Raw genomic sequence first — 57,500 nt, 5'->3', positions numbered from 1 at the left:
TCTTCATCACTGTCTTCATGGGCGTCTTCATCGCCGTCTTCATGGGCGTCTTCATGGGCGTCTTCATCGCCATCTTCATGGGCATCCTCATCGCCGTCTTCGTCGGCATCTTCATCGCCGTCTTCATGGGCGTCTTCATGGGTGTCTTCATCGCCGTCTTCATGGGCGTCTTCATGGGCATCCTCATCACCGTCTTCGTCGGCATCTTCATCGCCGTCTTCATGGGAGTCTTCATCGGCGTCTTCATGGGCGTCTTCATCGCCATCTTCATGGGCATCCTCATCGCCGTCTTCGTCGGCATCTTCATCGCCGTCTTCATGGGCGTCTTCATCGGCGTCTTTGTCGGCATCTTCATCACCGTCTTCATCACCGTCTTCATCGCTGTCTTCATTGCCGTCTTCATGGGCGTCTTCATGGGCATCTTCATCGGCATCTTCATTGCCGTCTTCATGGGCGTCTTCATGGGCATCTTCATTGCTGTCTTCATCGGCGTCTTCATCGCCGTCTTCATGGGCGTCTTCATCGGCGTCTTCATCGGCGTCTTCATGGGCGTCTTCATCAGCCTCCTCTCTGGGCTAAGTCAGGGATCGGCTCCGCCCGGGCACCAGAGAGGCAGCATCGGGGTCCTCCACCCCCCTCTTCTGCTGTGGGGTCACCATGGAGGCCGTCAGAGGCCCAGGCGGCTCTAGCACAGCCCTGAGCAGTGTTTGCAGAGCAGCAGACTCTGGTCCTTGGCTGGTCTGGAAAGGCCCCCCCATGATGCCATCAATGTGCAAATCCAACCCCAAAGCAGCTGGCCTGGGGAGAGGCATGGTACAAGGCTAGCAAATCCTGGGTTCGAATCCGACACCTGGAGGTAGTAAGAGTCTACACTGAGCGTGGCTGAGCCTGTTTCCTCTTCTAGTTGGCTTTGGTGGTCCCTCCCCCTTCGGATCCAGGAATCCAGGATCCGACAAGCATTCATGCCAGCCCTGCCCCCTGGGGCTCTTGGGAAGTGTCTCCCACATCCATTTCGTTTTACTCCCACCCTTACCTTCTATCTCAAATTCATACTACCTATCAGTTCCAGGCATAAGAGCAGTGAGGGCTAGGCAGTGGGAGTGAAGTGACTCGCCCAGGGTCACACAGCGAGGAAGTGTCTGCGGCCGGATTTGAGCCTTGAACCTTCTGACGCCAGCCCTGGCTCTAGCCACTGAGCCATATAGCTGCCCCTCACCTACACGTTTCTATGCATGGTCAATGTAGAAATCTGGCTTGCAGGGGTCTTATTTTTTCCTTAGGCTTTTAAATGGAGGGATGGGGGCACAGAAAAGAAAGAAAATGAATGTTCATTGAAAAAAATGAGGTCTCTCCCAGTAGCATCCCAGCTTCCCTGGTTGTTTGATAGTCTGCCTTCATCTCTCCATCCCTTGGCCTGAATCCTTGCCCACCTCCCCCAGCAGTTCATTAGAAGGTCTCCGAGATCTCTTCCTGAAATCTGACCCCGCAGCCTTGACCCTCTTCCTGTACCTGTGAGTTATTATTCTTGTTGTTATGAGTGCTGATGTGCCACAAGTGAATTTTCTTCTGCCCAATAATCATGAAAAATTGTCCTAGAATCCAAAGTCTGCGGTTAGAACCGAGGGATCGTGTGGAACTATGAAAAGGGAGCTGGCTTTGGAGCCAGAGACCCTGGATTCAATCCTGCTGCTGGGCCGCTTTGTACAAGTTCCCCGACCTCTCTGGACCTGTTTCCTCGTCTCTTCAAGGGAGAGAGTTGTTCTAGGCATTCACGTCTGAATCCATCCCTGCCGCCCAAACAAGGTGCCGCCGTGCAAGGCTGCTTTCAAAGTCAGGAGAGGAGTCCTTGCCAACCAAAGGGAGCTTGTTCCGCTTCTGCTCCTGAACACTGCGCCGGGTTCAGAAAAGTTGCTGATCTATTCAAGATTGTCTCCCCTCCGGCTGATGTTTCTCAGGGTGCACAGAAAACCTAAGGAGACCCTGTTCTGTCTGAGAAGCCAAATAATTTTGTTTAATGGCTTCACACCGATGGAAATAATGGGGCCTCCGTGGTGGAAAAAGTCTTCCCCTTTGAAAGATGAGAGAGAGATATAGAGATGGAGATAAAAAGAGAGGGATGGATGGATGGATGGATGGATAGAAGATTCCATGGAGCTGAATGAATGCTTAGATGGGTGGGTGGATGGATGGATGGATGGATGGATGGATAGAAGATTCTATGGAGATGAATGAATGCTTAGATGGGTGGGTGGATGGATGGAGAGATGGATGGATAGAAGATTCTATGGAGCTGAATGAATGCTTAGATGGGTGGGTGGATGGATGGATGGATGGATGGATGGATGGATGGATGGATAGAAGATTCTATGGAGATGAATGAATGCTTAGATGGGTGGGTGGATGGATGGAGAGATGGATGGATAGAAGATTCTATGGAGCTGAATGAATGCTTAGATGGGTGGGTGGATGGATGGATGGATGGATGGATGGATGGATGGATGGATAGAAGATTCTATGGAGATGAATGAATGCTTAGATGGGTGGGTGGATGGATGGAGAGATGGATGGATAGAAGATTCTATGGAGCTGAATGAATGCTTAGATGGGTGGGTGGATGGATGGATGGATGGATGGATGGATGGATGGATGGATGGATAGAAGATTCCATGGAGCTGAATGAATGCTTAGATGGGTGGATGGATGGATGGATGGATGGATGGATGGATAGAAGATTCTATGGAGATGAATGAATGCTTAGATGGGTGGGTGGATGGATGGAGAGATGGATGGATAGAAGATTCTATGGAGCTGAATGAATGCTTAGATGGGTGGGTGGGTGGATGGATGGATGGATGGATGGATGGATGGATGGATAGAAGATTCTATGGAGATGAATGAATGCTTAGATGGGTGGGTGGATGGATGGATGGATGGATGGATAGAAGATTCCATGGAGCTGAATGAATGCTTAGATGGGTGGGTGGATGGATGGATGGATGGATGGATGGATGGATAGAAGATTCCATGGAGCTGAATGAATGCTTAGATGGGTGGGTGGGTGGATGGATGGATGGATGGATGGATGGATGGATGGATAGAAGATTCCATGGAGATGAATGAATGCTTAGATGGGTGGGTGGCTGGATGGATGGATATCGATAAAGGACTTGACGTGCAAATGAGACAATTCTTGCCCTCAGGAAACTTACACTCTTATGGAGGAAGGTAACCAGGAAGGGCTGCTGGAAAGGGATGGATGGGAAAAGATGCTTGCAGGAAAGGCAGGGCTGCCCTGTTTCTGGCTAGTTAAGGCCAAAAAGGGTTTCCACAGGCATGGAATGGAGCCTAGTTTCAGCTGGCCTATAGGAAACTGAAGAAAGTCCAGTATCTTTAAAAACATTTATTTACTCGTTGACAGTTGAATTCACTTTCCCCCAATGACATGCAAAAACAACTTCTAACTTTTTTTTAAATTTGAGTCTTGAATTCTCTCCCCCCCTCCCCACTCCCACCGAGATGGCAAGCAGTCTACTCCATATTCTATACATGCAGTCATGCAAAACACCTCTACACGAACCCTCTGGTAGAAAGAAACTCAAAAAAAAAATTAAGAAGAAAAGTGAAAAAATGTGCTTTGGTCTGGATTCAGATTCCGACGCTTTTTTCTCTGGAGGCAGACAACATCCTTTATCTTTATCCTGAGCCCTTTAGGATAGTTTTGGGTCCTTGTAATTCACCACAATTCCCGTTTTTCTCGGAGGCTTTGGATGTAGCCCTGTTGACTTTGTTGTCTTCTGCATTTATGTTTTGGTCTTCCCTGTTGCCAAAGCCACTTTCTATGCTGTTTCTTTTTCTGTTTGCTCATTTTCCAACATTTTTCTTTTCTTTTAGCTTAAAAAACTTCTGCTGGTGGGCTCTGCTCCCAGCTTCAGGTTCTCTGTGCCGCTCCCCTCAGAGCGGGGCCCGGGCTCTCTGCTTTCAGATCCTCCAGCGTGTGTGCCAGTGCTCCTCCTCACCCCGAGACTGCAGCCTAGATCTGTATTATGGGCGATGGGACAAGAGCAGAAGCCAGGAGGCCCAGGAACCTGGTGCTGCTTAGATGCAGCGTCAGGATGCGAATCAGCTCTCCTGACACTCTTCTTGCTATGATAATTCCCTTCAATAGACGTTAGTTAGGCGCCACTTACTGGGTGCCGGGCTTTATGCCGAGCCTGGGGACGCAGGAAGGAGCCAAAGACGGCCCTGCTCGCATGGGGACTCCAATCTCATGGGGTGGGGGGGGAGGCAACATGCACACCAATAGAGACAAAACAAGCGCTAGCCAGGATGAAGAGGAGAGAGTGAACAGAGGGAAGATGCTGCCCTCTTTGGAGAGGGGCCGGCGCAGCCTCTCCGGAGGGGCAGTGTGGGGACAGAGCCCTGCTCCAGGCCTTCCTAAAGTAGGTGTTGCTGGCCAAGTCCTCAGCCTCCAGGTGCCTCCTTTAAAGGGGAAACAGCAGCACCACCTTCGGGGCACGTTTGTTGGGACAAAAGCACCGGCGATTGGCAGTGGGAGAGGATCATTGAAAAGATGGCAGCCAGACAACCCTGAGTCATCACTGAAGTACGTGTGCAAGAGGGACAGCTAGGTGGCGTCCTTGTCAGGAAGACTCATTTTCCCAAGTTCAAATCCAATCTCAGGCACTTCCTAGCTGTGGGACTTTGGGCTAGTCACTTCACTCTGTTTTCCTCAGTTTCCTCATGCGTCAAATGAGCTGAAGAAGGAAACGGCAAATTGCTCTAATATCTTTGCCAAGAAAACTCCCATTGATTGGGCTTCCATGTTTATGTCAGACATGAGTAAACAACAAAGAATTTGAAAATGATTTAATAGTTGTCATCTACAGTGGTGGAGAGCCAGAGGACTTGGTTTCATATTCCATCTTTGATGCTTATATGAGTGTATGACCTTGGACAAATCACTTTACCTCCTCAGGCCTCAGTTTCCTCATCTGTAAAAGAAGAGAATCAGACTAGGTGCATTCTCAGGCCTCTTTTCAGCACTAGATTGAAGGTCTTATCAAGTTGAAAGTTCCCTATTTTTCCCCTAAATGTCTCTCAAATTTTTTATAGATGTTAATTAATAGTTGGGTGTCTGCTGGGTACAAAATGCTATCCTGGGTGGGAGGGTCACAGAACATTGGTCCAAAAAGTCAGATCATAGAATTTCAGAGCTGGAAGGTCCCCAGAGGCCATCCGGTCCAGAAAAGAAACCTTCCTTCCTTCCCTCCCTCCCTCCTTCCTTCCTTCCCTTCCTCCCTCCCTCCCTCCTTCCCTCCTTCCTTCCTCCCTCCCTCCCTCCTTCCTTCCTTCCTTCCTTCCTTCCTTCCTTCCTTCCTTCCTTCCCTCCTTCCCTCCTCCCTCCCTTCCTTCCTTCCTTCCTTCCTTCCTTCCTTCCCTCCTTCCCTCCTCCCTCCCTTCCTTCCCTCCTTCCCTCCTCCCTCCCTCCCTCCTTCCCTTCCTTCCTTCCTTCCTTCCCTCCTTCCCTCCTCCCTCCCTTCCTTCCTCCCTTCCTTTCTCCCTCCCTCCCTCCCTCCTTCTCCCTCCCTCCCTCCCTCCTTCTCCCTCCCTCCCTCCCTCTCTCCCTCCCTCCCTCCCTCCTTCCTTCCCTCCCTCCCTCCCTTCTTCCTTCCTTCCTTCCTTCCTTCCTTCCTTCCTTCCTTCCTTCCTTCCTTCCTTCCTTCCTTCCTTCCTTCCTTCCTTCCTTCCTTCTGTTCTTGTGAAGTCAAGATTTGACATTTCTCCCTTGGAGGATCAGCCATCAGCTCCTTTGTTCCCTCCCTGCATAGCTTACCAACAAATGGGTTGCTTTTCCAGCATTTGCTCATAATTCATGTCCAAGATAAAATCAGAGCAATGCAATCAGTTTGGGCTGTTCCAGCCTCCCTGTCCACACTGCCTGGTGCTTTATTTGCATGAGCTGCAAGCTTCAAACAAGTTGTTCTTGTTTTTTGATTAGGAGGCTAATTAGGGTGATCGTCCCTCCAAGGTACCTCCTTATTTGGAAAGCAGGCAGAGGTAGCCTGGCAAAGAATTCTGGTATCTCATATCTAGAGCTGGAGGCGCCTTCCAGGTTTTCTAGTCAAGTCCACAAACAGCAAGTGAGTGCTCAGTGTGTGTTAGGTCCAGACCTAAACTCTGGGAATGCAAACAGAAGCAGAAAGACAGTTCCTGCCCTCCGGGAGCTTACATTCTAGTGGGGCAAGGCAAGGAAGGAGGGGAGAGCCTGGAATGGAGCCATGACTGGCTTGGAAACTCTTCTTAAAAGGGATGTCCTGGACAGAACCATCCAGTCAAAAAAAGGGCCATGGCGGGGAAAGTGCTTCTGATGGGAGAAGCCCAGGAATGAGGGCATTTCCAGGAAAAAGAGACTGTGTGGAGGCTCAGGAGTAGAGCCTGGAGAGGACTGAAAACTTGGGCATTTAAGAAATGCTTATTGACTCACCAAGATTGCCCAGGTGGTTAAGCCTTGAAGGGAGGATTTCATTCCAGATCTTCTGACCAACTCCAGAGCCAGAAGCCCTAGACTGGAATCCTGATTGGTTGAACGAGTCTGGATCTTGCATCTCTGGGTCTCAGTTTCCTTATTTGTAAAGTGGGGATAGTCATAGTCACTAGAGGGTGGTGAGGCTAAATTTGGACAGTGTACTAAAAGGGAATTGTAAACTGTCAAGTACTAAGTCAAGGATTAGTTAGTTATTCACAGAGTAAAACTCAGCCCTTCCTGACCCCATTCCTGCCTTGAACCTGCTCTGGCATTTTGGCAACTTGAAGGCTAAGAGTTACACCAATGGGCTCCAAACTTTTCCAGCCCCCAGGAGCCCAAAGAAATGTGAACTATGGCTAATTGTACAGTTTCTTCCACTATAAAATGGGGGCTAGCACCCTTCGCAGGGATGTCATGAGGATCAGAAGAGATGTTGCTTAGCACGGTGCCTGGCACATCGGGGTTGCCACATATTCCCTTTCCCCAGTTGTCAGGCTCTACTATTAAGTACAGAAGGCACCTGACCAGCAGAGAGTGGCAGTAGTAAGGGGCCAGGAAGAACTCAAGCAAGACGTCAGTTTCAGAGAACCAGGTTGGAGCTACCATATGATCCTCTATTCAGAAACCTTCAGGGGTCCCCCAGTGCCTCTTCTGAGAAAACCTCCCTCTTAAAGCCCTGTCCAGTCTGGCTCCCTCCCACGTTTCCAGGCTTATTTCCCATCCTTCTTCTGCCAGCACTTCCTGACCCCATCACCACGCTTTTCTGATATATGGCATCCCTCGACCTGCCCTTGCGTTTGAGCCAGGGGGTCCCCCCCATCCTAAGTGTCTCCCCCTCCCCCCTCTACCTGAAGCCTGCCTCAAAGCGCCCCTGCTGAGGTATTCCTGACAGCCCCCTCTCTCCGTCCTGTCACTGTCACTCTGTGTAATTTATACTTCTTCCAGGTCATAGCCCCGGGAGAATGTGAACTGCTCCAGCGACTTGCTCTTGTATTGATTTCCAGCACCTCCACCTTAATGGGTCCCTAATAAGTACTTGTTGGTTTGAATTGAGCCTGGCCTGTCACATTCAATAGATTTTGTGGAACTTCTGCTGATCTGGCCTAATAGGACCAGGAAGCAGGAAGGTTCCTGGGTTAATGATGACGCACTGAAGCGGAGCAGATTTGGGAGGGCTGCCTTTGACGCTGGTTCCCCATTCATTCCCCTTTGCCGAGAGCGCCGTGCAAGGGCTGGGGAGAGGTCCAAGGAAACAGCCCTCTGGCTGTCCGACTGTCCCAGAAGAGGAAGCAGAGGAGAAGAGGCTGGACCCAGGAGGTGCCTTTCCGCTCTCCCCTGTGTTCTGGGGCTGCCTGGGTCCCTCTCGCCTCTCTCCGGGGGACTTTCAGCAGTAGATTCAGTCACGAGGCCGGGGCGGCACATCTCTGCTCTGTGTGTTCCTGGCCATGCTGGGTGAACCTCTGCTTCCCTCACTGCCCGAGGGGAGGAGCTGGGCTGCGGGAGCCAGGGGAGCCCCCGGTCTGCAGCTCACAGCGTCAGCGCCGGGGCTCTGGGCCCGTTCGGCGCCGTGCCATCGAGTGCAGACCCGGAGGAAGCCGGCTGGATGGCTGATGGAGCTGGTAAGTCCGTCTTTGCAGAGCGAGGGATCATTGCCAGATCTCTGCAGCAGCGGTCAGCTGTGATTCTCCTACCGACCAAGGCTCGGGGGGTCCTAGAATAGGCCGGCTTGTCGGAGGATTCAGCGGGCGTCGGTGAACAGAAAATCGTTTGTTTTTCCTGCCAACTTTCCGGAGCCCGGCTTAAGAACCCAGGCGCCCTAGCTCCCAGTTCCAGAGTCCTTCCCTCCACGAGGACGAGGCTCTTTCCAGAGCTCGATGGCAGCCTTTTCTCGGGGCTTCTGGATCATTCTTGGGGGACAGCTTGAATAGTGTGCGCAGAACCCAGAGGGAGTCAGTTCCATTACCCAGCATGATGCCCCAAGTGTTGGGGACAGGAGGAGACCTGGGGGGCAAGAAAAGGAAACGCGAGTCCATTCAGGACCTGCCACATGCCAGACGCTATGCTGAGAGCTTACGATGACTCTCTTGATCTTCACGTCAGACTCGGGAGGCTGTTATATCCCCATTTTACAGAGAAGGAAACTGAGGCGGGCGGGGGTGAGGTCACGAGTGGAAGGGTCTGACCTTCCAATGGTTCTCTCTAAGCAGCTGAAGGCAGTTTCCTATTTTCAGACGCTCCTGACTGGAACATCCTGGTGGTGCCCATCGTGGCGGCTCTCATCGTGGTGGGGATCTTCTCTGCACCGGGCATGCGGGCCAAGTAAGTGGATTCAGCTCATGGCACCAGCGGCCACCCCCGGGCACGGCCACAGGGTGGAAGCCAGCACTCGGCCTGCGGCGGGGCAGGAAGTGCAGCTACTGCGCCCAACGGCCTTCCGCCAGCCACTCCTACAAAGCCGCCAGTCTTCGAGCAAAAGCATCGGCCATTTTGCTGAGCCTCTTCATGAGGGCAAATCATGCCCTTCCAGGGAATCCCCAGGCCTGGGGGGCCCCGCGGGGGCTCCTAACTGGCTGCTTTCATTGCAGGGTGACAGCCGTCCTCTCTTCCCTACAACCCCAATGGTGCGGCCAAGAGATTCCGGACCCGGCGAACAGCATGTGGGCCAAGAAGTACTCCGTCGTCCAAGTAAGTGCCGGCTCGCCTGCCTGACCCCTCGCCTCACAGATGGGAGACGGAGGCTAAGAGGTGGCCGGGCTGCAGAGTGACCCATGAGCCCCCGAGTTCTCCCCACTCGCAGCCCCGGCCAAGCAGAGAACAGGGAGCTTTTCTGAGCCAGATCCCTAGCGATTCAAGGCAGGGCAGAAGCATGCAAGTACCAGACTGAAGTCGAGAGGACTTGTTGTTGATGTTATCATTATCCTCATTATTATTACTATTACCATTATTATTATCACCATTACTATCACTATTACTATTATTGTTGTTGTCATTATTATTATCATGATTATTACTATTATTATCATTATCCTCATTATTACTATTACCATTACTATTATCACCATTACTATCACTATTACTATTATTGTTGTTGTCATTATTATTACTATTATTATTATCATGATTATTACTATTATTATCATTATCCTCATTATTACTATTGCCATTATTATTATCACCATTACTATCACTATTACTATTATTGTTGTTGTCATTATTATTCTCATGATTATTACTATTATTATCATTATCCTCATTATTACTATTACCATTATTATTATCACCATTACTATCACTATTACTATTATTGTTGTTGTCATTATTATTACTATTATTATTATCATGATTATTACTATTATTATCATTATCCTCATTATTACTATTACCATTATTATTATCACCATTACTATCACTATTACTATTATTGTTGTTGTCATTATTATTACTATTATTATTATCATGATTATTACTATTATTATCATTATCCTCATTATTACTATTACCATTATTATTATCATCATTATTACTATTATTGTTGCTATTATTATTACTATTTTATTATCATTATTATCATCATTATTATTATCCTCATTATTATTACTATTATCATCATCATCATCGATAAGGATACCGAGCCCAGCCACTAGAGCCCAGCCACTCCTCCCGACTATCCTGGCCCCAGGCTGCTGCTCTGGTGTTCTTTCCAGGACACCCTGGGGGAAGTCCGGGTTCTTTTCACCTGAGGGAATATCCAGGGAAAACTTGGTCAAAGAGAGTTCTTTGAGCCGGGCCTCCCTAGAGGAGGAAATGTCCCTCCTTCCTCTCTTGCCAGCCACGATGCTACTGACGGATTTGGAAGCCAGGCCATCCTTTGGTTACTCATAAACCTTCAGTCTCACTTGGCTCCAAGGCAGAAGAGTGGCCGGGGCCAAGCAGGGGGGTTCAGGGACTTGGCCAGGGTCGCCCAGCTGGGAAGTGTCTGAGGCCAGATGGGAACCCAGAACTGTAAGGATAAGGCAGAATAAGGGTTTGCAGCTAAATTCTCCTCTTTCCCTCTTACAGACAGCCTTTGCATGTTCCTCTCTCATCCGTCCTCTTACAGGACCTCAGTCTCTGGGCCTCCCCGAAGCCCCCTCCCTCCCTTTTATTTGTGTGCTTTGCTCCAGGGGATGCTTGGCTGGGGTATGGGGAAGAGAGAGCCCTCAGGGGTCCCTTTGGGATCGGTCTGCACCTCTCACACACTTCCTTCTTTCCATCAGGGGGACGTTCAGTTCCATTTGGACAATCTTTCCAGCAGCTGTTTTACCGGCTCTGAAGAACCTGAAACGCTTGAGATCAAAGAAGTTCTCCACAAAGCAGCCATGACCCTCTGGGAGACACACCCCGTGCGTGGCCCGAGACACCCCGACTTCCTCAAGACAGAGAGCCAACACCCGCTTCCCGCTGTTGGGGCAGAACGTGGGGGCCCCCCGCCCATGACCCCTGGGCCGTGCCAGGCTGAGAGAGGAGAAGGGGTGGCTCCGTGCCAGGCGATGGACTCCGGGGGGGCAGAAGCCAGACCCCCGAAGGCAGGAGGCCCAGGCAGCCTCCGGAGCGGCATCCCAGTGTGCTCCGTGCCCGCCAGTGTGGATTACTTGCCTTCCCACCTAGACTACATGCCCTCCGTCGCTGCTGAGCCTCCAGAAGACGGCGAGCTGCAGGGCCTCTCCTTCTCCATCTTCCCGAAGGGCTCTTTTCAGCCACTCATCTGTGGAGACAAGCTGACCCTGGACAGAGTGAAGATTGACTCTGGGGCCCTTCCTCACTGACGCCGCCTTGCTCTCCGTCTCCCGGCCTGGAGAGCCGTGGCCAGCAGCCACACCAAAGCGAGGGCTCTCCCCCTCCGAAGACCACACAGCTGGCTCTAGGAGCCAAGGACGACTCCTGCTTTATCTTCATGAGATGCAGCCCCAGCAGGTGTTGTTGAGAGAACCTGAGTCCCTCAAGGGACAGGGCAGGATCGCTGGTTCTCTTTGTACCCCCAGAAAGACGTGGGCTTATTGTACCCCCAGAATGCCGTGGGCTTGTTGTACCCCCAGAAAGCCGTGGGCTTATTGAACCCCCAGAAAGCCGTGGGCTTATTGTACCCCCAGAATGCCATGGGCTTGTTGTACCCCCAGAATGCCATGGGCTTATTGTGCCCCCAGAATGCCATGGGCTTATTGTACCCCCAGAAAGTCGTGGGCTTATTGTACCCCCAGAAAGTCATGGGCTTATTGTAGCCCCATAATGCCGTGGGCTTGTTGTACACCCAGAATGCCGTGGGCTTGTTGTAGCCCCAGAATGCCGTGGGCTTGTTGTACCCCCAGAATGCCGTGGGCTTGTTGTACCCCCAGAAAGCCATGAGCTTGTTATACCCCCAGAATGCCATGGACTTATTATACCCCCAGAAAACCGTGGGTTTGTTGTACCCCCAGAAAGCCATGGGCTTCATAAACAAAGATTTTTCCTGATTTAACTTCTTCCTCAAAAAGTTTTAGGAGAGGGCAGCTCGTTGGCTCAGCGGATGGAGAAATCCTAGCTTTGGGACCCCAGACAATTCATCCCCCTTGCCCAGCCCTGGCCCCTCTTCTGCCTTAGAACCAACACACAATACTGATTCCAAGACAGATGGGGAAGGTTTTAAAAAAGCTGTAGGAGAAGCGACCAAATCTGCTCGGTTCTGGAAACAACATGGCAACCCATCCGTTGGGTGATAGAGAAACCCAACAATTTTCTAGGTTCAGAACACCACAAATGGGGCGAGTGCCTGGAGCAGTGAGGGAGACGCAGCAGCTGGAGACAAGGATGGCGGACGAGAAGCCACCTTCTGTCCGGAGGAGACCCCGAAGGCCGCGTCGTCCTCAGAGCTCGCAACCGGGGCTATGGGCCGACACTATTTCTGAAGCCTTTTCCTTGTGTCAGGGGGGAAGAGGGCTGAGGAGGCCTGAGATGAGGGCAGAAGAGACTCAAAGGGATGCTTTACAGAGAGCGCCATGTCCTCCTCCCAGCAGCCCCTCCGGGACGGCCAGGGAGGAGGGCTAAGTGGGCTCTGCTCCCCGCAGGAGTCAAACCAGCAAGGCTCTGGGTTCCAATCCTGACTGCATTTCCTCCTGCATGAAGGGAAGCGTTGTCCTGGGAGTCCTGAGGGCCGGTCACTTCCTTCCTCCTGCTGCCTAGGAGGATTTAGGAGAAACTGGCTGGCAGCAAGGCCAGGAGGGGAACCCCAACATAGAAACCAGGTTTCAGGGTGGGGAAGGGGTGTAAAAATGGGAAATGATTTAAAATAAAGGATGGCGCTCCCGTTCACTGGGTGGGAGTCTTGGGGTGTCCCTCTCCTCGCCCCTCCCTGTGGACTGTCGCCTTCCACAGAGGTGGTTAGAAGCAGGACTTTTGTTTGGAAAACCAGTTTAGTCAAGAGGAGAAGCCACACCTTCCTGCGGTCACCCAGGAGACGGCCCATGGGCTGCCCCACCCAGCTGTGCACCAGAGAGCAGCAGAGGAGAGGTGGCTCAGGGGATGGGAGGTCCTACTGAGGCTGGATTGGAACCCAGGACCTCCCATCTGTTGGACCGGCTCTCTGGCCCCTCAATTCCTTTTTCTGAAACGAGCCTCATCTCTGGGGGTATTGAAGCTCTCACATAGTTCTTCAGTGCCTCCAAGCTTCACTACAAATATGGCTCCTGAGCTCGTCTCCAGGGATCCAGGGGCTCCCCCCAAATACTCCCTTGCAGGGAAAGGTGCCGAGGGTAAACAGTGGTCACTCCTTGAGCAAGGAGGAGGGGGAGAGGGAGGATGAGCCTAGAAGTGGCTCTTCACGGTGAATCTTTCCATTTCTGGGCTCCGTCTCGTGCGAGAAGAGTTCATGCTCACCGTTGGCCTCTGTGGATTTCCAGGGCTCCCCCAAACTCAAGCCAGAGAAAATATTGGGGTTCAAATCTCCCCCAGCTTAGAGATTTTGTCCAATAGCTCTTCCTCCCCTCCGTCATCTTGAGCTGTGGGAGTCATGCTCACTCTCCTTTGGTGGGCGGCCTTTCTTCTTCCCAGAATGCTCCACTCCCACGTCAAGGGGAGGCTTCTTTGGTCCTGGGATGGGGGTGGGGGGGCGCCATTCTGCCAAGTCTTCAGAGTCACAGGCAGGACCCTACATGCCCCTCCATCGTCCAAGCTGAGACTCCCCGTGTTTGTTCTTGGAAGGGAGCAATTACAGACAAAAGCAGCCCCTGCTGGCAGGGCATCCTGCCTTGTCCCAGGACACTGAGCCCCGCACTCTGCAAGGGGGTAGGGGGGCGCGGAGACCCCTCCCTGCGGCTGGGGCTGCCCCCGGCCCCCACCCCCTGACGATGGATCAGCGAGCCATTGCGGACTCTGCCTTCTGGAGGGCGATGGGCTGCCGCCGCATCCCCCATTTCTCCCCGGTTTGTGTTTGGCTTGAGAACGTGCCATTGACAAACGATGTTAACTGTGTTAAAAGACCAGCCCAAACTCAGTGCAGTCAAAGACGCCCCTTTCAGCAGCGGATGCGACACCTTGCCCAGATCAGCAGAAGCAAACCTGGAGGCCCAGCCCAGCCAAAGCCGCCCCTCATGTCTGGCGGCCCAGCCCAGCCAAAGCCGCCCCTCACGGCCAGAGCATCCCCTGCCTAACGGCAGCCCCGTTCTCGGCAGCCCTTTCTGGAGGCTCCTCCATCAAGGCCGAGTCGTCCCCCCTCGAGTCTTCTCCAGACCACCAGGAAATCTCGTCCCTTAGAACCACCAGTGGCTCTGCTTCCTTCCAGGAGCAGGCACTGCAGGGGCCCCTCTAGTCAGTGGTCAGTCTGGAGCCGGGAACACCGATCGTTCCCAGACTCCCACTCCTGTCAGTGCCGGCTGTGTCTGCACCAGAGGCATCCACGCCAGGCTTCACTGGGCCTTCCAGGGCCTCCCGGCTCCTGTCAGTTAGCAAAGGAAACCCTGCCCCCCAATCTCGTTCTTTGTAGGATAGTCCTGGGCATCGAAGGGCTCGTCGGCGCCACTTTTCCTCGCCCTTCCCCCTGTCTTGGAACGGTGAAAAGCTCTCAAGGAGCCCCGAACACATGTTCCCTGTTCCTCCAGCGTCTGGAGCTCCCCCCGAGGGCCCCGGGGAAAGGCTTCCTCCTCGGGTGCACCACCAGTAGCTACAGAAGTTCCAGCAGGTAGCCGAGGGTGGACCCCTGCCCACTGCAACCCCCACCTCCGCCCTTTTCCATCCTCAGTCCACGCCGGGGATTCCGGAGTCAAAACGCCATCGAGCTCTCCGCTTCAACTTTACGCATCCCTTTCGCCATCCCCCCAAGCCCACTCCAAATGCCGAGCAAGGCTGCAGACCCGACGCTCGAGCTCTAGGGCGCTTGAACACTCTCCTTCCCATTGTTTCCTGACCATTTCCAGAGGAGTCTAGAAAGGCGCCTTGGGGGACCAGCAGGAAGGGGCAGCCCATCCCCCGCATCTCCTGAGCTAACCCTAACCCTAAATACGTGCTGATTCAGGAGCCCCCCAAGCCATCTGGTGCTGAAATTCACCATTGGCGAAGGCGTCCCTCCCCCGATTTCAGAGATGCTCTGCCTCATCCGTCCTTCCCGGCTTCATGAGGCTCAGGAGTCAGAAATGAACGTTGGGGCCGTAATATGGAACAAGGATGTTGGCACTTGACCTTAAATGGCCGACAGAAAAGTCACTGCGTAGAGAGTACACAAACTGTCCTGCCTTTGCATCTCGGTTTCACTAGCATTTTTAACCCCTCACCTTCCGTCTCAGTCAATACCGTGTATTTGTTCTGAGGCAGAAGAGCGGTCAGGGCTGGGCAATGGCGGCTAAGTGACTTGCCCAGGGTCACCCAGCTGGGAAGTGTCTGAGGCCTGGCTACTGAGCTACCCAGCCGCCTCCTTCACTAGCATTTTGATTACAAAAAACTTGATTCCAGGGATAGCCACATGGTTTAGTGGGTTTAGAGCCAGCCTAGAGATTGGTGTCCTGGGTTCAAAACCAAGCCCAGAGCCTTCCTAGCAGTGCAACTGGGGCACTTCTAGTTAAAGCTAGCCTTCCCAGCTTCCACAGCACTCATTCTAAGACAAAGGCAAGGGTGTGTCTATAAACTTCAGCGAACACCCACAAAACTAGGCAGGAAGTCCTAAAGTTACTCTGGAGCTGAAGGCACTCCAGGTCGTCTCCAAGCCCAACCCAAGCTGGTTCTGGCATTAGCCTCGCTGCCCCAAGTTCCAGGCCAACACTGAAGAGCTGGTGACAGGCTTCTGGGCCTTGGAGAAAACTCCCATCCGGACAGGCCAGCTTGAGCACACTCCGGGCTCTTCTCCCCTCAAAGCAGCCTCCCACCCCCAAAGCTCCCAAACTTCTCCCCTTCCAGAGACCCCTTGAATCCTTCCCTGTGGAAACCGGCCCTGCCATCAGCCAGGCGAGGCAGGCGTCCTCTAAAAGCCCTCCATCCTGGCTTCTCAAGCTCTCCGCTGGATTCCTATTGCGGATGGGCAGGAACACTCGCGGTCTCCGGCTTCGATAAGCCCAGTGGGGCCGTTTCAATTCTTAAGGCTACTGAATTTGTGGCCCAATTGCCCGAACAATGGTACTTCCCCCCCCCCCACCTCAATACTACGTAGGTGTTGGTTCAAAGTAGAATGAGGCAGTGTTAGAGAATGGGGATGCAGGGACTTGCTCAGGATCACACAGAAGGCGTCCGAGGCGATTTGAACAGAGGCCTTCCCATCTCTAGGCCTGGTTCTCATTCCTTGCTGCCCCCCACTTCGGATTCAAATCCTCCAGCTGTGACTGGTCTGATCACCACCAGCACCTCCCCCATCCCAACGAAGGCAGGCGCTGAGTAAACCAAATTGCCGGTTGGTTTCTCCCCCTCGAACACGGGCCATGCCGACCCCCTAAAACCACAGCGGTGAAGAACCAGCGAACACATGACTAAATGGGCTCCTATTTCAAACTGTTTTCATGACTGTTTAAAGAGAGCATGAAAATAAACCTTTATTTTGCGTTTTCACCCACCAAAGAGATGTTCACAGTTTTAGCGCGACACAAATGAACCGAGTCAGATTTACAACTATCAGAGAAACGGAGCAACTTTCAAGTACACGCTGGCTTGAAAAGCACTGTGTATGTGACATATTAAGCCAAATATTGCTGTGGTGTTTGTCAGAAGGGAGTGGAGGCGACTTCTGGGCCGAGAAGCCTGGACTCGGCCCTTTATTTGCTTGCATACTTGAAGGCGGAAGGGCTGCGGTGACAATGAAAACAGTAAGCAATCCAAGGTGGAAAAGATAAAGTGCTATCTGGATGTTTTCCACATCTGTGCTTTGGAAAGCGGGGACCCCCGTCGCTGGGCTAGCGGAGGAGCGAGCCCGGGGCTGGGGGGTCTCCACGTCCACCCGCTAGCAGGTACTTCAAGATTGTTCTAGGTTAGCACCAAAGCAGAACATGCTCAGTGTCGAGATGGCCAACACCAGCACAGAGAGATCGCTCGAAGGTGAGAATCAAGTTCCTTACTGTGTCGTATTCTCCTTTCTAAACATTAAACCAAATGAACGCGTGAAAGATCGAATATGTGTGTTAATACTCTCGAACAAGTAACTTTTTGGTAGAAAACATCTAGTGAAGCCAGCCAGTGTGTGATGTTCTCCAGTACTCGGCCTGTCCTGTACAATCGTGTTGTTTGTTTAAATAGGGCATTGTTTTCCTAACTAACCTCGATAAAAAAAATTACAAATGAGCCATTGAAAATATTGAACGTTCAATGAAAATCGAGTTTCCTATCATCCTACCGAATGTGGCAAACCAAAAAGGAAGTCTTGCTCAACTCCAAGGTCAGCCTTCAGAAAGTGGTGATGCTCCTGTTCACAGGGAGAAATTATCCACCTCATTTTCCAGGAGGGGAGAAGGGGGGGAGGGGGGAGAGAACAAACACATTCATTTGCCAGTAACGGGATCCCCCCAAATGGAAGTAATAGAGCAAATTCAGAACACAGTAAGAGGTTTTTGGTATGTATTTCAGGCAGCATGCTAGAGTTCCCACTTCGGAACAGTCTGCTTCTCTTTCAGGAAATTAAAGGCTTCCCTCTTCCTCCCCGGCTAGCCAAGTGCCCTCTGGCTTCTTCAGGACTCCGGGTCCAAATAATGCAGCCCCCGCTGTTGCCATCAACCTTTGACACAGTCTCCTCTCGCTGTAGCAGTTGAAATATGCTGCAAACCCAATCAAGCCCTTCCCCAACCCAAGCCTAGAGAATGACCCCCACCCCCACTCTGCACGACAGGATCATTTGTCTCACCAACAGTAAGCAGTTTCAACAACTTACCAAACAAGTCATCTAATTTGGGTTTTTTTAAACCGAGGGAATTCGGTGTACATCCAAGTGTAGACAAGTTGCAACGGCGAAGAAGGCCTAACTTTGCCTAACGAACCATGCACTGGCGCTGGGTCAGTTATGTGACTCCACCAAGGTGCTTGGAGTCTCTCCGAGCACGGCCGCTGCCTGTCTAGGAGCGCTGGCCTACGAGGCGGCGACCAGGACAGGCAGGCCGGCCCAGGGAAGACTCCACACAGCGTCCAGTTTGTCCATTTGACACATGGACAAACGGCAAAGCAGGTTCTAAAGAAAACAGATGGCGTCCAATATCTAAAACCAGTCGGGAGTTGAGGGAAAACATCTAAAATCCTTAATTAAAAAACACAAATGAAATGAAAGCTTTAACTGGTACACACTGTTCACACCTATATTTCAAGTTTGGAAACGCATATTTTCAAGCAGCAATACAAAAAAGTATCCATGAAGAATGCATAATCTCTGAAAATTATGAAAACATCCCTGCTACCATTACATTTCTAAATACAAAACTGACTACCATATTGTTGCTTCTGTGTAGCGAGAGAAGTTCATTTTCAAAACAGATAAAATTCAGTCTTTAGGTGTGAATGGTATGAATGACAGTCTTTTTTTTAAAATTTCTCAGTCGTTTAGGAACGTTATGCATGCAAGCCTCGTGGAGGAGGGTCCACAAAGGAACCAGGGTTGGCTTAGGACGTCCAGTTTAGGCCAGAGCTGGGAAAGCCTCTGGGTCATCTACGTCAGGAGCAGAAGCGCTTGACTGGAAGAGAAACAAAGACCAGTTAAGCAGGACCTTGTCGCAGCAAGCCAAGGAACACATCCGCCTAGACCCACTGCAGCCCATTAGACCCCCCCCCCACAGGATTATTTGCCATTTCTACAGCCCTACAAATGTATTATTAGCAATACAGGTCCCCAGGCCTCGAGACAGGCGGTCCTGGATTCAAATGTGGCCTCCTCACACGCTTCCTAGCTGTACGACCCTGGGCCTAGCCCACACCACTCTTCTGCCCTGACATCAATTCACAGTACTGATTCCAAGGGGGAAGGCAAGAAAAGAACCATTGATTATTAAGGCAGATGCTGTACCTATTGGAGTAAAACTCCTCAGGAGGTGATCAGCACGGTGACCCCCACCCACCCCAGGCCATTCCCAGAACACTCTGGTAGCTAACAGCAAAGGCCTCAGCAATCATCCAGGGGATAATTGGCCGTGGCCACCCCATCCTCTACCTTGATCACTGGCCATTTTGGAAATGTTCCAGGGCCACAGGGCCCCTTTTCACCCACAGACAAGTTGTGAGACGCTCTGAAAACAGCCACCCTGAGCACCCAAACACAGATGACGAGCACTCAGAATTGGGCCAGCTCCCCCTGGACATGCTCCCAGGCCAAATGGTTTCTCGGCCGAGCCTTCTTTGGAAGGAGCCCATCTGTAACAAATGACCAGGGCGGCACCTGTGGGTCCGTACCTTGTCAGTTCTGCTTCCGCGATTGGGCCGTCCGCCACGTCCGCGCCCGCCTCGCCCGCCTCTGCCGCCACGTCCCGGGCGACCAAGGTCTCCAAAATTGATCTCCAGCTGGGATGTGATATCATTGGCAGGCTTGCGGAAGTGATGATCCATTACAGATTCTTCAGTGTGAGCCTGGAACGGAAGAGGAAAGCCACTGAGCAATGGAGGAGTCAGGAAGGGGGCAGCTTTCCATTTAAATGTATCTGGCATGGGAACATGACTCTCTGGAATCCAACAGAGCCGCCCCCCCCCAAAGTGTCCAGAAAATATCCCTCATGTGGGTAAAGATCCCACCGGATGGGCAGCATATACTAGGCCAGTCCTAAGGGCAGTTTCCACACAGGTACAGCTTTTCCAAATACATTACAAGTTTTAAAGCAAGACTTATTTGTAAATTCACCATCCAAAAGGATTTTCTACATACCTGGATTTTAAAACATCCCATTATTCAAATAAGAACACTGATGGATAGAAGACAAGCGCACCACCACTATGCCATCTTAGATGACTTTACTAGGGCTTGTCACTGGTGAGATTCCCATACATAATCCTTCGTTTTAGCATGCTTGATTACATTTGTCTCATCTGTGTCTTGCTAAAATATAACACACATACATGTTCACACAACTTGAAATGGAGCTGTGCAAGTGAAAAGTCACACTTTAAGGAAAAGGTACGTTCCTAGAAGACAACATGCTTCCCAAGGATGTTTAGAAGTTCACACTTAAGAGAAGTTTTCTCAGGGACAGCTGGGTGGCTCAGCTGGGTGGATGGAGAGCCAGGCCTAGAGATGGGAGGTTCTCGGTTCAAATCTGGCCTCAAAACACTTCCTAGCTAGGTGACCCTGAGCAAGTCACTTAATCCCCATTGCCTAGTCCTTGCCACTCTTCTGCCTTAGAACCAACACACAGTATTGATTCTAAGACAGGTGAGGGTTTTAAACAGAATGTAAAAGATAAAAGAAAGTTTTCTCAAGTTCTTTTGGCAAAGCCCAGAATGGCTACCCAATCTCTTCATAGGCAAATCCCAAATGTCCACTGGATTTGTCTGAAGTCATGAAAATGTCCAATTCCAAATCTGTAAATGCATGAATTTACAGAATTCTGGACCATGTCCACAGCGCATTGGAGACCTTTATGTTTTCTCCCATTAAACCTATAGGTGTCTGAAAAGCTGAGACGTTTCCTCGTTTGATCAGACAGGAATGAAAACTTGAAGTTTGGGAGTCTACTGTAGCCATCGAAAGGTCATCCTTTGTAGTTTTAAGGCTTACGATCTGACAAAACGAATGGAGCTCCAGTGTAAGAAATTCCTTTTATTGCTACGTCAGCAATTCAGAAACAAGTATCCACTGGGGTGTAAAACAAGACCCCCAGAATACCTCGATTCCCAGCGACATCCGTTTAACTGTACAAACCTCGTACACTTCTGGAGAAGAAAAGCTATATTCTACGAACACTCCAACAAAATTATTCAAAAATGAAGCACGATTTTGAGACTTAAATAAGCACGAAAGCTTACCATTAAGGCTAGAACTCAAGGGAATTTTCAGTCTATTCCTAACCTTTAAGGGTGATGTTACTGCCAGAAGACCGAATCCTGGACTACATGGATGCAATACTAACAAGTCGTTCTGATGACAGTATCTTTTGCTCTAGAGCAGGGGGCTAGCTAGGGACCAGAAGAGCAGAGTTTGCCTTAGCTGTCACTAACGAATAGGATATTGGCAATTCAAATCATTTAACCATGCTGTGTCTCAAGTTTCCTCATCTACAAAACAGATCCAGCCATGAGGATCACATAAAAAAAAAAAAAGCAATCATTCAGTAGAAGTTATCCTACTGTTCGTGTGCCAGACAACTGTGTTGGATACTACAAGAACACAAGAAATCTTGAAACTACCACATGGTTGATAAGTGAGGTCAAAAAGGTAAATAAATCACTAACATATGTGGGAGAACCTAGACCACCCCGAGAAAGGGGGGAAATAGAGGATGAGTCTTTTATACCAGTTTCTCTGCATAAGAAACCATTTTAAAACTAGAAAAGGAAAAAAAAGAAAAACAAAAGATTGGCACCTCATTTGACTCCACAGGGCTCCCCTGCACCTCTGTCATTCCCTTCGTCTGAGGTAAGTCATTGGTCCATACCCAAGGAAAGGGGGAGAAAGGAATAAATGAGATTATGTAGGGAAAAAAGAAGGAACACAAAGTGCGAAAAGCCAAGATGAAAGAAACTACAAAGGCATCACTCTGGAAGGGCTCAGGAAGAATGGGCAAAGGCTGAAAAGGTGTCTGGGGTTGCCAGGGCACATTTGAGCTAAGCTTTAACAGTTTCATGTCACACAACTTTCTTATTCTCGAGTTTTCCCAAATGGACAAAATTGAGGCCATCAAGGGGTCTGGTAACAGCACTCCTAAAGTCAAAGGCCAGAATTCAAACTAGAATCCAGATCTCTCCTCATTCTCTCAGCACTTCTAACCCTGAGAAGCCAGACAAAGCCTGTGTTTGAGGTCATCCTCAGACTGAGTCCCAATCAAATTTGCCGCCTGCCACTTTCCCTGAGGTTGACAGGGCAAACGGTGCCCGGTAATGCCTGATAAAGAGCCTTCTCAAAACCATGGACAAAACTAGAGTACAGGTAGGAGGAACCCCATGATGAAATCCTTCATAAACATTCCAAAGACTAAGTTTTCTTTGATGTGAATCTGCTCTTTTGTGGAATAGTTCTAAGCTCTAAGAGAAAAGGGAGGCGGCTGCTCCGAAGTTCCAGTCACTGATTTAACCCACGAACTCATTCATGGGCTGGACTTCTCTTTGCTCAGATACACAACTTAAATTTAAAATGAGCATCTCAGAGAACTGAAGATCTGTTCTCATGAAATAAGGCCGAGATAAAAAACAAGCACTCGACAGCATCTCACACGTCACCCTTTACGGTTCTACAAAGCGGAAGACAGCATGTTTTTTAAAAGGTTCTAAATATTACGTTATCAGTATGCTGAACTCTAACAAGTATGTCCCTGAAAAGGCCAAGTCCCCAAAAGGTGAGTTGTTGATGCAAAAAGAGGCAGGCAGTTTTTATCTACTGATCTTCATTATGAAAACACACACTCTCTCACACACTCTCAAAATAGAAACATTAGGGAAAAAAGTTGGGAATTTTAGGTAATGAGAAGCTCATTTAATTACTCCCTGCCTTGGTGAAATTAATGAAGACTTGTCTGAATAGCAATGGGACTCACTCCAAGAATAAGCAACGACTTTCCCCGAGAGGCCTCCAAGTAATTCTTGTCTTGAGTCACTAGTAAAGCATCTTCCTTCGACTTTTCCCCTCCCCCTATCTATATAAGGTCAAAGGGGGTTATGTACCAGAAGAGGGGGGAATGGAGATGACCTCCCAGAATCGTGAAAGATGAGTCACTGGAAGGGAAAAGGAGGACCAGGTCTAAAACCTCAGTGAAGATGGTACCCAATAGGAAATGTCTTTACTCATCATCCGGTCCACTGCATGGTAGGGAAGTGAACCCCAGAGAAAGCAGCACAGTAATGGGGAAGGCCATTCCCTGAGCACCTGCTCCTCCAGTCAGCAGTGCAACAGAATTGATGACTCCAAGGGAGAATAGTTTTTGAACCACTGCCCACTGGCTTCTTGATATCTCCTGATGCTTCAAGGTGCCATGATGAGAACCAGAGCAGACAGCCAATTCCTCACCCTACCCATGTACCACAAGGGACCGCTTTTCCTCCCAAACTTTCCTGTGATTTAAGACAACCACAAAGCCATCTTCTCTGATGTCTGCAGAAATCTGTGCACTTTTTGTCTTTTCTGCCCACTGCCCGAGCCTCTCCATTTTCTCTATGACTTCGCCTCACCGTGCCTACTGGCACATCATCTGGCACCCTAATAACCGGCAAGAACAAGGCACAACCAAACAGTGGGGCGATGCACACCAGGACCACTATCCCTCATTTTTCATTTTAAAAGGGTTTTGACAGACCATGGGAAGGAAGGTCTCAGACACAACCCCTGGGCAAGTCACTTAACCCCCTTGTCTAGCCCTGCCTTGGACCAACATCCAGTATTGATTCTAAGATGGAAGGTTAGGGTTTAAAAAAATAAAAAATGGTTGGTTCTGATACCTATCATTTTAGAAAGACAACAGCTCACATTCATGGGTTCTGACATTTACACGGTGTCAGAATTTCAGCACAGACCAATACACCCACGTCTGAGGTCAAGTCAATAAAGGTAAGGGACCTTGATAAAGTGGTCAGCACAGAACAGCGAGTCAGATGAATGTGGGGTCTCAAAGAGCCTAACAGGGCGCTCTGGGTCACTGAATGACAGGTGAGATTCTACCTAGAGGAACAAGGTAAGACTAGTCCTGCCCAAAGACCCCCAGGCCTTATGTGAGCCCAAGTTAGCAGGAACCTGCTCAGGAGTATTGGGGGAAGACTCTTAAGGGTTTTGGCCAGGTCTCTAATCTTCTCATGGCATGGCTTTGCTCCCCAAAACCAAGGCCAGCCAATCATGATCACAATTCATGCTCTATGGCACAGTTTGACACGAAACAGTGTGTAAAAAGCAGAATCCACCAAAGCCATCAGACACAGAACTGCAGGATGGCCCCTTAGGGCCTTCCAAGCTCACCCTGCGGCTGGATGAGAACATTTTAGACGAAGGACTAGGCAGCAACCACGTAGGTAGGGAGTGGACAGCAGACGCACCTTGACCCAAGCACCAGGGGCACCAGGGACTCACCTCCTCGCTCTTGGACTTGTGCAGCACAAATCCCTTCTTCCACTGCCCATCGGCGCCCTCGTTGGGCTTGCGGATGTTGAACTCTACTTTTGCCCGGTCCTTGTTCTGAATAGCCTTCCACTCGTCCAAGGTCATCTCCTTGGGGCCCTCCTCCTTTACCTCTTCCACTTCGTTTTCTCTGAAAAGAACGTTTCAAAAGAGGCCGAGAGTTAAGGAGAGAACGCCAATCTGTTCATTCGTACGCTCCCTAAACACAACATTCACAAACGGGACCAAAGGCGAGCACAAGTGTGAATGCAGACATGGAACACATCCAAGTGGCTGGGCACGCAGATCCCGGATGAGGATTTCTTCTGTGAAATTTGACTAAGAAGTCGCTCTCTACCTCACTGGGACTTGCTGATAACACTGAAATAAGGTGCTAGATACTGTTTCACATTGTATTAGGATTAGGAAAAGGAAGTTCAGCCGCCTTCCCTTCATTGCTGAGGTGGAGACTAGACGAGGCAAGAAACACTGGTTAAGTTCCTACTGTGTGCCCAGGCACTGTGCTGAGCCCTGGAGAAAGGGGAAAGCCTTGGAGCTGAGAATTTGAGTGGGACCTTGAGGAAGCCCAGTAAGGAGGGAGAGATCCCACCAACTGGGAGACTGGAGAGCTGGGTGTGAGGCAACAGTGAGTAGGCCAGTAAGGCAGAACCAAAAAGGAGGTGGAATACGGGGTGGGGGCATAATGAGATGTTTTAAAATCAGTTCAAAACCTAAGATGACTTCTGATTAAAGCAGCCCCTCCCCTTATCCATGGTTTCAGTTACTCAGGGTCAATCCAGGGGAGGGGGGTTGGCACATGGTTCAAGGACACGTGGAGGCAGAGGATGGGGCCACACAAGTTCCCTTGCTTTTTGGGGGAGGCCTGCTCCTGACAGCTCGGCTCTTCCACTTTCACTAGGAGGGCTGTTTGGGAGGGTGGGAAAACGGCCTTGGATCCCCGAGACAAGGGCCAGATCTAGGGGAAAGCACGGGAAGGGCAGTAAATTAATAGGTGTTAAAAATTCAAGCCAGCTCCCTGTTTCAGGCATCCACAGGGAAAGGGGGAGGGACTACTATACACTATTAATAATGCACTACGCTTGCTGCATTCAATGTTGGCAACATCGTCCTGTGCCCATCAATTAAACGTTAGTACCTGTACAAAGACATGGGAAATCACATTCTCTAGAGGGCCAACAGGCGGTTGCTTCAATGCGGGTTCAGCCATCCACAGGTCTTAAACTGTACCCCCACGACACTTTTCACAAGTGCCCCACGTTTTAGGTTAAGCAGAATCTTAACACAAGCCTTCCTTTGCTCATGGGCAGAGGAGAGAATGAGACCAAGGCTGTGACTTAAGTGTAGCCAATGGCACAACCTCCCCCATGACTGACAACTATGAAAACCAAAGACAAAAACGAATTCAATTCCAAACCAGACTGGCTCGGCGGATCAGAATTAAACCAACTATTTTCAAAACTGACAAGGCACATTGGAGTTACTGTGAAACACCCCGGAAGTACATTTAGCACGAGCAAAGACTGCTGGGGAAGGCCCGAGTGCCTCAGTGCCATAGCAGATGACAAACTCGGGGCAGAGAACTTGGGAGGCAAAAATAAAATTCTCTCCGATTCAATTTTCGGAACAGCTGCTATACATTCTTACAAGAGCAGCTGCCAAGGAAAGCTGTGACCAGGAGAGGGATCATTCTTGAACCCTTCTCTCCTGCACAAAGATCTCAGGCTCATCAGAATCGCGAAAGCAGAAGACCATTTCAAGGAGGAAACACTACAAAATACAGTTGAGAATTTGACTGTGCTGCCTCTGACAACCATTAGAATTTTTAGAGAAAAGTGGGGATGGCCCTGCTGACATTGATCCTCATGACCATCCTCAGCCGTAGACAGCCGGGAAGAGAATACTTCAGTCACAGCCTACATCTGAGGCGAAATTTGAGGCTAGAGGCCCTATGCCAGTTCAGCAGTTTTGCTGCACAGGATGTAGGGCAGGCTTCCTATTCTCTCTGAGGCTCAGATCCTTCATAGGACTATGCTAGGGTCCAATGAGTCAGAAATGCCAACTACTGCTAAAACTAAACACAGGAATGGGGCCCACCTATCATTTGCTAAGAAAATCACCTCATCTTTTTGCTCGATTTTCTCCAAATGTGGAAGGTCTGGCTTTGCTCTCCTCTCTGTCACTCTTTTCAAGAGGGTTACTGATACTATTTCTTACTTTCTAACCCTTCACACCACTCAGACCACAACTAACCAAGTGTAGACCTACCTGTGCCACCTCTCGCTCCAGCTACTTTCTCAAAAAGCCTCCAAACAGGCATTCTTGCCCCCCCCCCCATCCTGCCCTTCCCTGGATCCTTCCCTGGCACAGCTGCCAAATAAATGGTCATCACCAGGGCACAAATGCCCCCTTAGCACAACTCTTCTATCACTGCCCTCCAGAAGCCAGATAGATTTCCTCCAGCACCAACTCCAACTCCAAGGGCACCATTTTGTAGGGGCCTTTCTGACTCCCCCTGCCAAGCTCAACCCACACATCCTCATTTGTAGAAATGCCTTATTGACACCCCTGCCTCTGGATGTATCCTCCCAAGAGAATGGGAAGCCTTGCAAGTGGCCTCACTCTTGTCTCTAGATCCTTAGTACCCAGCACACAGTAGGCACCTGGGAAATGCTTTCCACTAGGGCAAACTAGATGATACGGTGAGGCAGAGCTAAGGTAGCTGTCCCAGAGATCTGTGCCCTAGAGTGTGTTCAAGTCCCTTGGCCTGAGCCTGGGGAAGAGAGCCCAGCTCCACAGGTGCCTCACCTCCACCATGCCCCCTAATTCTGTCACAGTAGCATTAGGGAAAGCAGGCACCATGAGACCCGTACCAAATGGTCATCTGGCCCCATCCCCAAGGACACAAAGCTCAAGTTAAAAAGATCCCTCAGAAGACAGTGAGGGTGGCTCCAGGGTGGGCTCCAGGAAAGGTAGTGTCAGGACTAGAGGTGGGAAATGGGGGTTAGGTAAGCCTACCACCCAGGTTTCATACCCTGGTGATGAGAAATGCAGGAGTGTCCTTGTTTTTGCTCAGTCTAGCAGCAACAGCACAGCACAGCACTGCTTTTAGCTAGGATGGTGGCCTAGCTGCACAGGCTGGGTCTCATCCCAAGCCTCCCTCAAAGGAGGGTGGCTTAGGCCAGTCACTGCTCTCTTGGCCCCACAGCTTATATCAATATCTCTCATCATCCTTGGAGGCCGTGGTCACCCTGCTATTCCTACCTCAAAAGCAGGCCTCTCTGCCCAGGGATTTTTATGATCAGAAAGCCGGGAGAGCTTGCAATGACCTGCACTAAGAGAGGGCAGCCAGGCTGTCCATCTCTTCTACTTCCCATCCAGCTGCCTTTCCCTAAACTCTGCCTGCCATGCCCCAGTGCTGAATGTTGTCCACCCCCTCCCCCCATGGCTCCCTGTGTGTGCCTTATGCAAGCCCCCCTTCCATTCTAAGTTCCTTGAAGGCAGGCCTTGGCCCAATATTGACCAGAGGCTATATACACTATGAAAACTGGACAGGGAAGGGACAGGCATGAGCTACTTTAGGATATCTGAGGGAAAGGATGTCCTGGGAAGAACATCCTAGAAAGCTGGTTAGACTTAGGATTTTGAGAAAGGAAAATGCCCTCCCCATCAACTACAACCACTACAAAGTCTAGCTAAGGAGGCATCCTGGGAGGCTGTGGGTTCCACTTGCTCCTCACTCAGGGCTTGTGAGCAAAAACTTGATCACAACTTGTCAGCCACATGCCTGACCACTTTGTCCACCTGAGGTTCTTTCCAGATTCTAATTCCGTGATTCTTAGATAGGAATATGCAACACAGGAAACGCAGCTCTAGAGACACTGGGTGTTCTAGAACCATATACTTAGGAGTTCAGAAGGATCAAGGTTAGAGATTTAGGTTTGTTGATGTAGAAATTAATCAAGGGGATTAGATGACATAAATGGAGAAAATCTAAAATTGGCCAAAGACATGGCAGATGTGAAAAATGAAAGGCCAATACACAGTACAAGAATCATCCCACTAGTGGCATAAAGTGGCAGCTATGGGATATAGAACCAGGACTAGAGACAAGAGGTCCTGGATTCAAATGTGGGACCTTAGACATTCCAGGCTATGTGACCTTGGGCAAGTCATTTAATAACTCCCATTTCCTAGGCCTTACTGCTCTGCTCTTCTGCCTTGGAGTATTGATTCTAAGACAGAAAGTAAGGTTAAAATAAAAAGAATCACCCCCAATTTAAACCAAATTATTTTCAAGTTTAAAAATCCCACGTCCAAGTCTGTGGCAGCCTCTAACATGCCAACAACAGCCAAATTCAAATAATTTCAGCTACTCCAGGAGGGGGAGGACTGACCTCGGCTCTCAGCTCCTACATGACATGTACAGAATATTAATGTTTGTCTAACAATTTAGCAGCCACAATGACCCCAACAATCTTCAGAGCTTTGCTTCCCTAGCACTGAATGGGATCTAAGAAAATACTTGCTGAAATAAATTAAGTCCTTAAAGTATTCACCAAAAAGTGCCTGAAGACTCAAGATGTGAGCGATCAATCAAAAGCCTGGAAAGGATGGAAAAGCTTCACTGTGGTATGGAGGTGGCAAGAGTTCTTAGAGAAGATGCCAGGAACCCATTTGGGGCATGTACTAAGTTGGAATGTCTTCAAGGAGATGCCTGAAGTCAGATTTCAATGCCAGCCCAGCCTAGGTGAGGTCTGTGGTTGTCCATCACGTGGCTGGCTGCAGTTAGGAAATGTTTTAGCCCCAGCAACTCTCAAGTTATACAAGAGCTACATCTGTATTGCCGGAAGGACCTCTACCTACATCCTTGAGGAACAATGAGCAAATCAGAGCTTCTTTGAAGAGACAAGAGGTATCATCTATCTGGGTATCAGCAGATTCTCTCGCTCAAAAAACTCCTTTTGATATTTCAATTAAATCACATAACTTACGAGTTCATACACCACTGCATCTACTAAGCACTGGAGGGATAAGAGACCAAAAATGGAAGCCATCTCTGCTCAAAGTGCTTCTGTTTTTGGGGGAGGCAGCACCTACTTATTCCTACATAGAGAATAAATCTGAGGCAGCCAAGGCCACTAGGAGAAGTTCCATGTGGGGCTGTACCAGTGGGTGAGTGAGCTAGTCCAAAATCAGCTCTGAAACTCCCTCACCCATCTTTAAGCATGAGAGAAATATCAGCAAATATTTGGGACTTATAGTCTACATCAAGGGAAGATGAAGAGTGAAACAAACAAATGGACACAATTCTAGCAAAGCAGAGAGTACAACAGGGAAAGCTTCATAGCTTTGGCAGGGAAAAAAGGTTCCTTTGGGGGGGGGGGTGCCACCAAGGGGACAGAAGGTGCATCTGCTCTCCTCCCATGTGGCCTCTGCTGCTCTCAGGAGGCACCTGAGAAGCTGACCACCCACACTCCCTCCAAAGAGACCACCATATTCTCCTCTGATCAGCTGTTCCCTATTCCCCCAACCCCCACTCAGGCCAGGATTTCAGATGGGGGTTGTCAGCAGTCCAAAGTCACACTACTCTATCTTCAAGGAACAAATCTTAACCCAAAGGCAGTCTAGCACTGAACCAGATGAAACCAACATCTTTAACTTGCCAATAGAGCAGTCCAGGTTGCTTCATGCAAAAGCCCGACTCCAACCCATCCAGATAGTCTTTTACTACCTAAACTACATGTCAGCTGCCTACAAGTCTGTATAGCTCAACGTAAGGGGATGGGAACATTGGTAAGTAAATATAATCATTCGCTGTCTTAAAACCAGACAGGGAAAATGAGTATGTGCGGTAGCACTCAGGACTTCTCCAGACCCACTAGGATGGGAAGAACTGTTAAATACTAGCTATCGCCCTGGCCTCTACTGCTCTAAAAACTTTTAGTTAGGCACAACAATCCAGGGGTTTTTTAAACAAATAAAGGATACTAAACCAACTTTAGTGTCACATGGAAACACAATGGGCCCTTGGTACCTCCCCCAAAGGAAAGGGCAGCTGCATCTGAAGGTCTAGCAGGGGCAGTACACCGCCACAACTTCTTCCCCCATTCTTGAACATCTCTCAAAGCAAAGCTTTTTAATCTAATACATCAACCAAGGCCCCAAGGAGGCTCTCCAGATCTCAAACTGGTCAAGTTTCTCCTCACCTCTTCCTTGTCATTATTCTAGTTTCAACTAAAATGCATTTTCTAATCAGACTGAAAGCAAAAATCCAGATATCTCCCTTAAAAAACAGTCAATAAGTCCTCGTCTTCACCCCCACCCCCAGGGGGCTGAGGAAGTGTCAAGGCTCAGGCCAGGGCCAGCAACAGAACTCACTTATTTTCTGTATCAGCCACTGGGTGCTCTTCTCCTTCAGTTGTCTCCTCAGTCACAGTGGTTTGCTCCAAGTCACTGCAATTATAAGACATTTGTTTCTGAATGTATTGAGGGCCCCCTCTAAGGAGAGAAAGAAAGACAAGAAAGGCATCTGGTTCGTTTCTCTATCGCCCAGTTGAACAGCCCCTTTACCCAAATAAAATACATTAAACATCTCCCCCCATACATGTACAAATCAAGGCATCAAGTCCATGGCAGTGAACAAGATTCAGATCCATTAGTTCAACTACTAAACAATCAGAACACACTTAAGCAAGCTTAGAGCTGTGAGGTCTTATGACCACGAAATCATTAATTAAAATAACAGGAAATAAGAGGTCTCAGAAAATTCTATTTAAATAACACAATTGCTTTTTCCAAGAGAACAGCCCTTTCATAAATATTGGAAAAGGGATAAAACTTGGATAATGGAATATTTAATGAAATTATGATTCAAGATAAATCGTAACATAAAAAAGGATAGAATTTTTCAGCTGATAGGTCCTTAAAGAGATCCTTTAATGTCACATACATTTTAGGATCAAGACATGGCACAAGGGACAGCATGAGTTCAAATCTGGCCTCAGATGTTAAATAAGTCACTTAACTTATCTGCCTCAATTTCTTCAAGTATAAAATAAGGATTGCACTAGTATAGACCTCACAGGGTTTTTGTTTGGGTGTATGAGGATCAAAAGAGGCCTATACCTAAAAAGCACTTAGTACAGGTGCCTGCTACAGAGAAGCCCTATACAAATGACAGCTAGTACTCTTTGATCTTCACCATCATTCTTAATCTGGAGTAATCTCAGAAGCCATCTAGTTCAATCCCCTCACCTTACAGCCCAGAGGTGGCGATTTGCCCAAGATCACCTAGAAAATGTGACAGAGGTGGGATTTGAACCCAGATCTGATTTGGAAGCCACCACTTCTGTCCCAGATGAGGAAACTAAGCCATGAGATGGGCCAGAAGGATCGTTAGGATGCCCATCCTCAGATTACTCCTTCCTTTGAAGGAGGGAGCTGGTAAAGTCAGAGTCATTCACTGTCAGGGACAAGGCAGAGACCCTGCTGTAAGATAGCAGGTGAGCACTCACGTCAGTTCGTCTTTGACAGTCCCCCAGTTGTGCGAGCCGCTTCCCCCGCGCTTGTCCTCATGCTTCAGGCCACTGAAATGGGAATGTGAGAAAGAACTAACAAAACTGAGTTAACATAATAGTGACTGAGGACAGAAACTAGAAGTTTTGCTAAAATGAATGTTAAATGAACATCAGGACAAAATACAAATTTAAGACTTACGATCTATCGCTCCCACTATGCCTATCAAATTCTCTCTTTCCACGGGAGTCAAAACCATCTCCTCTGCCCATGCCACGGCCACGGCCACCACGTCCTCTTCCCCCAGGACCACCTCGACCTCGGATCGGCCGGTCAATAATAGGTCTATGCCACAAATAAAAAATTGTCATCCTTTGAGAATATTGATGGAACCATGAGACATGCAAATATAGATAATTCCTAGGTTTGAGACAATCAAGGATACACAAGAAAAAACGGCGGCATATTTATACTATTACTTTGAACCAAATAGGGGAAATTACAATAGTGGTCTTGAGCTGAAGGTATTTTATTGGGATTTAGGTGATCACCTCAGCCCATTTTAAAACCAAAACAAATGTGTAACCTGTAAGAAAGATATTTGTTACACTTAAAAACTATTGGGGAAAAAAAGTTCTATTTGTTCAAAAGCTGGGTACATTATCTGCCTTAATATAACCTGGCAGTTATTAAATGGTAAAAAATCCCTACAGATCAAGGGTTGCATGTATCATTTCTTTATAAGAAATTTAAGGATTAACAGGCGAATAGATCAGATTCCCCAAATTTGTTTTATGGACTAACTCCGATAAAAATCTCCTGAAGAGGAAAATCTTCAAAGGAATATGAAGGAAACCAACAGGTTTAGGGAACTGGAAGACCTCTTGGAGGCAATCACAACTAAAAATGACGTTCAACTGTCTTTGGTAAGCTCTGACCCTTGTAAAGATCTTTGGTGAGACAAAAAATCAAACTCTTACTTATCAACTGAAAATTCGCCTCCTTCACCCTTTTCTTCAATAGATTTTTCAAATCGTCGCTCACGAGGTGGTCGCCTTTCTGGTCTCCTGTCAATTGGTTTTCCTTCACCCTGGAGTTGCTGGTCAGGTCTCCTACCAACTCGTCTTATTCCTAAAATGATAAACAATCTGCATGAGCAAGTTGTTTTTGCAGCATAAAATCAAAACTTAGGAAGCTCAGGGAAAATGGCCCGCCGAATACAGCCTCCTGGAAAAGGTTTAAGCCGGGAAGCCCCATAGAGTTTGGGATAGTCTAGAGAGAAATAAACTTGATTTTAAGCAAATTTCATCATTCTGGATAACCGGGCCCGTTTCGGGAGGAATCAGTCACCTGACTGGAGACAAGAACATTGTTGGTAAAGGCAGAAGGCAGCATGGCTCCTTCCGAAGACTCACTGTGGGTTCCCTTCAAGGCAGCAAAGCAGTAAGGCCCAGGCCCAGGCGGTTAAGTGCCTTGTTTAGGGTCACCCCACCAGGCCTGGCTGCCCCCAGCATGATTCTGTGAGCCCCATCAGGGCAGAGCTTGTGGGGAGACCGGAGAAGCGGCTGGAGGAAGGGAATGACCAGACAGGTCCGTGCCCCTGCGGGAAGCCAAGGTCCCTGGGGGCGGGTCTGGACTGGACACACAGCGTGCCGGGGTAGGCGCTAGACAGCTCCTCCTGGCAGCAGCCACCCAGAGTGTTCCGACTGGGGCGGGCCCTGGCGCACGTGGAGCCGGTCCTTGGGTGGGGCCGGGGGAGGGGGCAGTGCACCCCATCACCCTGCGGGGGGCCTCCGGCTCCAAGGGAAAGAGCCTGCCCCGACCTAGACCCGGGCGCCCAGTCACACACACCGGCCCCCCCCCCCCGGGAGCCGGCCCGTTCCTGCCTGCACGCGAGTTCGCGTCAGACCGCCAGGGGAGACCCGCGCTCTCAGCGGGGGCGGATCAGCCAGAGTCTTTGAGACTTCCCGCGCTGCTCCCGCGTACAGGCTGCGGGGCCCCCAAACCTAAGCCGCGTGGCTGTCAGCAAACCTGCTAAGGAACCTCCCCCAGCCCGGAGCCCAGTCTCAGTGTGTACACCAGACTTCTCAGGCCGCCATGCGGCCCCACCGCGCTCCCGGGCTGTCACTGCCCCCCACCCCCTGCCTCCCCACCACGCGGATAGCACTAGCCCAGGGAGGCCCTCAGCGACGCGAGCCCGGGTCCGAGACCCCGCCCTCCCAGGGTTTCCCCCACCACGTGCGGCCCCGGCAGAGCGCGCGAGCCGCAGCCCCGCCGCGGGGGGTCCCCGGCGAAGCACGTGGCCGCCCCCAGCCTGCCTCAGTTTCCCCTCCCGGGTCGCGCACGTGGGCACGCGTCGGGACGCCCCGTCACCCCCGTACCTTCCTTCTTGAGCGCGGCGGGCGGCGCTGGGGCCTCATCCTTCTTGTCGCCCGCGCTGGCAGCGGCGGAGGCGGCGGCCGGGCCGGCGGAGGCGGCAGCGGAGGCGGCCCCGGGCCCGGGGCCCGGAGGTGGCGGCGGCAGCGGGTTCTTGCGCTCCTTCTGCGACTCCTTGCGCAGCGGCTTGCCGGGCGCGCCCCCACCCGGGCCGCCCGCACCCGCGCCCGCCTGAGCCGCGGCCTGCGCCGCGCTCCTGGGCCCGGGCCCGCCGCCGCCCCCGCCGCCGCCGCCGCCGCCGCCGCCTTCCTTCTTCTTGTTCTCGGCCGCCTTCAGCACCTCGAACGGGTCCGATTCGTCGTCAAAGAGCTGGTCGAACCGGTTGGTGACGACGCAGCCGAAGCCTTCCTGCAGGTGGCCGGGCATGATGGGGCCCCGGCGGCGCGTTCCTCCACGGATTGCAGCGGGCCGCGCCGAGCCGACGGCGCCTGCTTCAGCTTGTCCCTACAAGATGGCCGGGCCGAGAGAGAGACCGCCTTCTCTTCCGGCGCCGCACACACATCCGGGAGCCGCCGGCGCCGCGGGGCACGCTGGGAAGGGCAGGCGCCTGCCGCCGCGCCGCCCGCGTCCGTGCCGCCGCGGACTACAGCTCCCAGGGGGCAGCGCGCGGCGGCGGGCGGGAAGCGGGCCGGGAGGCGGGGGGAAGGGAGGAGCACCTCAGCTGCTACCGCCTCCCGCTACCCTCCTCCTTCGCCCCGCCCGCGCCCCTCCCCCCAGCCCGGCTGAGCCCTGCCCTGGCTGCTATGGCCGCCTGCACGTGGCCCGCCCGGCCAAGGTCACTCCCTCTTGGCCCACGTGGGGGGGTGCCCAGGCGGGCCCCGAGGCGTGCCACCTTTCGGCGCTCTGCTGGGGTCCGATCGTGAACCGAGGACCCACGACCCAAATTACCAGACCGGGAGGGGAGGGGAAGGGCTGAGGGATGCCCCCAGAATGGGTCCCCCCCCCAGCCCCGCACAGTACAACGAGGTAGAAAGAGCCCTGAACTTAGTACACCCGGACAGAACCGGGCCAGGGTCCCACGCGAACAGAACCGGGCCAGGGTCGGGCCGCCCCCCTCCCCCTCGCTGCGGCTTCTAGAGCTCCCGGACCAAGCTTCGGGTTCTGCATGCTGAGTGTTCCCGGAGAACCCCTGGGCCGTCTGCTGCCCCCACCCCCTGCTCAGATTCCCAGAGAACCCCCACAGCGCCCGCGCTCTCAGGCTGCGGAGAGCCGGGGCAGGAAAGGGGGTTTCTGAGCACACACACAGGGACGTGCAGAATAGCCACAGCTGTGCCCCGTGTGTGGCTGTGGAGAAACCCCTCCACCCAGCAGGATCCCTTTGGGTTCTCAGCAGAGAGACCCAAGTGGTCGGCCATTTCCTTCTCCAGCTCATTTAACAGACAAGGAAACTGAGGCAGGCAGGGTAGAGTGACTTGCTCAGGGTCACCCAGCCAGGAAGTGTCTGAGGCCAGATTGGAGCTATTGGCCCTGGCCTTCTGCACAGTAGGAAGCCTCTGATCATCTTGGGGGGGGTCGTCCTGGAGAGGTCTTGGAGGGAGAAGGCAGAAGGTGTCAGGACCAGCCTCTGGGCCTCTCCTACCCTGGGACACCCGGGACTCCCGCCTAGCTTTTAGGGGCTCCTTTTCCTGCCCCATCTCTGCTTTCTAGCCTTCTGGCACCCACCAGGAACCCTGGCTCCTTCTGTTTCCTTCAAGTCTGAGCCAAAATGCTGCCGGTGTCAGAAGCCTTTCCTGACACCCCCTTAATCCTAGGCCTTTGGGACAGCTGGGGTCTGGGGGAGAGAGAGCCCAAGAGGTCCTGGGTTCAAAGGTGGCCTCAGACATTTCCTGGCTGAGTAACCTGGGCAAGTCCCCTCCCCTTCTCAGCCTTGGAACCCACTCTAAGATGGGAGGTGAGGGCTTTAAGAGGACTAGGAGTGTGCTGGTGATGCCACACAGGAGGGAACAGGGACAGGCATCCTCCTGCTCCTCCCCTGCGAGGGAGACGAGAGAAATGTCAGTCAGCATCAAAGCTGAGGTTCTTCTCTCTCTCTCTCTCTCTCTCTCTCTCTCTCTCTCTCTCTCTCTCTCTCTCTCTCTCTCTCTCTCTCTCTCTCTCTGTCTCTCTCTCTCTCTGTCTCTCTCTCTCTCTCTCTCTCTCTGTCTCTCTCTCTCTCCAACTCTCTCCCCTCTCTCTCTCCCTCTCCCTCTCTCTCTCTCTCTCTCTCTCTCTCTCCAACTCTCTCTCCTCTCTCTCTCCCTCTCCCTCTCTCTCCCTCTCCCTCTCCCTCTCCCTCTCTCTCTCTCTCTCCCTCTCCCTCTCCCTCTCCCTCTCTCTCCCTTCCTCTCTCTCTCCCTCTACCCCCCCTCTCTCCCCAACTCTTTCCCCTCTCTCTCTCCCTCTTTCCCTTTCTTTCTCCCCTCATGCTCTCCTTCCCTCTTTCTTTTCCCCCTCACCTCTTCCCCCTTTCTCCATCCCCTACTTCTGTGTAGATCTTGTCACACTGCTCTTCTGCTCTGAAACATTCAGTGGCTCCCCATTGCCAACTAAGTAAAGTTCAAACTCTTTAGTTCGTCATTCAAGATCATTGATGATCTGGTAACCCTTTACATTTCCCACCTGAGTACATAGAACAGTTAATTAGATAAATAACCAACAAGCCTGTGTCATGTATATGGCAGCCACAGGACTGTACACCCCCCAGACACATACTCTAGGAGCACCTTCTCTTCCGTCCTTCCCACTGCCCATTTTCCTGGGGCTCATCACTATGGGTTCTTCTTCCAATTGTCAATGACTTGCCCAGAGTCACAGGTCTTTTGTATCCGGATGAGCAATGGGAAATATATTGGAAACACGAGTGCATTTTCCAAAGTCACAATAGCATTTTAAATTAAAGTACAAATATATGATGTGATTAGGCATTATGAAAATTATAATATTTGTACCCTATTTCATGTACTCTAGCATGTGATCTCAGGAGGTGATAAAAGACATTGTAGCCCAGGGCTCTGACACTAGCTGTGTGACCCTGGACAAGTCACTTTACCTCGGTTTGCCTTGGTTTTCTCATCTATAAAATGAGAATAAAAACAGTAGCCACTTCCTGAGGTCACTAGGATCAAATAAGGTAATATCATAAAGTGGGGCCATGCCTAGCACTTAGCACTACATTGTTTTCTTTTAAAAATTCTTATTATCACTTCCAATGAGACAGATTGTAAGCCATTCATGCCCACTCGGCCAATGTGACTCTTGTCCACGCCATCTTATAGGGTGGCCACAGAGGGTCCACCTAGGATGCTGACTACCTCCCTTAAGTTCTCTTGACATGGAATGGATGACAACTGGATAAAACTCTCATTACACGCCCAATCCATCTTTTTTTCTATCACCCATTTCTCTGACAACACATTTTCTTCCGGTTCTCCTATGTAATTCTTCAATTGAAATTTCCTGAACCCTTCTTTGGAGCCTGGGGTCCCTGACTCACAGTGGAAGAATCCTGGGGACCAAAAGACAGCCTTGGTTTCAGGGAGAAGCTGGGAGATCCTTACAAGCAATGGGCCCTTTCCCCAAGGGGATCCAAGGGGTTGCAGTTCAGCTCTAAGTTAAGTAGGTATTTGTGGGCTGGTCTGAAAACCTGCTTCTCACTCCTGTGGTCCCTGGGAGCAAATGTTTCTGAAATTCCAAACAACCCTTCTGGGCCCAAAAAACTCTGTGGACATTCAGAGGCGTTCGCACCTCAGAGAGATAGCTCTGCGTTACTCGCTTGAGAACTTGAAGGCCATTTTCCAAAGTAGAACACGTTCTGCCCCTTCTAATCTAGGAGTCCTCATGTAGCTAGCTGGGAGCTTGTTGTAGGGATCAAAGGAGAGAATCAGCCCTTTGTGGGGTCTCTGTGAACTGAAAATCTCTCATCTGATCAGTTATTGTCATTTTGCCTCTCCCTCTGCCTCCCAAACCCAATCTGTTCCTCCTCTACCTCACCCTCCACACCTCAGTGTTCTCTCAGCCCATTGCCCTTGTACTAGCTACACTCTCCTCTTTTCCCCGTCTCTACCACTTGGTAAACCTCTTGGTATCTCTCTATGACTTTCTTCTCTTGAGGCCTTGGCTCCCTCCTCTTATCAGTCTTGTCCTGCCAAGACTCAGCATTAGATCACTTCCACCATCACTCTTACACCCACGTTGCTGAAATGAAGGTGAAGAAAATCGTGCAGTCATTCCCAACGAGTCCACAACTGGGCCTTCCTTCGCTGCCCCTTGGCAATCCTGCCATGCCTCCCTCATCTACTCCCTACCTCTCTCTCTCTCTCTCTCTCTCTCCAGAGCAGGGCTTCCAAACGCTTTCCAGCCCCCTCAAGCCTCTCATAGTTCCTCCTTCCCCATCCCTCTTGGTGGAGAGCTCTGCCTCATATTTTACAGACAACAATTGAAGCCATTGTCTGGGAACCCCTCATCTCCCCTCTTCCTCATCTCCCTTCAGTCTATTTTCTCCTTCACTCTCCCATGAAGAGGTGGCCCCTTTGCCTTGATAAGACAAACCTTACCTGAACAAACAATCCCATGCAATCCCACTTCTTCCAATAGATTGGCCATCTCTGCTCTCTCACTTATCTCTAATCTCTTCTTATCTCTAGGCTGCTACTCTACTGCCTTCAAATATGGCCTTGTCTCCCATGTCCTTGAGCTTTCTCCAGGCTTTGCTGCTGCCGACCCCACTCTTCTCCTCCATGCTCTCTATTCTCTAGGTTGGGGAAATCCTCCTCCTCTGTATCTGGCTAGGCCTTCTCTGTCTCTTGCTTGATCTTCTTCCAAGTCATGCCCTCCAACAACAGGTGCCCAGTAGAGTTCCGTCTTGGGTCTTCTTCTCTTCTCCCTCCAGGCTCCTTCACTGGGGGTGATCTCATCAGCTACCATCTCTGCTGAAGATTCTGATCGGCCTAGCCTGCCCCAACCTCTTTGCTATCATATCTCACATTTCCAACTCCCTGTTGGACATCTCGAACTGGGTCCCTCGTAAACATCTGAAACTCCATATGAGCAGAACCCTGGGCTCCTCCTACGTCGCCTCTTCTCGTCAAGGGCACCAGGGTTGTCATTCTTGATTCCTCATTCTCTTTCATTGCCCATATCCAATCTTTGGCAAAGGCCTGTAGCGTTTACCTGTGTGCCACAGTTCATCTATGCCCCTTTCTCTCATCGGACACTTCCAAGGCCCCTGGGCACGTGCTCATTACCTCATTACAACAGCCTGCTGGATAGTTTTCCTGCCACAAGTCTCTTTCTACTCTACTCCATCTTTTCACAGCCATCAAAATGGCTTTCTTTTTAAAACATTTTTAAATTTATTTATTTAGAATATTTTTCCATTTTGTCTCCCTCCCTTCTTCCCTCCCCACTCCCACTCCTGCAGCTGACAAGCAATTCCACTGGGATATACATTTAGTATTGCTCCAAACCTATTTCCATATTATTCATATTTGCATATTTGAGAAAGATCTCAAAGTAGCTTTCACGAAACACATGCCTGACCATGTCACCCCCTAGTCAAAAAATTCCAATAGTTTCTTAACACCTCCAGGATCAAATATGAAATCCTGTTTACTGTTCAAAGCCCTCCATAATGTGCCCTGTCCAGGTTTCTACTCCTTAGCTCCACCTCCCTCCTCTGGAATCCAGGGGCAGTGGCCTTCTTGCTATTCCTCCAACAAGACACTCGATCTCTTGGCTCCCGGCATCTTCTCTGACCACCCTGGTCATGGATGGAATGCTCACCGTCCTCATCTCTGTCTCTGGGCTTCCTTCAAGTCCCAACGAAAATCTTATCTTCTACAGGAGCTCCTTCTTCTAGGACTTTCCCTCTGTTGATTATTTCCTTTTTATCATATCTATAGTTTGCACACAGTGGTGTGCAGGTTGGCTGTGAGCTCCTTAAGGGCAAGGACTATCTTTTGCCTCTTTTGAATCCCTAGCCCTGGCACTTAGCTGGCACTTAATAAATGTTTATTGGCCCACCACCAGGCCTGGATTCTTGTACTCCTGGACTCTTCGGAGCTGGGAGGGAGGTTCTACTCTCTGCACCTAGAAAGGAGAAGGAATCCTTCCCTCTCAGATGTGAATGTGGTCTGACAGGCTGTTTTAAGACACAGGTGGTTTGGGCTACACCGCTAACAGAAAAACAATGCTCCCAATCCCATGGTAGGCTGGCACAAACTATGCATGCCAACTCCAGGAAGCAGATCCCAGTGTCTTTTCTATGGGGATGCCATCTTGGGTAGTGGAGGCCTGTGCCTAGCCCCCATGGCATGTATAACACTTGAAAGCACACAGATTAGTGTGTCAGCTATTAAGATCATAGAATACAACTTCACTTTTCAGAACTTTGCCAACTGACTGCCTTGGGTCCTTGTCCTCTAGTTCCAGTTGAGTGCCAGGTGTCTTCATCTGCATGTCTTATTGATACTTGGAACTCAAAAGGTGCAAAACTGAGCTCATCACCAGGGCCTTTGTGCCCACCCCACCCCACCCCACTCCACTCGAAAGCATTTTTTCTTCTGCCCATGACAGCACTGGCATCGTCCTTCTAGTCTCCTTGGCTTGCTCATTTGAGATGCAGCTTAGGTGGCTTCATAATTGCAATTTACATACAATAATTTGCACTTTGCTGTTTTCCTCCTGCACCCTGCCCAGTTTTGCTTGGCATCTTGCCCGGTTTGAAGTCAGAAGACCACAGTTCAGATTCCATCATAGCCACACACTCCACAAGTGATCTTGGACAAGTGAATGAGATTCTCTGTGCCTCAGTTTCCTCATGTGCGAAGGGAGAGGAATGGATCCTGAATCAAAACAAGAAACCAGAAGTCCCCTAACTAAGCTCCCAAGGTCACACAGACAGGAAGTATCAGGGATGACATCTGAACCCCAGGCCTCAACTTCAGAGGACATATTCTTTTAGGCAACTGGGCTTCTCATTCCCATAAGTATAGCATGGGATGATGGGATCATGGAGCTCGAGCTGGAAAAGACTCCAAAGTCATCTGACTGAAATCTCCCACAATGTAGGCCAAGGGAGAAAAAGTGACTTGCTCAGGAAGGTATGATGACAAAGGCGGGATGCCGCCTTCTGCTCTCTCCACTGTCCCATGCTGTCCTTCTTTAGAGCAGTTGATTTTTAAGATCCCATCTAGCTCTCATGATTCTATTCACACATTCTTTCTATTGGACCTCAAAGCCTGTTGTTTTATTTTGTCTCATACGCGGTAGATTAGTTTTTTAAAACTCTTCCCTCCCATCTTAGACTCAGTACTATATATTGGTTCCAACAAAGAAGAGTGGTAAAGACTAGGCAATGTTTGCTCAAGGTCACCCAGCTAGGAAGTATCTGAGGCCAAATTTGAACCCAGGACCTCCCATCTCTGCGCCTTAACTACTCACTGAGCCACCTAGCTATCCTCTATGTTAACCAATATCAATGGTCAGAGCCATAACAAAGTCGAGGGATTTACTATTTCTCTTGACATCAACTGCCTTGATTCCTCATGGTGATAGAAAGCTCCTTGAGGGTAAGAACAGTTCCTCTCCAGTTTTGAGTGCCATCCCGGTATCCTCCACTCCTCGACTCACTCCCCTGCTTCCATCCTCTTCTCTTCTGCCTAGCTTCCTTGGGCTTCATCCTGTGGAAGAAGGAAACTGAGCCCCCCCAGCCCACCCCCATAGAGGGGCTATCCACCTTTATTAGTGTGATGTATGGCAAGCCACGGACCAAGCTGGTGATGGGAAAGAAGTGGCTGGCTGCTGAGACCCGAGTAGCACAGCGGGGATGGCCAGTGAGCTACGGTGAAATGCACTCTGGGTGTGGAGTCCGCAAATAAAGGCAAATCTGAATTCTACCAATGACCCTCTGGGTGACCCCGGGCAAACCATAGAGCCGCTCAGGACGTCCGATCAGGGAAGGGCTTATTTGCATGGCGACGTTACCTTGGAAGGCCCTTCTCGCTCTGAATCTGTCAGGGCTGTCAGGGCAGGGTGCCCGGGGCTTTGCTTTAGGACACTCCAGCTGGAGGATGCCAACAGCACTTGAAGTCTTTTAGTGCCATGGGACTGACAGAGCTTAATACCCAGTTAGTTGGCAAGTATAATTATGAGGCACCCAGATGGCATGCACCCCTTGGCCCCACAACCATTGATTCCCTTGCGGGGGTACCAAGGTCTCTCTTCCAGCCCCATGGACCAGGGCCCTCCCCAATATTCCTCAACTGAGAACCCCTTTCACATTGCTTGTCCCAGGTACCCAAAGTGTCCCAGACCCATAGCCTTAGGGCTAGAAGGGACCTCATTTAATCCCCCCCTTCATTGGACACGTGAGGAAACCGAGGCCCAAAGGAATGAAGTAACGTGCTCCAGGGAGTTAGTAGCACGGGCACCATCTGAGCCCAGATCCTCTGACTTCACAATTATTGCTCTGCCACTTGTTCTGTGCCGCCTCCCTCAAGTCCCCACATTGGGCTCTGGAATCAGGGACTCCTGAGTCTCACCTTCCCTTCGTTCGTTGTCTGCTTGGAGTGGGGACAAAGGCTCCATCTAGGGACATCAGGTTCTCAGAGATGGCTCCCATGCGTCGCTGCGCTGTTTGGTAGTGAAGAGGGATTTGTAAGACTGTCTGCGGGGGAAGAGCCAGCGGCCGTCCTGGCATCCTCCTTGTCCTTTAGGACTGAGGCTGAAATAATAGCCCTCTGAAGGAAGCCCCCACACAAGAGGGCCCGGCGGGTGCCAATCCCAAGGAGGCGGCTGCTTTGGGACCTGGAACAAGCCTCCAACTCTTTGGCCTTGTGTAGAATGGGAAGGGGGCGGCGCGGGGTTAGTCCCACCGAGCTTTGATTCTAGGATTCGATGGTCCAAATGGGGAAAAGTAGAGGTAGCTGCAGCGGGCACAATACGAATCCATAAACTTGACAGCATGAATGAATTATGAAGTTTATTTGTCATTAATACTTACCTTATCATTAATGATTGGTTACTATATTATATACTATATTATATATATATATATTATATACTCAATAATAGCTGGTGTTTATAGAACACTTCATAGTTTACAAAGGATTTTACATGCTTAATTCAATTCAACCAACATTCATTAAATGCCTAGTGTGTACAAAACACTATTCTCACAATTGCTCACATTTAGAAAGCCTTTTTTGAGAATTGTAAAGTACTTCCTATCTATTATCTCATTTGATATTCAAGATAACCCTGTCAAGTGAGTGTTAGTATTATCTCTACTTTACAGGACAAACTGAGTCTCAGAAAAGTTATATGACTTGTCCAGGGTCACACAGTCAATAAGCATATGAAATAGAATTTGAATTTATGTCACTGTGAGTCCAGTTCCTGTCTTCTAGCCACTGAGTAGGGGAAGGACATGATTAGAACTAGGAAGATCACTTTGGCAAATGTCTGAAAGATGAATTAAGGAAGGGAGAGATGAGACTGAGGAAAACCAGTTAGGAAGCTGCTATCATATGTAGAAAACTGAGGCAAATTCATAAGAATACAAGTAATTCCCTAACTGATGAATGGTCAAAGGATATGGATAGGCAGTTCTCAGATGAAAAAATAAAAAATAACTTTAGTCATATTAAAAAATGCTTCAAATCTCTATTGATTAGAGAAATGCAGATTATAACAACTCTGAGAAACCACCTCACACCTATCAGATTGACTACTATGACAAAAAAGGAAAGTAATAAGTGCTGGAGGGGATGTAGGAAAGTTAGAATACTCATACATTGTTGGTGGATCTGTGAACTGATATAACTATTCTGGAAACATGACCAAAAGGCCATAAATCTGGGCAAATTCTTTAACCTAGCAATATTACTCTTAGATCTATAGCCCAAAGAGATCATGGAGAAGGGAAACGAGTATACATGTAGAAAAATGTTTGTAGCAACACACTTTGTGGTAAAAAAAAATTGGAAACTGAAAGGATATCAATCAATTGTGGATGGCTGAACAAGTTCTGGTAAACAGTCATAATGGAATAAAATGACAAATGGGCTGATTTCAGAAAAGTTTAGAAAGACTTCTATGAACTGATACAAAATGAGGTGAACAGAACCAGGAGAACAGTGTATACAATAATAGAAATATTGTCTGATGATCAATTGTGAAGGGCTAAACTCTTACCAACAAGCAAGTTTTCAAGACAATCCCAAGGTTGGTCATGAAAAGTACTCTCTAGACAGTTTGGTGGATTGAGAGCCAGGTTTAGAGATGGAATTCATCTTTCAGACATTTGCCAAAGTGATCTTCCTAGTTCTAATCATGTCCTTCCCCTACTCAATGGCTAGAAGACAGGAACTGGACTCACAGTGACATAAATTCAAATTCTACTTCATATGCTGGGTTCAAAACTGACCACAGATATCTCCTAGCTGGGTCACCCTGGGCAAGTCACTTGACCCTCATTGCCTATCCTTTACTATAGTTCTACCTTGGTATACAAACTTAGTATTGATTCTGAGATGGAAGGGAAGGGTTTAAGAAACAAACCAAAACAGAAAAGTGCTCTCCTGCTCTCCACAGCCATAGGAGGAAAGGCACAGTATGGCTGCAAACCCAACCACACCATTTCTTGCCTTATTTCCTCCATGTTTTTTCCATACAAGTGTGCTATGTGTCTTCTTTCACGATGCGAGAAATAGGGCAATTTGGATTGCAGGACAACATTGGAATAATCTCTATCTAGGGAGGGGAGAAGGGGAGAGAATTTGGATCCTGAAGAGTCAGACAGCAACTGGTAAATCCTTTTCAGGAGTCACTGAAAAAACAATAAAAGGTTCTTTTTAGTGGGGCCCGTTTTTAAAAAGTTCTGGAGGTAGAAATAAGGACCACCATATCATCATCATAGGCAGCGTGAGCTTCCAGAAAGAAGGGAGCAGGCCCTGAATTCCAGCACTTCGGGCAGTGATGCCAGGAACTGCCCTCGGGCATGTTTGAGGTGGGTTAGACAGAGGCCATGGTAGCTGAGGTAGTTCATATGAAGGCAGGGTTTTTGAAGGAGGCAGAGGCTGGGAAGGGAAGAGGCTGCAAGGATCTGGCCAGGATGCCATGAACTGGGGAGGAGGAAAGGTCGTTATTCTGGCCTGAATTCAGCTCTGGCTACCATGGTTTTGTGGGGCCCAGAGGCGGGTAGCCGGGATGCTGAGGGACCTGACTCAGCTTCAGCCCCTCTGAGGATGTGTAGGGGGGATGGGAATGTTTAACCAGCAGGGGAAGGAAGACTAGAGACTTTTCTTTAAATATTGGGAGGGTGGTCCTAAGGAAAGGCCACAAGATTAGCTTGGGTCTCCTGGGTCTCCTGGGGCAGCACCAGAAGCAAGGAATGGAAATGGAAACCAGGCAAATTTGAGCCTAAAAAACACAACACAAAAGGACTGCCTTGATGCAAATGCAAAGAAGCACCACAAAGCAGTCAGAGGTGACTATTGAAATGAAAAAGAAGCTGGACTTAAAGAAGAGATCTAAGAACACACCTTCCTTGCCCCTCTTCTTCCCTTCCTTCCTTCTAAAATCCCTTTATTATAAAGGAGGGCTGGACGTCTCTTGGAGAAGGGATTTGGTGAAGGAAATAAAGGAGATCTGCATCATATAAACACAAAAGATATCAACAAAATCTGAAAAAAGAAAAGAGGCACCTTTAGGCTCCAGGATGGGGCAAACTCCCAAACTATTAGGGTGACCTGAAATTGAATGAGTTGCCTGAGGAAACTAGACACTCATTATTTAATTGTTGGGGTAGTTTTTTGTTTTAATTTTATTCATTTAATTCTGAATTTTTTATTTCCCCAATTACATGAAACAATCATTTTCAACACAAGCTCTCTGAAACCATAAAAGCTAAATTGTCTCCCTTCCCTGCTCCCCCCTGCCCACCCCCCAGAAGGCAAGCAACTTGATCAGGGTCCTACATGTATGGTCATGTAAAACGTGTTTCCATAGTGGCCACTGTTGTGAGAGGACACTTCTGTCCAACCAAAATGATTGGGTATATTAAAATGGGAATTCTGTGGCAGGAATGAATGGGACTAGATGGTCTAGGAAGTCCTTCTCACCGAGATTCTGGGCTTCCCAACATATAATGAAGAATGGATGGTTTATTTGTACTTAGAAAACCGCCTAGAAAAATTCTAACCTTTAAGCTCCCTCCCAAAGCAAGGTTCTTCCTGAGGGTTCCACACAGTCTGGGAGAATTTCCATATTTGGATTTTAGTGTAATTGATTTCCTTTGTCATTCTATGTATTTCACTAAGGGGAGGGGCAGGGGCAGGGGGAGGTCCATCAGTTTCATTAGATTACCAAAGAGATCCATGACAAAGACAGGTGAAGGTCTACCCGCACAGGAAACGCAGTTGCTTTATTTTTCTGGAATCTTCCGAAACTTACCATTTGAACAAATTGCCCAACTTGTTTCTCCTTTATCAGCCCGACCTCCCTCCTTCCACCTCCCCTGTTCTTCTCCGGCATTCCCCTTCCCCTGCACCCCCCCCCAACCTATTCCCACCCATCTGACCTGAAATATGTAGCCACCTTGAACAGTTCAAGTTGCATTTTTGCCTTTTGTGAGCCAAAGACTAGAGCTGAAAGTTACCAAAAGTCCAATGTCGCTGGGTTACTGGCCCAGGGCTTGTCAATGTCGCCGGGTTACTGGCCCAGGGCTTGTCAATGTCGCCGGGTTACTGGCCCAGGGCTTGTCAATGTCGCCGGGTTACTGGCCCAGGGCTTGTCAATGTCGCCGGGTTACTGGCCCAGGGCTTACCTTCTCCGCTATTCAACAGGTATCTCGGTGGAGAGGCTGACCTTGGAGAAACGCCATCCAGGGAAAGAGGTTTGGATGCCCATCCGAGGCTACCTACCACCCAAGAGAATCTCTGGTAAATGCCACGCCGCTTCTGGTCAACCTCTATAGCCAGAATGAGGAGCAGAACCCCAGATCCTTATGCTGGGGATTTATTTCAGAGTAATGCAGTCATCTTTGTCCTTGGTGAGGCTTATGGGATCCTCCTAGCTGATAGGGACCTCAAAGGCTCTCTCCTGCACACCTGCCTTCTACAGATGAGGCAACTGAGGCATGGAGAGGGTTAGTGCCTTGCCTTGCCCAAGGTCCCATAGGAGGAATGAATGGAGCCAGGATTGACATCCAAGTCTTCCCTCCGAGACAGGCCCGAACCACAGAACTATTCGATAGTCAGGAAAGCCACATCTTTCATTCCGGAGAGGGACTCGGCATAACTTCTCTCAGGCCTCCTCACGCCCACACAGAGCCCCAGACTCTGGCTACCCGCCCCTGGGAAAGCCAGCCGGGCGAGATGGACAGCTCCGAAGAAGCAGAGAAACTGGGGGCTTCCTTAGGGGCACAGGAGTGTGGCTGATCGGCTTTACAATGGCTGCTGAGGAAATGAGGAGCCCTAGAGGGGCTTATCTGGGGGAGGGACACAAAAGGGAAAGATCTAGCCTAGGGCTGGGCTACCAGAGAAAGGGCCAAAGCTACAAGTTGGGCGTCTCTAGATTCCACACAGACACACCCAATCTGTCCTGGGCTATTTGGTTTGTTCCCTGCGGTTTGGGTGTCTCCCGCCCCCCCCCCCCCATTTGACTAGGAATTCTTTGTTAGAAAGGACTTTGTCCTCTTTCCTTGGTATTCCTCCTGCTTGCTATGGGCACATAGTAGGTCCTTAATAAATGCCTGTTGACTGGACACCTTGATGAAATTGATAAAGGAAGAGGATGATCATGTGACCCTCCTTTCTCCCAATCAGGACATTCCCATTCAGGGCTGATCCAGACTGTTCAATTGCTCAGCTCCCAGCAGGATGGAATCTGGATGCTGACTTTTTTTTTAAACCCTTAACTTCCATCTTAGACTCAATACTCTGTGTTGGTTTTAAGGCAGAAGAGTGGCCCGGGCTAGGCAATGGGGGGTAAGTGACTTGTCCAGGGTCACCCAATGAGAAAGTTTTAACAAACATCACCTCCTTGGGACTCTCACGGCCTTTGCTGTTGGAGAGAGTTCTAGGAAAAGGCTCTCTGAGGGCTCCCACAATAGGGGATGTTCTGCTCAGAGCTACAAAGATCCCCCAAATCATCATTCCTTTCTGTTTTCCTGAAGCCCAAGCCTGTAATTCACCCCCTGAGAGCCTGGGCATATCTGCTAACACAGCTCTGAACTCTTTGCAGTAAAAAGAAATCAAAGCAGCAAAGTTGAGCCAGGAAAGGAGGAATGGATGTGGGAGCAAAGCCGGGGTCTGAAATGAGGAGGACAGGCAGGCCGAGGCTTTACTTTGCTCTTTGTAGCTGACAGTATGGGAGGGGAAGTGATTTGTCCAAGGTCAAACAGATACAGAGGTCCAGGATTCTCTTGCTACCTTTGTGCTGGATCTTGTCTTCACCCTCATCAAATCCAGAGGTAGGACTTGAATTCAGGATCTCAGTCTCCACAGCTAATATTTTTGTAAATCAGTATGGATGGTGAAGCAGACCCTCCCTACCCCTAGTCCCCAGAAAGGGAATAAAAGCACCGAGAATAGCCAGAAGGACCAACCTGTGCTAGTCCTCATGTTTCCATGGGATGGAAGGGCCACCATCTTCTTCACTAGGACACTCGAGGCCTGGCCATCCTGCTCAGGGATAAGATATGAGGGAGGAAGCCTGCCCGACAGCCCAAGGGCTCTCCTGCTTGACTGGGAAACCCATCCTGAGCAGAAAGGCAGAAGAGAGGGATTAAACACTCAAAATGCTCAGGCAACCCCGTGCCAGGGGAAAGCCAGGCTCCATAGCAGTCTGTTGACTTTGTGGTCGGCATCTGTCAGCGTCTCTCACATTCTGCCTCTCTCCAGGCCCCCAAGGGCAGCTCTGATGTCTCCATCCTCCCCGCCCCATGGTTCCTGTGGTGGGATGTGGTGCTGAGTCCTGGCTCCTCCTGCCTGCCAGTGGGGATGCAGGTTGGAACTGCCCTAGGGGCGGGCTAGTCTGTGCTCACACTTTTCCTTCTAGATTTTGTCAGTTTAGGGCCAGTGACCAAAGCCGTGCCCAGATCAAGAGCAAAACTATTCAAGCAAAATCAAACAGAGTAAAACCATGGCTCCCATTGCCTTCCTTATCTTGGGTAGACCAGAAGGGGATTCCAGATGCCATAAATATCTCCATTTTATCTCCTAAATGAAGCCTTTCTTGACTCCTCATAACTTCTCTGTATCTCTCTCCCTCTCCCTCCCTCCCTTCCTCCCTCCCTCCCTCCCTCCCTCCCTTCCTTCCTTCCTTCCTTCCTTCCTTCCTTCCTTCCTTCCTTCCTTCCTTCCATTTCCCCCTTCTCTGTCTCTCTCTCCCCCTGTCTCTCTGTCTGTCTCTCTCTCCCCCTCTCTCTCTCTCTTTGTGTCTCTCTCTCTCCCTCCCTCCTTCCCTCTCTCTTTCTCTGACTCTCTCTCTCTCCCTCCCTCCTTCCCTCTCTCTTTCTCTGACTCTCTCTCTTCTGTCTCTCTGTCTCTGTCTAGACTTTCTCTCTCCTCTCTCTGTCCCCCAATTCCCTTGTATTTCTGTTGCATTCATGCTTTTCTGGGTGCTCCCTTGTCTTCCAGTAGAATGTAAGCTCCTTGAGGGCCTCTCGACTCCAAGCGCAGAACCCTCTCTACTGCCTGAGCTTCAGAGCAGATGGGAAAGTGCCTGAATAAACTAAACAGACGAGACATTTTTATTGCTAAGAAATTGGATGAGTTGAAGTCCTAAATGTAGCCCAACGGAATGACAAGTGAAGAAATGATGGAAAGCTCCCAAGTGAGGGGGGCTAAGTCCTAGGGCATCCTCTCTGCTTGAATACTCACCCCTCCCTGGCTTCTTCTCACTGGCCCGAAAGTGCCCCAGCAGACAACTCTGGAGTCAGGAAGACCTGAAGTTCAGATCCCACCTCAGAGCCCTGAGCAAGACACCTCCCTCGGCCTGTTTTCTCATCTGTAAAATAAAGGGGTGGGACTCGGTGGTGTCCAAGATCTCTTCTGGCCTTAAATCTATGTTCATCCCAAAGAATTCATGAATTTGGGGACATCCTTGGCTATATCCTTCCCTTTGTTGTTTCTTCAGATGAACCAGTTTCAGTTTAATTCAGAGAGCATTTATTAAGTGTCTGCTGTATGCCAGACTCTGAAAAGATGATAGAGATTGGAGAGAGGAACAGGGGGAGAAAACCGGCTCACAGAATCCATAAATGAGTCCAGTGGAGATTGCCAGGACGCAGTGGGACAAATGGACTTGGAGGATGACTTTCCTTTCTTTTCTGACTCCCCCAGCCCTGCTCTGTACCCCTTTGACCCCCATCAATGCAGTGACTGCGGGATTCTTCTTTACCTGGAGCTCCTTCACACTGAGAGCTCACGGCTTTCATCCTTTATTACTCCTAAGGGTGAGAGGAGAGTCTTTGTTTCTTCTTAAAGGAATCTCAGATATCAACCCATCGGTGAAGCGGTTCTCTCAGGGGCAGCAAAGTTGGAAGGCCTATTCCAAGGGCCCTGAAGGCAGCCTACCTGTATCCCTGGCAGGTGGGGTGGGAGCACTGGTCCAGAGCTTCCCCCCCCCCCCTAGGCCGCCTCCTGGTCTCCTGCTCCTCTGAGGGGGAAGGGCAGCATTCATGGAAAGCTGGTCCTTCCTCAGAGTTTCTGGGGATCAGCCTGTTTGCATCCCTCAGTCATCAGGTACTTCCAGGACCTTCCCTAATACAAGCTGCTGGGCTGCCAAGTCACCTTCCTCCAAATCTCCTCCCTCTTCCTTCCTTCTTTTCAAGGCAGGAGATAGACTGCTGGACCTGGAGGCAGAAAGCCCTGGGTCCAAATGAGGGCTGCGCTGGTAAATGTTTAACAAGAGCTGAGTTTAATTAGCATCATGAACATTTTCCCCTTCTATTTCTTAAGCCTAGATAATCACAAGCAATAAATCAAGCCTTGATTTGTAGCTTCCTCATTTCTGAGTGTAAATGCTTACACTGGAAATTTAACAATCAGCTCTTAGTCAGTAAGGACTGGTTCCAGGCCACCCCTGAGAAAGCCCTGGTTCAAATCCTACCTAAGACACTTCCTAGTTATGTGCCTGGGCAAGCCACGTCAGCACTCTCGCTTCATTTTTCTCCCCTATCAAATTTGGGTAATACAGCATCTCTGTCCCAGAGGAGGAGATCAGATAACCCTAACCACTAGCGGTCATCATCCCTTCCCCAAATGCTGAGTTTCTCCCCCCCCCCCCCCCCAACCCAATTTACAGCAAGCCCTGCCCTCTTCTGCCTGAAGACTCAGATAAAGATGGATGTTTTCTAGCATTCTGGGATACTATCTCACATACTTCCAGACAAAGACTAGTGCAGCGGATGCAAAGCCGGCCTCCACGTCAAGAGATCTGGATTAGAGTCTGCTTTTGTCCCTTCCTCACTCTGGGACCCCACGCAAGTCCCCTCACACTTCAGCATCCTGGGGCAACCCTCTAATTAATCTGGGCTTCACAAATCCCCCTCGCCAGCTCTGTAGAAAGATTCCAGAGAGTTCTTGAACATGAATAGGAAAAAAAATCAGATCTTTCTTTTTATTATTTTCTGACTCAAATGTAGCATTTCTTTCAGGTATTTAAAGATGGTATGCTAAGAAAGGGTCTAACCATTGGCTTCACCAAGTCTGTGCCAAGGAGGGGGAGGAGGAGGGAGTCCACGACACCAAAGAAAGGTCAGGAACTCCTTCTCTAGGTATTTCAGAGAAGATGCCAACATTTACTGATGGAGGGAAGCCCTTAATCAAGCTGGCCCTGCCCCAATGGCATCACAATTCCTGCTCTTTCCCCATCACTTACCCATCTTAGCTGCTATTTAAGGATTTTCCATAATATCATGCTTTTTATCTGGTAATCTGGAAGTTTTCTCTCAGCCTAATGTATGATGGCATGTTTGACACTCAAAAAGAGAGTCTTTAAATGATCAGAAGATATAAACAAGCAATTAACAGATGGAGAAATCAAAGCTGTCAATAATCATATGAAAAAATGCTCGAAATCCCTCTTGATTAGAGAAATGCAAATTAAAACAATGCTGAAGTACCATCTCACACCTATCAGTCTGGCTAATGTGGCAGGAAAGGAAAGTGGTAAATGTCAGAGGGCATGTGGCAAAATTGGGACACTAATGCATTGTTGGTGGAGTTGTGAACTGCTCCAACCATTCTGGGGAGCAATTTGGAACTATGCCCAAAAGGCTATAAAATTGTGCATCTCTTTGATCCAGTAATATCACTACTGAGTCTATATCTCAAAGAGGGAATTAAAAGGGGGAAGGACCTACTTGTTCAAAAACATTTATAGCAGCTCTTTCTGTGGTGGCAAAGAATTGGAAATTGAGAGGACGTCCCTCAACTGGAGAACTGCTGAACAAATCGTGGTACATGTGGATGATGGAATACTTTTGTGTGATAAGAAATGATAAGCAGGACAATTTCAGAAACAGCTGGAAGGTCCGCGAGAGAGAACCGAGGCAGAAGGAAGTAAGAGATCATCGTACACAATAAGAGCAATACTGTGTGATGATTATCTGTGAGAACTCGGTTACTCTCAGATCTGGGACAATCCTGAAAGACTGATGACCCGGAAGGCTCTCCACCTCCAGAGAGAGAACTGTTGGGGTCCTCTTTCCCATCCGTGTATCCATGGTTTTATTCAGGGCTTTGCTTATGTATGAGTTATGACCAACATGGAAGTGTGTTTTGCACGACAATAAGAATAAAATATTTTCAAAGCGAGTTACTGGGGCTCCTTTTCAGGAACAGACCAGCTTCACACAAACGTTCTAAAGATGAAGGCCCTTCCAGTTCCCTGGCCTGGGACTGTGGCGCCTCTGCATTCGCTCTGGGGCCTTTGCAAAATGGCGCCGATCCATCCTTCTCTGTCCTGGTAGCATGGCGGACTAGAAGAATATTGTCCAGTGGATATTCTTTACTGAGATTTTAGAAGAGCAATTGAGAATGGTTCTCAGGCTATTGTTCTATCCAGGACAGAGAGCCGTGTTCGAGGTTGGCCGTAGAGCCAGCCAGGTTTGGAATCAGCCTAGAGATGGCTTCCCAAAGACTCTCATCAATGGCTTCTATTACTGACTCGCCCTTGAGTGGACCCTTCAGCCAGTTCCAAATCAGATGAATTTGGAAGGAGCCGGATCTCTTTTAGATTGCTTCAGCCATCTGTACTTGGCTGGGCTGTTGAGCATTTCTATCTCTGCCTTGGAGAAAGGCCCACAGGGCATATTAATCAAATTTGCGGATGGTGCAAAGCCAGTTGGATGTCAAATATCTTAGAAGGCAGAATTGGGCTCTCCAAAGATCATATCGATTGGACCAAATTTAATGCAATGAAGTAGAAACAGGAATACATGAAAAGTCTTAGACTTGGGTTCAAAAAGGTAACGTCACACGTCCAAAATGGGCGAAGGACCTCTAGACATCTAGAAGGAGAAACAACACGACTCAACCATGAGGAGTTGTCGTCGGCAGGGCTGAAGAGATCCATGACTACCTTGAAAGATACGGAATATCCTGGACTAAGGAAGGCAGAATTTTCCTGTGCTGGGCCCTGGCCAGGCTACATCTAGAATGTTCTGTTCCGTTCTAGGTGGCACATCGGAGATAGGACATTGGTAAGCTGGATGGTACATATTGGCCCCCACGAGATGGATGGAGCTTGAGGACCGGCTGAAGGAACTGGTGATGTCTGACTTAGATGAAATAAAAACCCTTAACGGGAGCTTGAGAGCTGATTTCAAGGGTTGGAAGAGCTGTTATATAGAAGGAAGGATTAGACTTGTTCTGTTTGGCCCCAAAGGGCTGAACCAGGAGCAGTGGGTGCAAGTCACAGAGAAGCAGGTTGAGACTTGATGTGAGGAAAAACTTCCTGCCAATTAGAGTCCTTCCCAAAGTGGAATGGATTGCCTAGGGAGGAGAAGGTTCCTGCTCGGGGGAGGTCTGTAAGCAAGGTTGGATGGCGCATTTCTTGGGTGGTTTTAGAAGAGACTCTTGTTCATGGAGGTGCCCTCTCAGGTCCTTTCTCATTCTGAGGTTTTATAAATTCAAGATCCCTGGGTCTGGAGTCAGATGAGTTGGGTTCGAATCCTATCCTTGGCACTTACTACCATGTGACCCCGAGCAAAGCTCAATCGACTTGGCCGCCATCTTGTTTTTAATGAAACGAGGCACTTAAATGAGTGTCATAGTCTGAGAGCTGAGAAAGACCAATCTGAGATCCCTGTCAATGGATGATTCTGTGATCTACTGTAAGCCAGGCATTGTGCTAGATACGGAAAGTACAAAGATAAAGGCTCCTGGACAGTCTCTGCCTTGAGGGAGCTTCTATTCTACCCTGAAACCTTCTGAGTAGGGGGGATGGGGAGAGAGGTCAAGGCCATGGCCAGAGGGAGAAGATGGTTCTGTTAGGCATTCTCTGTAGACAACTATTTCTAGCTCTTGTAATCAGCAGAAACACTGGGCTATCCCATCCCCAACAATAAGAATAAGGAGGACGCCATTAATGCTGCCATTTATGGGTTCATAATGCTTTTCTTCCAAAGACCACAAGATGTTTTATAGCCATGACCTAATTCACCCCATTTCATGGATGAATGAAAGCGAGGCTTGCCAGGGAGGAGTGACTCACGCAGAGCTCAGGAGCCCAAGCTGGGTTTTTAGCCCAACACCCTTTGAACCAGACTGTGCTGTCTCAGCCGCTTTCAGGATTGTCCTGTCATGCTAAAAGCTGAAGATGATGAGAAAGACACCTTCCCATCTCTGCCGGTCAGCTTACCACCAGGGTCTTGTGCTGCCCAGGATGGCCAACGAGCATCTCTCAGGCACTCACCAGACAGAAGGCTCTGGCCATTTAGTTAAGGGGTCTCTTTGGGTGAACCCATTAAGGAAGTGTCAGGTGGGCAGGGTTGGTTCTTTTCTTCTCTCTAAGTAGAATGGAAAAGTCAATGGAGTGAGTCATGGATTAGTACCGAAAAGAGCCCTGGGTTTGGGTCAAATCCCACTTCTTCTGGGTACTTCCTGTATGAAACTGGATGAGGCAACACTGGCCTCAGTTTCCTACTCTTCAAAGTGAACCAACATTCAAGATGTCTGTTACATCTATGACCCTAAGATCCTATTACCTGGGTTCAAATCCCATCTTGGTTGGTTACAATCTATGTGACCTTGGATAAGTCACTTATATTCCTTGAGGCTTATGTTTCCCAACTGTTATAGTAATAAAATCTGTCATTTATACAGGGCTTTATGGTTTGCAAAGTGTTTTACAAATATCTCATTTGGTCTTCACAACAACCCTGAAAGGCAGGTTCTTTTATTATTCTTATTTTACAGAGAGGGAAACTGAGAAAGACAGAAGTTAGGTGACTTGCCCAGGGTCACATAGCTAATGTGTCTGAAGGTAGATTTGAACTCGTCTTGCTGAATCCAGGTTCTATTCATTGTGGCACCAAGCTGCCATCTCTAAAATATGGTGGTTGTCCCAGAGGGTTTCTGACGTCCCTTTCAGTTTTAGGTCTATGATACACTGATGTGCCCCATCTCTGAGATCTCTTCCAACGCCCCATCTATGAGGCCAGAATCCTATTATCCGAGTCCAAAGGCTGTCTCCAAGTCTCCCTGTGAGACCTTGGACTTGTCAGGTTATCTCCATGGACATCTGCATCTTTATCTGTAAAACTGCCAGGTGGACCAGACTGGGGCATCTTTGGTGTCCTGGAACCCTTTGGGGAAACCTACGGAGGCCTTCTCAGAATGATGCTTTTAAGAATTCACCATGGAAGGAAAGGCTCAATTCCAATGAGAATTTGTGAGAATTAAGAGGACATTTCCCTCTTCAGTTCCCAGATCCTCCCGTAAGCAATCCCAGGATCCCTGTCTAAGAAGCCCCAACTCCAGGGTCTCTCTGGAATCTTCTAGCCCCTGACACCCCCCATTGTACAGTGAGAGGCTGTTCCTTCCTCCCCTCCTCCTTCATCCCATTGGCTACTTTATTCTGAAGAGGAGCCCATTGGATCGCCTCTTTAAAAGTTCTCTGAGGGGTCTGCTGGGCTAAAGCTTTGGCTAAAATGAGGCCTGGACACGGTCTACAGATTTGGACCAATTTCTTAATTAGCGCAAGGAAGGGACGATTGGTACCCTTCAGACTCCTGGAGAGGGCTGTTTCCCCTGCAGAAGGGATAGACCACGGGCTCCAGGGATGGGTGACCCTGGCTGGAAATCTGGACCGTGACCCATCAGCTTGACGCTGATGCTGACGCTCTGGAAAGAGACTGAGCTAGGTAGCTCAATGGATCGAGAGCCAGGCTTGGACAGGGGAGGTCCTGTGCTCCAATCTGGCTTCAGACCCTTCCTAACTATGTGTGACCCTGGGCAAGTCACTTAACCCCCATTGCCCAGCCCTTACTGCTCTTCTACCTTGGAACCACTATATAGTATTGATTCTAAGGTGGAGGGTGAGGGGTAAAAAAAGAAAGGGAATGAGAGTGTTGGAGAGGGAAAGTGAGGCTGACAACTTTGTGCCCTCTGCCCGATTAAATCCAATTCATGCACAAGTCAAGACATGGCGGGGCGATGTCATTGGCCTTCTTCGAAAATAAAAGGTGAATCCCAATAGCAACAACAAGAAAAGGACGTTCTATTAGCACCTACTTCCCTGGGAGGCTGTGAAGACCCAAAGAGATAAGGCAGGAAAGTGCTTTGCAATCTCTGAAGGGTTAATTATGATTATTGTCATTGTGAGGAGTTCCCCTTTTAGGGTGACACTGAAGAGGACTGGACCACATTCCACTCATAGCACATGGCAAGCAATTATATAGACGGCCTTTTCGCTTTAACTTTTGCAGCTATTTTATTTATTATTTACTCTTATTTCTGCCTCGACCTCCCCACTCTCCTACCTAGTGAGACTCCCCACCCTATTTTGTGAACCTTAAAAATTCTCAGACCCTACTCCATAAGGCTGGGTTAAGACCATTCCCCATTTAAACAATGAAGGAACTTAGATCAGCAATGTGAAGACCTCTATTCCACCCCTACTTAAGCCTGCTTTAGGGAAGAAACTCCTTGCTGAACAATGAAAGATACTTAAACCCATACTTATAGTAAGGCAAAAAGTTCTTTAAGCCATGCCTATTTTTAGATCTAATACAAAAGGGTGCTAAGTACCTATAAAGGTCAGGCAACTTGTGAATTTACAAGGAGCAAAGAAGTGAGAAACTTACTCAGAGCTTTCCTGGTGTGAATT

The 57,500-nt window shown here is 49.4% G+C and overlaps 2 protein-coding genes across 9 annotated transcripts in view; one reads left to right on the top strand and one right to left on the bottom strand.

The window, feature by feature from the left end:
• IL12RB2 (interleukin 12 receptor subunit beta 2) overlaps positions 1-12,015 on the top strand; it is a 77,609-nt gene extending 65,594 nt beyond the window's left edge. The window contains exons 13-15 of the mRNA XM_056814972.1: positions 8,758-8,845; positions 9,112-9,211; positions 10,783-12,015. Coding sequence (XP_056670950.1) covers positions 8,758-8,845; positions 9,112-9,211; positions 10,783-11,331 — 737 coding nt within the window. The 3' untranslated portion in view covers positions 11,332-12,015. The remainder of the gene's footprint in view (positions 1-8,757; positions 8,846-9,111; positions 9,212-10,782) is intronic.
• A 6,249-nt stretch (positions 12,016-18,264) lies between these two features.
• On the bottom strand, positions 18,265-34,670 carry SERBP1 (SERPINE1 mRNA binding protein 1). Of its 8 annotated transcripts, none has more exons than XM_056814965.1 (9): positions 34,127-34,670; positions 32,726-32,876; positions 31,947-32,090; positions 31,745-31,816; positions 30,609-30,728; positions 24,183-24,360; positions 21,496-21,543; positions 19,376-19,549; positions 18,265-18,663 (listed from the first exon to the last, which is right to left on the bottom strand). In XM_056814965.1, exons 1-9 carry the CDS (start codon positions 34,545-34,547, stop codon positions 18,607-18,609), a joined length of 1,365 nt encoding a protein of 454 aa, XP_056670943.1. In that variant the 5' UTR covers positions 34,548-34,670; the 3' UTR covers positions 18,265-18,606. The 8 variants fall into 8 exon arrangements, with proteins under 8 accessions (XP_056670943.1, XP_056670942.1, XP_056670946.1 ...); XM_056814964.1 differs by having other exon boundaries at positions 31,745-31,840; positions 34,127-34,669; XM_056814968.1 differs by having other exon boundaries at positions 30,609-30,683; positions 34,127-34,667.
• Positions 34,671-57,500: the final 22,830 nt, after the last annotated feature.

Source organism: Monodelphis domestica, chromosome 2 (genome assembly GCF_027887165.1).
Source record: "Monodelphis domestica isolate mMonDom1 chromosome 2, mMonDom1.pri, whole genome shotgun sequence".
In the NCBI taxonomy this organism is placed as follows: Eukaryota; Metazoa; Chordata; class Mammalia; order Didelphimorphia; family Didelphidae; genus Monodelphis; species Monodelphis domestica.
This window is presented reverse-complemented; position numbering and strand designations above follow the sequence as displayed.

Coding starts and splice junctions, on each gene's coding strand:
- SERBP1 (XM_056814964.1), bottom strand. CDS start 34,547: ATGCCCGGCCACCTGCAGGAAGGCTTCGGCTGCGTCGTCACCAACCGG. Junction 21,544..24,182: donor ACAAGTCCAAGAGCGAGGAG/GTGAGTCCCTGG, acceptor GACTTACCTCAG/ACGAAGGGAATGACAGAGGT. Junction 18,664..19,375: donor GCGGAAGCAGAACTGACAAG/GTACGGACCCAC, acceptor TTTCTCTTCCAG/TCAAGCGCTTCTGCTCCTGA.